General features: G+C 47.1%; 1 long non-coding RNA gene across 1 annotated transcript; it reads left to right on the top strand.

Annotated features, from left to right (window-relative positions):
- The first annotated feature begins 42,521 nt into the window (after positions 1–42,521).
- LOC147690232 (uncharacterized) lies at positions 42,522–44,456 on the top strand. Its single transcript, XR_015299781.1, has 5 exons — positions 42,522–42,643; positions 42,967–43,040; positions 43,341–43,468; positions 43,587–43,726; positions 44,153–44,456. It is a non-coding gene; the product is annotated as an uncharacterized LOC147690232 (long non-coding RNA).
- The last annotated feature ends 27,633 nt before the right edge of the window (positions 44,457–72,089 follow it).

Below are 72,089 nucleotides of genomic sequence, written 5' to 3'. Positions count from 1 at the left end.
ATTTCAATTCGAGCTTTTGTTTTACAGTGTGGTGGTGGTTCCCTCTAGCGTCTGAAAATGGAATATCAGAAACAATAAATATCCATCCCATCACATTCTAATTGTGTTTTAAACACACACAAAAACAAGCATTTGCAATGCAATAGGTCTCGCATTAGGAAAGTTTGAGCTATTCAGACCCCCCAGGATATAGCGGCATGGAATAGCAAATTTAGCGGCACAAAAATGGTAATTTAGCGGCACAAATATGGAAATTTAGCGGCAATTTTGCGGCATTTTATGTGGCCATTTTTCCTACAACAAACACAGATATCTTAGTTTTTTTAGTTATTTAACAACATGAAGCTATGTATATTTGGTTTCTTTACAATGTAGACACTTTGGGGCAGATTTACAAGCCCCTTGCGCTGCTTTCTTGCGCTTGGTGCCACTGTACCTGCTGCACTAATGATGGCTATACCTATCGCCCCTTTTATTAGTAAGCACGTTAAATAGTACAGTGTATTTTGAACACAACCTGATATCCCACCGGATGCCCGTTCCATCCATCTACCCACCCACTCTTCATCCATCCATCCTTCCCCTCATCATCCATCCATCCTTCCCCTCATCATCCATCCATTCGTTCACCCACCCCCTCATCATCCACCCATTCCCTCATCATCCATCCATCCATCCACCCTTCCCCTCATCATCCATCCTTTCACCCACCCCCTCATCAAACATCCATCCATCCATCCCCTCATCATCCATCCATCCATCCTTCCCCTCATCATCCATCCTTCCTCTCATCATCCATCCATCCTTTCAACCACCCATCCATCCATCCATCCTTCCCCTCTATCCATCCCCTCATCCATCCATCCTTCCTCTCATCCATCCTTCCCTTCATCCATCCATCCTTCCCCTCATCCATCCTTCCTTTCATCCATCATCCATCCTTCCCCTCATCCATCTTTCCCCTAATCCATCATCCAGCTACCCTTCCACCCATACATCCAGCTATTTAAATTTTCTCTCCATCCTTCCCCTCTCATCAATCCATCCATCCTCTCTCATTATCCATGTATTCAATCTTTCATTCATCCATTCAACCCATATCCTGGAGTACAGAAAGGTGCCATTGCTTGTTTGCCTTCTATGGCCTGTAGTCCTTTTTTTAAATCGGAAAATTGATACTCTGCTAATTCTTTAATCTATAGAATAAAACCATGATTTCATAGTATGCTCATAGAGAGCCCAGCGTTTTTGCACTAAACTTCAGCTTTAAGGAGAAGCTTGCTACGATCCAATGCTAAAAATCGTATATGGATGGAGCACTTAGTGCAACATCTTTAAAGCAAGGTCAGACATTTTGCTAATACAATTCACATTAGAGTAGAAGTGCAAGCACATAGACAGTTCCGGGTGTGCATGCTGCAGATAATCTCTCAGCAATGCAAGATTCGAGTAAAAAAAAAATATATTAACAGATTTAAGGTAGCGTGTCTTTTGTTTTCAATTTAAATTGTTCTCCGTTTCTTTCCCAAATTGACTTGCTGACTGTGTTTAAATTTGCCAGGTCAGTAAATGAGCCTTCTCACAGGCCTGAGACTCGAAGTTCCAATCCCTGTCACTGCAAACCCTTTCACATTACACTCGAAGGAGAACTGCTCTGTCCGATTCCTGCTCCATCCTCTGTGACAACAACCCATCCCCCCCTCCCCTCCTGTTGATGTGCAAGGTGAGGGCTCCCATTGTCATTCTTGTGGGCCAGGAAGAGGTGCGAACGAGCGCAGTCCCGGGCAGCTCTGAATGACAAAGAGCCTAGACCTTCACACTGCCAGCTGCAGCCGAGCTGCTTTAACCCTCTGACCCCAGTGTCTGTAGATCATCTACAGGTGTGGGGCAACCGGTGCATGTCTTTGGATAAAGCAGACCCCCCAGGATATAGCGAAAAATGCCGCGATTTCTACAAAAATGCCGATTTCGCGGGTATTTTTGTAAAAATCGCGGCATTTTTAAAAAAGTGCCGATTTCGCGGCAAATCGCGAAATCGCGAAATCGCGATATCCTGGAGGGTCTGGCTATTGGTATTGTAAATGACAAATTTTGTATTTATGTTTTGGTTTTGAAAATAGCTAAATTAATAGCTTTGTCACTGCCAATAGTTTAAAATTTTGCAAATGTGACACCTATAGCATTTGTAATGCAATATGTGTTGTATTTACGTGACTTAGATGTATTGATATTGCAAATAACAATGGCTTTTATTTTTTTAAAATAATTAATACTTAAATAAAAGTTATTGTAATTTATAATGGTAATAGCTTAAACTTTTGTAAATAACTTTTGTGAAGATTATGTTCAGTGTATTTTATTGTGACAAAAATTCAAGAACAGAAGTGAAATAATAACATCTTTTTATGACATTTGTAATAAAGCTTGAAACATCGAGAGAACATATTTGAACCAGTTGTTGTTGAATGGTTGCACAGATTGATGCTGTGGTGGTGACGAGTGATGCTGTGCAATCAGCCCATCAACTAATTTAAACTTCTGCCCATCACTCACCAACCAATCAACAAACCAACCACCACAACCTTCACTAGAGGGACACACACTTACCTGCACTTCTCCTTTTAGAGCTGCGGGGAACTGTTAAAGTATAACAGAAAACATGGCCCAAAAACAGTGGCAGTGCCATGGTATTCCCCATGAAGGTGCCTGAGCAGGAAACGCAACCTCGCTCAGGGAAAACAAGAAATGTAATTAGACCATATATGCCAAAGGCAGGCCGGAGATTTATTTATTCTAATTGTCTCCCGCCTAAAACTCCGGCTACCTCAATAGAAGTCACTGGGGACAATACATCCCACCGATCCCCCCCCCCCCCCCTCGCGGCGTGTAAAAATATATATTTCAAGATGAAAACCGGTGCCAAGGTCTACCATCTTTTAACAAAGATACTTCGATATGAAAAGACCGCCACAGCAAGCATTGTACCACCATGTAGCATGTGGTTGGCTGGGAAGGAAGACGTCAGCTCAGCACTGGCTTCATTGCGAAAGCAGCGGTTATTAGCAATCGGAGCACAAAGGCTGCATTTATAATGAGGGGAACGCGATTAAACACTCTGCTGTTGACCAGTTTAATAATACTTTGCGCAGAGGTAGTTTTTAAAGGTTGTTTTTGGATTAAAATGCCAATGCATTGTTTTAAACATCCGGAAGTGGTATTATGCCGCTCGGTGATTTCAATTCGAGCTTTTGTTTTACAGTGTGGTGGTGGTTCCCTCTGGCGTCTGAAAATGGAATATCAGACACAATAAATATCCATCCCATCACATTCTAATTGTGTTTTAAACACACACAAAAACAAGCATTTGCAATGCAATAGGTCTCGCATTAGGAAAGTTTGAGCTATTGGTATTGTAAATGACAAATTTTGTATTTATGTGTTGGTTTTGAAAATAGCTAAATTAATAGCTTTGTCATTGCCAATAGTTTTAACTTTCGCAAATGTGACACCTATAGCATTTGTAATGCAATATGTGTTGTATTTACGTGACTTAGATGTATTGATATTGCAAATAACAATGGCTTTTATTTTTTTTTAATAATTAATACTTAAATAAAAGTTATTGTAATTTATAATGGTAATAGCTCAAACTTTTGTAAATAACATTTGTGAAGATTATGTTCAGTGTATTTTATTGTGACAAAAATCCAAGAACAGAAGTGAAATAATAACATCTTTTTATGACATTTGTAATAAAGCTTGAAACATTGAGAGAACATATTTGAACCAGTTGTTGTTGAATGGTTGCACAGATTGATGCTGTGGTGGCGACGAGTGATGCTGTGGCGTTCAGTGATGCTGTGGTAGTGCATAGTGATGTGGTGGTGCTGAGTGATGCGATAGATAGTGTGAGGGCGATAGATAGAGGGAGGGCAATAGATAGAGGGAGGGCAATAGATAGTTAGAGGGAGGGCCATAGATAGATAGAGGGAGGGCGATAGATTGAGTGAGGGAGGGCGATAGATAGATAGAGTGAGGGCGATAGAGTGAGGGCAATAGATAGAGTGAGGGCGATAGACAGATAGACAGAGTGAGGGCGATAGATAGATAGAGTGAGGGTGATAGATAGATAGAGTGAGGGCGATAGATAGATAGACAGATAGAGTGAGGGCGATAGATAGAGTGAGGGCGATAGACAGATAGACAGAGTGAGGGCGATAGATAGATAGAGTGAGGGTGATAGATAGATAGAGTGAGGGCGATAGATAGATAGACAGATAAAGTGAGGGCGATAGATAGAGTGAGGGCGATAGACAGATAGACGGAGTGAGGGCGATAGATAGATAGAGTGAGGGTGATAGACAGATAGATAGAGTGAGGGCGATAGATAGATAGACAGATAGAGTGAGGGCAATAGATAGATAGAGTGAGGGCGCTAGAGTGCGATAGATAGACAGATAGAGTGAGGGTGATAGATAGATAGATAGATAGATAGATAGATAGATAGATAGATAGATAGATAGATAGATAGATAGATAGAGTGAGGGCGATAGATAGACAGAGTGAGGGCGATAGATAGATAGAGTGAGGGGGATAGATAGATACAGTAAGGGAGATAGATAGATAGATAGATAGATAGATAGATAGATAGATAGATAGATAGATAGATAGATAGATAGATAGATAGATAGATAGATAGATAGATAGGAGTGAGGGTGATAGATAGATAGATAGATAGATAGATAGATAGATAGATAGATAGATAGATAGATAGGAGTGAGGGTGATAGATAGATAGATCAATAGATAGATAGATAGATAGATAGATAGATAGATAGATAGATAGATAGATAGATAGATAGATAGAGTGGGGGCGATAGATAGATAGATAGATAGATAGATAGATAGATAGATAGATAGATAGATAGATAGATAGATAGATAGATAGATAGATAGATAGATAGATACAGTGAGGGCGATAGATAGATAGATAGAAAGATAGATAGATAGATAGATAGATAGATAGATAGATAGATAGATAGATAGATAGATAGATAGATAGATAGATAGATAGATAGATAGATAGATTGATAGATAGATAGAGGGCGATAGATAGATGGAGGTGTAGAGAGAGAGGTAGAGAGAGGGGTGTAGAGAGAGAGGGGTGTAGAGAGAGAGGGGTGTAGAGAGATCTAGAGAGAGAGGGGTGTAGAGAGAGAGGGGAGTAGAGAGAGTGGGGTGTAGAGAGAGTGGGGTGTAGAGAGAGTGGGGTGTAGAGAGAGTGGGGTGTAGAGAGAGTGGGGTGTAGAGAGAGTGGGGTGTAGAGAGAGAGGGGTGTAGAGAGAGAGGGGTGTAGAGAGAGGGGTGTAGAGAGAGGGGTGTAGAGAGAGAGGGGTACAGAGAGATGGGTGTAGAGAGAGGGGTGTAGAGAGAGAGGGGTTTAGAGAGAGGGGTGTAGAGAGAGAGAGGGGTAGAGAGAGACAGGTGTAGAGAGAGGGGTGTAGAGAGAGAGGGGTGTAGAGAGAGAGGGGTGTATAGAGAGAGGGGGGTAGACAGAGAGGGGTGTAGAGAGAGAGAGGGGTGAAGAGACAGAGAGAGGGGTGTAGAGAGAGAGAGGGGTGTAGAGAGAGAGAGGGGTGTAGAGAGAGAGAGGGGTGTGGAGAGAGAGAGAGAGGTGTAGACAAGGACACAGAACCACACACACACACACACACACGTGTAACGCATTTCATCCACCGCACGCAGACACCGGCAGTGCACCCAGGTTACCGCCACCTACCAGGGAAGGACATCTCACTGGTGTGGGGTGTGTCTACACAACCAGCAATGCCCAGGGCAACACCTTCCCAACACCAACATCACACACTGCAGCTCCGTGAACAAGCCACGGTTGCGAAACCGAGAGCCACACCAGAAGCACCATGCCAAACACCAGCCAGGCCTAGTGCAAGGGAACAGTAACCAGACAGATGCACGGCACGAAACCTTCCAGGGTAAAGCGCCTGAAGCCACTACTCTCAGACTGCACGCTATAGGAATGCCAAAAACGTAACACAACATAGCAACACGTACTATGTAACATAAGCAAATAAGAGATAAAACATGACTCGGGTGTAGCATACAACACAACCAAGGACAGCGCTTAAGAGAGTGATATTCAAAACACATCATAAGACACAGCTCCTGGTATTCAGCACACGTCATGAGACACAGCTCACCGACAGGGGGGGCGTTGTGGGGGGCTTGCACTCACCTCCAGCATCATCTCCGTCAGCTGAAAGCACTTGTGCGAGAGCCTGTCGGGCCCCACGGGCTGGTGGTAGTAGACGCACAGCAACTCATAGCGCTTCAAGGCCGGCTTCAAGCCGCGCTCCATCAGCTCCAGCACCCGGTCCTTGCCGTCGTAGGTCGGGAAGTCCAGACCCTCCTCTGCCCGGCAGAGCGCAGGCAGGAGGAGCAGTGCCATCAGGAGGCGACCCGGGCACAGCATGGCATCCACTGTAGTGACCCACACTCAGGGAGCGGGTACTTAAGCGGCAGAAACTCAGAGTGGACACTCAGGGGACAGGCACTCAGGGAGTGGACAGACAGACACTCAGGGAGTGGACAGACAGGCACTCAGGGAGTGAACACGCAGGGGACAGGCACTCAGGGAGTGGACACACAGGGGACAGACACTCAGAGAGTAGACACTCAAGAGACAGACACTCAGGAAGTTGGTACTCAAGGGATAGGCACTCAGGGAGTGGACAGACACTCAAGGAGTGGACAGACAGACACTCTGGGAATGGACACACAGGGGCAGACATTCAGAGAGTAGACACTCAAGGGACAGGCACTCAGGGGACAGGCACTCTGCTAACACTCAGTGGGCAGATCCTCAAGGTAGTCGAAGGTGACAGCCTCGCCTGGCGTCAAGGGACTGACAGTCAAGGGCGGGCAGAGAGCGCCCTCTTTTATAGCATCACTGACAGGCACGTGAGTGACTGACACTCGGGAGCTCAGACACTGACAATCAAGGGACTGACCCTCAGGGTACAGGCACCCGGGGCAGATAATCAAGTGACCAACTCTCAGGGGTCTGACGGCCAGAGACTGACACTCAGGGAACAGGCACTCAGGGACTGGACAGTTAGGGGGAAGATACTCTGGGAAAGACACTCAGGGTGCGGGCACTCATGGGGCAGACACTCAGGGGGCAGACATTCAGGGGACAGACATTCAGGGGCCTCCCAATCATCAGCATACAGACACTTAAGGGGAAGTGAAGGGTGCAGGAGACACACTCGGGTGGCTTCAGGAGACAGACACTCACTGTAGTAAAAGGCACACACTTAGCTACACGTGACAGGCACTCACTGAGCTTTAGTAACAGGTGCACACTTAGCTACATGTTACAAACATTCAGTGAGCTGTAGTAACAGGCACTCACTGAGGTGCAGGAAACCCACCCACTTGGTGTCATGTGGCATGCACTCACTGAGCTGTATGAGACACACTCACTGAGGTGCAGGAAACACACCCACACGATGTCATGTGACAGGCACTCAGTTTCCTGCACGAACAGGCACACAGGTGCATGTTACAGGCACTCAATGTGCTGCAGGAACAGGCACACAGGTGCATGTGACAGGCACTTAGTGCGCTGTACGAACAGGCACACAGGTGCATGTGACAGGCACTCAATGCGCTGCAGGAACAGGCACACAGGTGCATGTGACAGGCTCACTCCCTGCCTCCTGGGTACAGTCACTCACCAAGCTGCAGCAGTCCCTCACTGTCTCTGACACTCATGGGACAAATCAAATAGAGGGAGTGACGGCCACTGTGCACGTCTCTGCGCTCCTGGCTTTGAGGGGGGCAAGGGATGGGTCTCAGGGACCCCCGAGCCGCACACAATGCCAGCACAAGAATAGCCCGAGTCCAGCCCGGCCCCCATACCGTACATAGCCCCCGGACACACACATGGCCCGCCCCGGCCCAAGGACTCGCCATTTTTAGGTAGCAGCAGTTATTTACTGACTAAAAATACCCGAAGGGGGAAAGAATGGGCAGATGTGCGTGGGCGCTGATGGGGGGAATGCAAGAGGAGAGGGGGGGCTGTAGGCCCTCACACTATGTAAACCCCACCGGGAGACGTGTCACTGCAGAGGGTAATGGGGGCTCCGTCTCACTCAACACAGGCCTTGGTGGGACACCCCAGAACCGACAGACAGACAGACGGACACAGCCAAGGAACAGGGCGCCATTGGCACGAGACAGGCCTCAGCCCGCCCCCCCACCCGCATGCGAGACAGGCACAACGGGCCGCCTGGCCCAATAAACAGGGCCCCGGCGCCTAGGCCCGCAGTTGCGGCGGTGATTCCCTGCAGTCCCGGGCTGCGGCGGTGAAAATGGGGCCGATGAGGGGTAGGCTCCCTCCGAATTGAAAATAAACAGCGGGGTGGGCACCCGCTTAGGAATTAAAAATATAATGCGACCCACGCAATAAATAAAAACAATCACATACGCGGTGGACCACGCCATGAACACCACCATGTTTCTCCGAGGTCAAGCAGAAATGGATCAGAGAAACGCCCCGTCATTTTCAGACTGGGGGGGGCGTGGTTTTCTTTCTCTCCTCTACCCATTGGCTGGAATGTAAACAACGGGCGTGTTTTGACTTGTTGTTGTTTACATTCCAGCCAATGGGAAGAGGAGAGAAAGAAACTAAAAAACACACCCCTCAATCCGAAAAAGACGGGGCTTAAATGGAAAGACAAACCTCTTCTCCAATGGCTGGCCAGCATTTAGGAGGCCAGCCAATGGAGAAGAGGGGCGGGTTTAAGCCTCGCTACTAGAAAACATAAAATCTCGCCAGCGAGACTGCGCAAGCGCAGCCTACACTAGCCGAGACCTAAAGACGGGAAGAACATGAAAAATAAACATTTCAATGTCACAAAAATGAATAGAAACTGCTGCATAAAAACAGAAAGTACACCGAAAATAAACACCATTCCACAGTCATAAAATTTAACTGGAGCCTTTTTCCCACCCCTCCCCCCCCCCAATGGCTCAATCAAGAAAACAGATAAGAATCTGTGTGCGTGTCTTTGCGTGTGTGCAAGATAGTTTCAATGTATGTCGTCTGCAGCTGAAAAGCCAGGGCATGGGCAATGAGGAGGGGGCTTACCTAATTATTCCTGGAAGCTTTGGGTTGCCTTGGAAACCAGCCGGGAAGGAGATCTTCATGCAGAGGCAGCAATGAGCCACGAAGATGTGTTGGAAAAAGGGACACGAGGTGAAAGCAGCGAGGACCAAGAAAGACAGCTGGGTCCATTGAAAGGCAGCAGTGATGGCACAGAACTCCGTGGAAATACAGCCTGCATTACGAAGGTGCTGGTCCATCTTTATGGACAAAGTTCCCAGGCATTTCCTGGTGTGCATGCTGCAGTCTCTGATTGGAGGACAGGCATTAAAGACATAGCCACGTTATGATTGGCTTATTTTGCCCTGTCCTCCAATCAGAGAGGCTTCTGAGATGTAATTATTTTGAATCCAAAACGAAAGGTAAACATTTTGGATTTGAGGCAGCAGTGAGGCAGGTAAATGCGCGACCCCCTTCCAATGACTCCACGCCCCCCTTAGGAGTCACGCCCCATAGATTGAAGACCTATGGGTTAGGGTGAGGATTACGAGGCAGATGCTAAAGAAGGTGCCACAGTTTAACTTGAGTCTATTTGTGCCACTAATTTGAGACCTAACGGCATCCTTGCAAAACTGATGATTTATTATACTCTGGAGATGCTTTAAAGGCCAATTCTAGAATCTTACTGTAGTGTCGCGCGAGTTCTAGCCTTCACGCTCACAAGTGATGACGTAGAACGCAGTGGCCATTTTCGGGTGCGGGAGTTAGCGAGAAGCCAGCGAATTAAGAGGACGATTCCCGGCGCTCTTCCTATGCGCACATATAATAAATACAAGTACTTACCTGCAACATAAGTGTCTAGGTGTTCTTCCTCCTGGGAAAACAGCAACATTACAACTGGCGACGAGGGCGGGACCCAGGAAAAAAAAAATGGGATTAACACTAGGACCACGAGGAACCCAGGGACTGGAGCCAGCCTTCAATACTCCAGCAGCCAGGGAAAAGCAGCAGACTACAAGCAGGTACGGAACAAGAGGGAGAGCGAGGCAGAGGGGTCGCTCACCATCACAAGCAGCCTGATAAGCACATAAACAGCCCCAAACATAGCAGCAGCAGTCAACACCGACCACTCCCAGAGAGGCCTACCCACACGGCGAGTAGGAAGGGAAGGCATAAGTCACCACACACCACCCTATGCACACGCCAGACGTGGAAGGGAGCAAACACGGCAGGAAAGCCATTACCCATGAGTGAGAAGAGGTACAGGTCGAGGAAACAATTGTTGAAGCGCAGAGTTAGCAGGTACCACGTTCAAAGACGATAGAAGGTACGCCTGGGGCCCTGGCGGAGCAAACGGAACAAGGTGCAGGGGGCGGATCTGCGTTGCAACAGAGTCCTCCACGCCTGCACAGACAAAGTGCGCCAGGCAGTCCCAGAGGTGAAGAAGAGCCACCCGGTAGAAGAGCGGAAATGTGTGCTCAAACGTCCTCGCTCACAACACCAATCCCCTTTTTACCCAAGCCAGGAGATCCCTCGATCAAGTGGGAAGATTGGAGAGAATACTTTATGAACTACCTAGAGGCCTTGGAGGACGAGAATGGAGAAGCATTTCCCAGCAAAAGAAGGAAGAGGATATTGCTTCATAACCTAGGTCCAGAAGGCATCAGGGTGCTCCAGAATATAGTCCTGACACCACGACAAGCGGCGGTTGACGACGTGTTCCAGCACGCGATTGACGATCTCAACAAACATTACATGCCAGCGGTGTTCACGTCCATAAACAGATACAACTTCCAACAAAGGAAACAAGCAGTAGGGGAGTCCATAGATGAATACGTAGCAGCATTGAAGAAATTGGCGATCACGTGTAAATTCGGCACCCTACACGATGAATTCATTAAAGATCAAATAGTCATGCACACCACGAACTCAGCGATACAAGACAAGCTGTGGGTAAACAGAGATGCAACCCTGAAGGAAGTCATAGCCATGGTGAAGAAAGCAGAGCTATCGAAAAGATGTGCAGAGGCAGCAAAAAAGGAGACAGCCGCCAGGCCCATGGTGAACAAAGTCACTAAGGCAGAACCACCGGAAAGAGGCAAGGGAGCAACAGGCGACATGAGGACACACACCAAATGGACGTCCAGACCAGCACAGGTGAAGAAACCGGGCAATGAAGGCAAGAACATATGCTACAGGTGCAGCAGTCTTTCTAACCCAGCCTATGATAAGTGGTGCCCAGCCTTCTGTGCTAAATGCATGTTCTGTGGGATCATGTGGCACTACGAGAAAGTATGTTGACGCAAGCAGAAAAGACCGACAGTCAAGTTTGGCACGCAAGAGTCAGACGTGGAAGGTGAAGGAGAAGAAGAAGAAGACAGCGTGTTGTGCATAGAAGAACACATACTGGGGATCAACTGCAACCGCTCTAAGAAACCTCAATGCGACCTAGTGATAGGAGGAATACCGATCAAGATGGTAGCAGATTCGGGATCCGCGTACACTATAATACAACAGGCTGTGTGGGAGGAACACTTCAAAGGCCAGCTGGGACACCACCTGGAACCTCCGGACATTCGTCCAGTCACATTCACAGGAGACCCCATTCCTATGGTAGGATACCGTAGGCTGAAATTTGAATTCAAGGAACGGAGTGCAAAGTGCAAACTATACATAGCAGCGAAAGGTCCCTCGGTCCTGGGATGGATCGACCAAGGGGACTTGGGTATACAGTTGAACCCTGGTGGCACCATACAAGTTCTGATGACCAGCAAAGAGCAACATCCGGACGTCACAAAACTGAAGGAAGAATTTCCCACCGTTTTTCTGAGGCAAAGTTGGCAAATTGACTAAATTCACACACAAGATCGATCTCAAGGCAGATGCAAAACCAGTGTGCCACAAAGTGAGAAATATCCCACTAGCCATCAGAGAGAAGGTACAACAAGAATTACGGAGGCTGGAAGACAATGGCATCATAGAACCGATAACAAGCGCAGAGTGGTTGGCACCCTTGGTGGTAGCAATGAAGCCAAACGGCAAGGTGTGTCTATGTGTGGACCTGAGGGAATTGAACAAAAACATAATATTGGAAAAATTCCCACTACCCAGAATAGATGAGATGCTGGCACAAACGAAAGGGGTGAAATGGTTCTCCACCATCGACCTCACTTCGGCCTTTCATCAAATAGCCCTACATCACACATGCCAGAAATTGACATCGTTCATAACCCCCTTCGGGTGCTACCAGTTTCTCAGTATGCCATTTGGACTGGCCTCAGCAGCGGCCGTATTTCAAAATCGTATGCACAAGCTGTTCAAGGAAGTAGATGGAGTCCAGTATTTCCAAGACGACATCTTGGTGATGGGCATGAACAAAGCAGACCATGCCGCTAAGTTATCCAAGGTCCTACACGTCTTGGAACGCAACGGACTCACCGCGGAGTGGGACAAGTACCGGTTTAGAATGACATCTGTCACATACTTAGGCTACGAGATTAGCGACCGAGGCATCATACCCAAACGAGCCAATGTCAAAGCAATATGCGATGCACCACCTCCGGGAAACAAGGAAGAAGTCAGGTCATTCCTTGGCATGGCCGAGTTTTACAGCAAATGTGTGCAACATTTCGCCCCTAAGACACACCAATTACGCCAACTCATCCAAGACAAGACAATATTCTAGTGGACGGAGGAGGCACAGGAAAAATTCCAGAAGATCAAAGCGGACATCAGCACAGCAGTTCCTCTATGTGGATTCGATCAGCAAGCTAGATCTGTACTAACGACAGAGGCGAGTGAGAGGCCTGGGAGCGGTCCTCATGCAAGAGACAAAAGACTGAGAATTGGCCATCCTCAGCTTTGCGTCCAGATCTTTGTCACCTACAGAACAGAAATACAGTGTAATAGAAAAGAAGATGTTAGCAGCAGTCTGGGCCATGGAGAAGTTCTGCCAGTTCTTATGGGGCACGAGATTCAGGCTGAGAACTGTTCACAAACCTCTGGTCAAAGTCCTCACGTCTTCCGGACATGCAAATGCGACCCCCCGCATCGCTAAGATGACCTTGAAATTGTTGGACTACAGGTATGACGTAGAACACATCCCGGGAGCCAGAAACAAAGTAGCCGACTATCTCAGTCGAGCCTCAGCCATGGCGAAAGCTCCTAGTAGTTCCGAGGACGGGGATACCAGAGTGGCATTCATGGAGGATCACGGAAGTGTGATAAGCGAACAGGAGTGGAAGGAAGCATACAAGAACAACTCAGACATCAGGGATGTCAAGCAGTTCATACTAAAAGAATGGCCAGAGAAGAGGCACGTAGAGGCAGTGCTCAGAAAATTCTTCGAAGTAAGAGAGGAATTATCGGTTGAAGACCGAGGAATCTTCTTGCGGAGAGGAGAAAAGGTAGTTCCTCCCAACATGCTGGTACCGCGTTTGCTTGCCCTTATGCATGAGGGGCACCTAGGTATAGTGAAGACCAAGCTCAAGGCAAAACAGATGTACTGGTGGCCCGCCATGGATAACCAGATAGAAAGGCACGTCCGGGAGTGCGAACAATGCCAAAGAGCGGACAAGTCCCAAAGCTTGATGCGCCCACCCTTGGGAAAGTTTGACAATCCCGCTAACCCTTGGGAGGAACTGTCAATAGACATATTAGGTCCAATATTGGATGCTCAGGGAGTCCAGAAATACGTAGTAGTGCTAGTAGACCGGTATTCCAAGTGACCTGAGATCGACGTACAGGAAGACATGGACTCAGACAAAGTATTGAAGTTTCTAACAACCATATTCCTTAGAGAAGGTATTCCACGCTCCATCTTAAGTGACAACGGGCCTCAGTTTATGCCGGAGAAATGGAATGCGTATATGAGAAGGAATGGTATAAAATTCAAGCACACGTCCATATATCATCCGGCTGGAAACGTTCTAGCTGAAAGGTTCAACAGAGTCATCATGGGCTTGGTACAGTCAGTGATCAGAGCTGGAAAAGACTGGGAGCAAGAATTAAAGAGCATGCTGTGGGCGTACAGGATTACTCCGACCAGCACCGGGTACAGCCCCTTCCAGGTCCTAAGAGGCCGAGACCCATTCACAAAGGACAATGTTGCATGGAAGGAGCGCACCATCATGAGCAAGTGGTCTCCAGGGGTAGTGCACCATAATCTGGAAAAGGCGCAAAGAATATATACGGAACACTTCAATAGAAGACGAAATGTCAAGGAGACAGAGTTAGAGAGAGGAGAGTGGGTTCGAGTCAAACTAGCCCAATTAAGAAGGAGAGATGAAAGCAAGTTCAGTGCACCGATGCAAGTGTAAGAAGTTTACAACCGAGCAGCCCTGCTGAGCGATGGGAAAGTTTGGTCTTTGGACAGGATGTCCAAATGCAACAACATTTTGCGATGGAACGAAAGAGAAAGGGAACAGACAGAAATCCCCCTGACCCAAGGCACACAAGTCATTCCGGCTGAAGGACCGAGAAACGATAGAGAAAGAGAGGGAGAAGAGGAAGTAGAGATGGGGAATGATCCCGGTGCTTTGGAACTCTCAAGGAGCCCCGGTGGAACACCTCAAAAGAGCGTTCCCCTGAGTACAGGAAGAAGTGGAGCAAGAAATCCCAAGAAGTTGCAGAGTACACATCCAGTACACCGGTGAGGCTTACCCGCGCCAGCAGAGCTGTGGTAGGACCGTTGAAGTACAGAGACTTTGAGATGGGAGAAGGGAATGAGTCCATCAGCAGGTAGACAGAGAGATACTTTACCTTTAGTTTGAAATGTTTGTCCATAAAGGAGGGAGACATGTAGTGTTGCATGCATTCTAGTCTTCACGCTCACACGTGATGACATAGAACGCAGCAGCCATTTTCGGGTGCGGGAGTTAGCGAGAAACCCGCGAAGTAAGCGGACGACTCCCGGCGCTCTTCCAATGCACACATATAATAAATACAAGTACTTACCTGCAACATAAGTGTCTGGGTGTTCTTCCTCCTGGGAAAACAGCAACATTACAACTACTTCACTTCCTGAGATATCAGAGTGAAACTGTTGGCCATTACTGAAAGTCTATGTATGGATCAATCCAAAATTGGAAGAAAAAGTCAATCAAATGGATTTTTATTTTTAAACCCCCATTAGCTTTGCTCCGTTGTGCAGTGGAAGTAAAGAAAAAAATTACTTACTGTCGCTAACGCACTAGCTACAAATTCACTACCATAGAATTATTCCCCATGCAGTAGACTGGGTCTGCAAAATGTTGCACAGTACCTCTTCGCGGCGGTAGATGGCGCATATTGGCTTATCGTTGGCACCATCTGTGCCAGAAGAGAAGTATGCAGTGTCGATATAGGTGCCACCCAAAGTGCTGACAACAGTTTCTTTTGTTACATTTCCTTGCCAGAAGCACGTAGGCACATAGTGAACCTATGAACCAGTGTGCAGACACTAAGGTAAAGGTCTTCGAAATGGGGGCGTGCCCCCCTTGGGGGTCTTAAGTGGTCTCAGAGGGGGTGCCATGCTCTGGCCAAGAGAAGCATCATGCTTTGTTTTGAGTGATAAAAAATGAGCAGCAATTATCCAGTTTGTAATAGGCCTGATTAACATCTTTTGTCCTTTATTTCCTGACTGTGAGGGTGTGTAAAAGAGGTAACGGAAATTAACTACAATGTTTAAATATGTTTAGACATATTTAAATATTTCCAATTCAACAGAATGATTGTGAAAAATTGAGGAGGGCCAGATGATTTTTCTTTTTAACACAGGGTGCATCATTAAGAAGTTTGAAGACCACTGCACTAAGGACCTACAGGTGCTTTCTAAATAGAGAGAGAATCTGTTCCCAGAAGCGGGGAGAATGGGAGAGTCTGTAATGTATCTGTAGCTAGCTAGAGTCTCGTTACGTTACGTTAAAATTATTTGTAACGCGCACTATCACCGTAGGTTTCTTGGCGCTCAATGACAAATAACGTGATCCAGAGTGAGAGGGTTATTCATATGCGGATTGGAAGAGCAGAGTTTTCAACAGTCTGCGGAAACAGTCATAATTTTGGCAGAGACGGAGGGAAGGTGGCATCGAGTTCCAGGTGGAAGGAGCCAGGACAGAGAAGCTCAGGCCACCGTGCTTTTTCCTTTTAAATTTGGGAACGACGAGGAGATTTTGTAATGCTGAGCGAAGGGCTCTAGAAGGGAGGTGACGGGATAGGACCGAAGAGATGAACGCAGGGGCTGTATCCGAGAGGGCCTTATAGGTTGTGCATGCCAATTTGAAGGTGCAGCGTTTAGAGACAGGGAGCCAATGTAGACTACGGAGGAGGGGAGTGACGTGCTGATGTTTAGGCTGGCGGAAGATCAGGCGGGCGGCCTGATTTTGCACCAGCTGCAGTCGGTGGAGGTGACATGCAGGGATTCCTGCGTACAAAGTGTTGGCATAATCGAGCCTAGAGGTGATAAGCGCAATAACAACTTGGATCAGGGCTTCTTTGGTGAGAAACCTGCTGATCTTGCGGATCCGCCTGAGGTGGAAAAAACAGGCAGAGGTGACCGCGTTGATTTGCGGTCTCATGGATAGATCTTCTGAAATGATCACCCCCAGGCTTTTGACTGAGCTCACGGGAGTAGGTGCTGTCCCCAGAGATGTTGGCCAGAAGGTGGAATTCCATGGATGATTGGGGCCTCCTACCAGAACGAGCTCAGTTTTGGTAGGGTTCAGCTTTAAGTGGCTGTGGTACATCCACTCCGCAATGGTCAGCATGGTGGACTGGAAATTCATACGGGAGGAAGGGAGGGAATCTATAGGAAAGATTAACTGGAGATCGTCCGCATAGTTGAAAATCTTGACCGGGGAGTTGTGAAGGGAGGCTAACAAGGGTTGGAGGTACAAATTAAAAAGAAGAGGGGAGAGTGCAGAGCCCTGAGGTACACCACAGGGGAGGGAGGTGTAGGGTGCGGAGAAGGTGGAAAGGTGAACGGACTGAGAGCGCTGATGCAGGAAAGATCTGAGCCAGTCAAGGGCTAATCCCTGAATGCCGGCGTTATGGACACGGTCGATCAAGATGGTGTGATTGACCGTGTCGAACGCCGCCGAGAGATCCAGTAGGACAAGGGCTTGAGAGATGTTTTTGTCAGCGCCCTTCCTGAGAGTGTCCATGACTGCTACTATGACCGCCTCGGTGGAGTGGAGGGGTCTGAATCCCGCTTGTTGAGGGTCTAAGAAGGAAGATTTCTCTATAAAAGAGCTCAGGCAGCGGGTGACGTAGGTCTCCAAGATCTTTCCTAGGTAGGGGAGGAGGGAGATGGGTCTGTAATTGCTGAGAATTGATGGGTCTGCATTGGGTTTCTTTAGTATGGGTAAGACTGCAGCTTGCTTGAAGGAGGATGGGACCTTCCCGGTAGCGAGGGAGTTGTTAAGTAAAGCTAGAGGGGGGCCTGGACATGCAAGAAAGGCTTCTTTCAAGATCTGCGGGGGACAGCAGTCATTGGGGGATCCCGATCTGATTTTATGAAGGAGAGAAACAAACTCTTGTTGGGATATGGGTGGGAACTCTGTCAAGGTGCTGGTATTGGTAGGGGGAAGCGGAAGAGGAGTAGGAGATGCCGGAGTCGGAATATTGTTTTTTATTGTCGTGATTTTCTCTATGAAGTAAGAGTTAAGTGAGTCACAGAGGGTTTGAGTCGGCTGGGGTTGGGGAGTGACTCTATCTGGCAGGGAGAGCTCATTTACGATTGAAAAAATGTCTTTCGTTTTATTGTTAGAGTCCAAGATTTTTTGTGAAAAATATGCCGTCTTGGCAGCCAGGATTGATTGTTTATAAGATTTAAGGGTTTCATTGTATGTGAGTTTGAGCTGTGGGTCGTAGTGACGACGCCAGCGGCGTTCAGTTTGCCGGAGGGTTAGTTTTTCCGCTTTGAGTTGGTCTGTGAACCAACGTTGTGCGTCGTGGGGGCGCTTTGCTTTGATTCTTTTAAGAGGGGCAGCTTTATCACTAGCCTGACGCAGCCAATCATCAAGTTTGACAGCCTGATTCTCTAGTGAGGTCAGCGACGTGGGTGCAGTAGAGGCTAGGGAATCATGAAACTCAGGCAGGTTGGCCCTTTTCCAGTTACGAGCCATGATATTTTTAGTACAGGGGGGCGGACACAGAGTGTGCAAATGTAAGTGAAAGGAGATGAAATAGTGGTCAGACCAGGAGCAAGGGAAAACTGAAGGAGGTGAGATATCTAGGTTAGATGTCCAGAGTTGGTCAGGAAAATGACCTTTCAGATGGGTGGGGGTGTGGATGTGTTGGGAAAGATTCATACCTTTTAGGAAGTCTGTGAAGTCCACCGACGATTGGCTTTCATGGACATCGGCTGGCCAATAATTAAAGTCTCCAATCACCATGATGTTGGCGTGGTTAATTGCTAATTGAGCGATAACGTCGCTGAATAATTGGGGAAAGGTGGGCATAGAATCGGGGGGTCTATATGTAAGGACACAAACAAAAGACGATTTAGGGGAGTCTCTACCAAATAAGAAGTTACCAAAGGTAAGTAACATGTCCATCTGATAGAGACTTTTAGACACAGATTTCTTACCTTGGAATATACACCCAAGCAATACCTCCCGGGAGGCAGGTCTGCAAATAGATTAAACCAAGATGTCCTTGAGGACCGAAGCAGCAAAGTGCCTTTTGCAAATGACCTGATAGTACAGGCAGTAGTATGTGGAAAAGGTGTGCAAAGATGCCAACATAGCAGCCGGTGCCCATGACTGGGACTCAATGGGCTAACACAGTGGTTGCAGCTTTGGCTCTGGTGGATGGAGCCAGCAAACCCTTAAGGGGTTGCATTTCGGCCAGTGTGTAGTGGATCCTAATGCAGAGCACCATCCATCTGGAGATGGTCTATTTCTGCGAAGCTTTTCCTAAATTTGCTCAGACGAACCCAATTAAGAGTTGATCATCCACACAGATTCCCTTGGTGCGGTTAATGTAAAATGACAATGCTCATTTTAGATCCAGCCGATGGAGACTCTCTCCTCCTCTTTGGAAGGATGAGGTGGAGCAAAGTTCAGCAACGTGATGCTATGGCCGATGTGGAAAGGTGCCACCATCTTTGGTAGAAAGAGGCACAAGCAGAGAGAACCAGTTTATCTGGGTAGAAGTAGGTTTATGGAGGTTGCATGGAAAGTGCAGTTCGCTAACCCTCCAGGGCCATGTAATGGCCACTAGAAAGACTGTTTTGATGGGAAAAAGTTGCAAAAAGCAACTGTGCATGGGCTCAAAGGGTGAGCACATCAAAAAATGTCAGAACCAGGTTAAGGTCCCATTGAGGTATAATGAAGGGGTTTGGAGAAAACAAATGTTGAAGCCCTTTTAAATTTAAAAAATGGGTCACGGGGGCGTGGTCTGACCAGCAATGAGATAAGACGTGTGCTCGGGGAGCTCCGTTTGACCGCTGCTGTTTTAAGCGAATTTAGCAGAGCTAGGAGGCCTTAGCTGACACCCCAGGAGTGGCTGTTACCTGTTGCTGATCGGGAGTGCTGTTTGACCTGTTCGGCAGAGCCTGGAGGTGGATCGCAGAGCTGAAGTGGTATGGGTGCCAGAGGCTAAGGGGAGCCTCCCTCCATTTCCGGAGGGCCTGTGGCGGGGCTCTTGACACATCCTGAAGGCTTCCCATGGACCGGCTGTGCGGAGGATCGGAAGACACAGCAGCGGGCGCGGATTCTGCTGATCGGTGGAGAGGTGACGGCTGTCATTGGCGAGGCGGCGGTGTGCTGCGGGCCGCGCTGGGGAAGCCTCTTTTGAAGGCGGGAGGCGTCCACTGGCCCCGGCGGAGTCTGCTCTGAGGGACGCGGCCTGAGATGCTGAAGGTGGGGGCCCAGAAGCGGCAGTGACCCGGTGCGGCCTGGACGCTAGCTGTTGCCTGAACCGGACTCGGCGAAGCGGAAGCTGGGGAGCGAGGGAAGGGTGCTCGACCCGGCCGAGAGGCCCTGCCATCTTGAGCTCCAGAGTGGGGCGGCCCGGAGGTCGGGGGCTGCCCGTGGCAGTGCACGGGAGGTCTGTAACTAACCCTTGCTGCCCAGAGGTGTGCGCGAGGCTCGGCGCATGACTGCCACATTCCGGCGGCCAAACGAGGTTGGAGAGGCAACGCAGCAGGGACGCCCCGACAGGGAAAGAAGCCCCGCCATTTTGTTTTTCCCACGAGGGGCGGCCTAGAGTAGCAGGGCCGCTCGCTGTAGCACCAGGGAGGTTGGTGTCCTCCATGCTGGCGAGAGGAGTGTAAGCAGCCTAGTACTCGGCGGCTGTGTGCTAGCAGGCGGGAGAGGTGCAAGGAGAGCCATGGAGGGTGTGCCTGGTCTTGTGTAGCTTGAGCTTCTGGCGCGGGGCGGCCAAGAGACACGGGCTGCCCTAGTTGGAAACCGGGGAGCCCGCGACCTGCCCCACGCTGATGGGGAGTGCGCGAGCGCCCGATCATCATACGGCGGCTGTGCATCACTTGGTGAGAGCGGTGCTGGCCCCCTGCTGAGCAGACTGTGTTGGTCCTCCCGCCCACGAACACTGCAGGTAGTGGAGATGGTGTACTGGTGGCTGCTGTTTCCCCCTGCCGGTGTGTGCACATGCCTGGATGCAAGGGGCCTGGAGACTGCCTGGCGCCGGCGGCCTGGGGGTTTGCGGCTTGAGCTGACTTTCCTGACACCACAGGGACTTACACAGTGGTTGCAGGGACCCCCCCTACTCATGACTGGCTGCTGCGCTCACTTCTGCATTGCGGGTGTGTGGCCCTGGCAGTGGGATGAGTGGAACAGCGGCGGCCGTTAGCAAGACCCCAACTTTCCCTTGACGAGCTGGGGCTGGTGTTGGGAGCCCTGCGCATCGGACTCCCCTGGTGGCGGCGCCAGGTCTCACGGGCCCCAGTTGATTGCTTACAAGATTGTTTGCCCCCCTCAGGCCGAGGTGGGGTGGGTGCTGGATCTGACGCAAACAGCGTTCTGAGCACTGGAGACTGAACGATTGTCCGTTGGGGGTTGCTGAGGGCTTTGTGGGGCCCCACGGACTCGGCGGGTGGTGCGGGGTGACCCACTGACTGTCAATGACTGCTGAAGCGGCTGGGCCTGCGATATTGGATTTCTTTCCTCTACTGCGGAGCCTGCTAACTGGCGTACGCCTTGCGAAGTGAGTCAGGTCTTCGAGGCTGGCTGAAGCGGGGACATGCTCTGTGACCATGCATAGTACCTCCGCCTGGGAGGCAGGCTCCTTTGAGTACGCCATTGCGGGCTTACCCTGACCGTGTCTCCTGACCCTCTGCGGGACACCTGAGACCTGGCGATGACGCGCTCCAAAGGGGGCAAGGACGTCCCGGCGATGGCCCCAGAGACAATCCGGTAGCGGCGATGCGGGGCAAGTCGGGAACATCTGCCCCTACTGAGGTGGTGCCACAGGCGGGGGGACTCGCCACCAGTTACTCAGGCATTTATGGCCTCCTTCATGTCTGAGCTCAAAATGGAAATAGGCTCCCTGCGCACGGAGGTACACTCGTGTGTACGGGAACTCAGAAGAGAGGTTGCGGACTTGGGAGAGCGAGTGGATGGATTGGAGAAGACAGTCGATGCACGCACTGAGGACTAGGAACAACTATGTCAACGCTTGTCCGCACTGGAAGAACAGCCTATCAAGCTGCAGCAGGAAGGTGAAGCAGGAGGACCTGGAGAATCGAAGCTGCCGGAACAACCTCCGCATCAGGGGGCTCCCTCTTGGTGCAGAGGGGAAAGACATCATGACATATGTGGCGCAGCTCCTCCGTGAGGTCTGGGGGATGAGGATGCCTCTCCGCCGGCCTTGGACCGAGCACATCGGGTGGCTGGGCCTGGGGGGGAGGCCGGGTCTCCTTCGGGACATTTTAACCAGGGTCCACTTCTTCACTGAGAAGGACGCCATTCTCAGGGTGGCGCGAGCTAAACCGGACCTCATCTACGATGGGCACAGTTACAGATTTTTCAAGACCTAGCTCCTAACACCTTGCATCGTCGTGCTTTCAAGCCTAGAACGGACAAGCTGCACAGTATGGACATATCGTATCAGTGGAGGCACCCATTCGCCCTCATCTTCCAGTGGGAGTCCAAGCGCAGGGTGGTGCGGTCTTACACGGAGAAACGCAACTTCTCCGATTGACGTCCTCGCTGCCGGCCAGCCCCACTCGCCCGCAGCCTCTGACGTGGGTGCCGGCAAAGCCGTCCTGGTCCACTATTTGTCGCCGTCGATGCTCACCACGCCTGGACGAGCAATCAGATTCAGATTCAGATTCAAAGAACTTTATTCGGTTAAAAACAAATAACCATGAAAGTAACAGACATAAAAACAAATTATAGTAATTGCAGCTCATAATTATGAGTTCCGTGAGGGAGATAAATAGACAATTATCCAGTAGGAAAAAATGTAAACCATTTCAGTTACCATTTGTTTCCGTAATTTAAAAACACTTTTTAAAAAATGTAAAACCACAGTTACAGTTAAAACCGTATCCATTCTCTGAACTTCTAAAAAAGCTGGGCGGCATCTGGTTAAATTCATTTCTTTTAAAAAAGGGACGATAATCTTTCTACGAGTGGCACTATAAAATCTGCAGAAAAAAAGGATATGGATATCTGATTGATGTGAAATACCATCACACAAACAAGTGGGCAATATACGCTTCCATGAGTTCATGCTAGGAAAAGACACCAATCTAAAAAATATACAAAATCTAAAACGAGTTAAAAGAAAGCGATCATAGTTTGTCATGGGCAGGGATAAATATGGCTGTACAGAGTTAGTCTCACAAAGAGTAAGGAGGTGGGAATGTACTGAATGTTTCAGAGTTTCAGCTCTCTTCCTCTTATCCTCAAGATGGTCCAGGCAAAGGGTTTTTAATGTACTCCTAGAGATGCTATCCATTGAAGACGGATCCGAATAGTAAGAATAGCATCCAATCTCAGTCAGGAAACACTTTACATATCCCAGCCATTCTGCTCTGTCCACGTGATCCAAACTGAGGGTGTCCTGTAACAGGGCCCGATTCATAACGCATTCATTTGTGGTCCATACCCTGTGCCACAGTAGGATAGGTTGAATTTTGATAATGTCTGTTATGTAAGGTTGGCCAAGTTCAGCGTGACAGTTAAATGTGGCAGCACACTGTGGAACTGCAAGGACTTCCCTCAAGAATTTGTTTTCCACCACCTGGATTGGATCAACATTAGCGTACCCCCACAAGCCTGAGCCATACATAGCCACAGATAAGCATGTTGCTTTATATATAGTTAGCATTTCTTTTATCGGCTTCCTGCCCAGTTTTCTAACAAAATTCTTTAAGGCCATGATCGTTTTCATAAATAAAAGGGTTCTAGCCTTAATTGCGCTTGTCCAAGAACCTGACTCATGGAATAAAATACCCAAATAAGAAAAGGTTGGGGTGTTATCTAGTGGCACATTGTTTAAAAACATCCGTTTCATTGGTTTACCTGATTTTGGACCACAGTTCATTGTGAAAGTTTTGCTACAGTTTACTAGTAAGTCTAAATTCAGCATAAAATTCTCAAAACGAACTACTAGTTTTTGCAGAGCCTGGGGAGTACGTGCCATAAGCACGGCATCATCCGCATACATGAGTGCAGGGATTGCCCTCCTCCCTACCCTGGGCATATCTCTGCACTCCTGCAGCAGGTGATGCTCAAGCCCATTGATGTAAAGGAGGAATAAAAAAGGTGCTAATACGCAGCCTTGCCGCACCCCACGGCCCACACTGAATTGTCTGGAGCATTCGCCCCCCCTACCGTAGCGAACAGAAGCTGTGGCTCCACTATAAAGTTCCCTCAGGAAACAGATGATGGTATTGTCCACTCCCAAACCTTTCATTATTGTCCACAATTTGGTGTGTGATACGCAGTCGAATGCTGATGAAAGGTCTACAAAAGTAAAATACAAGCGTTCCGACTTTATCCTTATATATTTGTGTTGCAGTAGCATTAAATTTAGGCCTTGCTCGATTGTACCAATCCCTTTTTGAAAACCAAATTGCAAGTCACTCATGATTTCATTTTCCTCCGCCCAGCTTTGGAGTCTTGCCAACACTATACGTCCCAGAATTTTTATTGATGAATCAAGAAGGGAGATTGGCCTGTAACAGGCACAACTATTTCTATCCCCCTTCTTGTAAATTGGGACGATAACAGAGGTAAACCAGGATTCTTTCAGGCCCCTTGATAGAGCCGCATTAAAAAGTTGTACCAGCATTGGACCCCAGATTTCAGTGTTTACTTTAAATAGGTCCGCAGGAATCCCATCAGGCCCAGCTGCCTTGCCACCTTTGGTGGATCTCAAGGCAAGCAATACCTCATCAAGTGTTACAACCAAATTAAGACTTGGCTGTAAATCCAGACTAATATGAGAACCTCCGCTGTGGGTATCATCCTGTGCCTTATAAAGATTGGAAAAATGATCTACCCAATTATCCTCATTTATTGCGATCTCAATTCCGTATGGGTTTCGTAAGGGAAAAGGGTGTTAATTACTTTCCAAAATGCGGCGGGATTTTTAGTTTTTGAAGCCTCGCAGAGTGAATCTATTGCCTCCTTATTTAGCACAGTTTTCCTTACTTTGAGGGCCTGGTTATATGCGGACCTGCATGCTCTTATTTCACCTGTATCCCTGGGGCTTCTGTGTACTGCCTGTTTTAGATTTTTCAGCGCCCTGGTGCATGCGTTATCAAACCAACTCTTGGATCCCTTACCTCTACGTTTTGCCTCCACCCTTAGGCTACTTTTTATGTTTGTAGCTATTATACCAAAGTGCTCAATTATTTGATCGTTATTAGAGTTATCACCCAAACAGATCATAAAACTATTAGAGCACGCCTCCCAGAGTTCCTTAAAGAAGGTTGCGGGGATTACTTTGCTCCAGTTGAGTGTGTACCCATTTTGTCTCCCAAGAACAACATCAACCGCTGCCTCAACAAGAGGCGCGGCCGTCGATGGGTCTGGGAACAAATCTACTACCTTAAGGCATTGGGGAAGATGGTCACTTATGGGCAATTGGATATTTGTAACCCCCACCACTCTATGATTAAAATTGCTGGAGGAAATAATAAAGTCAATGGTTGACACCAAACCTCTACCAACAAAGGTCGGTGCAAAGGGTGTGGGTTTTAGGGCTGATTCATTAGCAAACCCTAAATCAAACATGAATAATAATTCGTTAAGCAAGTCCCCCATCAAGGTGTGATCGAAGTGAGTCAGATACGTATCTCTCTCTGTCATTAGGCCACATAGGCCCTGACTCCATTTGGTACAGAGTGAACAATTAAAATCCCCCCCCCCATAAAATTACCAGTTCTCTGTCATTTTTATCTACCTCTAACTGAACTTCCTCCTTGAGCTGCTTCATCACAACCACAATTTCTTCCCTTGGGACATTATTGTAGAAGTTAATGATCATCACCTTTGCGCCTTTAAAGTTTCTTAAAATTATGAGCTGAAAGTAATTAGAATGTAAATGGCAATGAGCTTGTTTAATTTTAAGTTGATTTGAGACAAACGTAGTCAAACCACCCTTTGCCCTTCCAAAATGGCCTCCAACAGCTGGGGTAAAGAAGGTTCTATAACCATTTACATGGATTGAGTCCTGAGTCCATGTTTCTTGCAGGGCCACTATGTCCTGGCCACTTATTACGGACTCCCAGGCTGGGTTAGTAATTTCTTGCCTCAACCCTGCTACGTTCCAAAACAGGAGTGCACAAAGGTCACTCTTCACCTGTGTCGGGTCATTTCCTGTCCTTTCCCCACTCCCATCATTATCACTTACGATAGTGGTATCAGGGTATCACTGTCACAAGGTGTCAATCTATCGAGAGTGAAGGTCTTATATAATGTGGGCAATTCTTGAGGTGACTCAATGGGGGCCTCAGTACTATTAGGGAGAACCCCACCCCTAGTAAAAACTTGAAGAACTGGGGGAGAGGGGTTTTTCCCAGCCGCATTTTCTTGGGGAATCTGAGCTTGCTGTCAATCTACCCCATCCAGACCAGAGAAAATCTGGAAGCGATTTTGGATTGGTAGGTTGTACATGTGTGGAAGCAATCCTCTATTGTTCCATGGTCTGCCTTGAGTGAGATTGGGCTCCAAGTATGGTGGATATTGATTGCTAAGAGGGGGGTATTGATAGACTTGATGCTGATTTCTGGGATAAAAGTCCTCCGGCCTCTGCGTGTAAATTGAGGGATCTTGGGCACTTGCATAAGCAGAACTACCCAGCATCGGTGGTACCCCCCTTGGACCAACCCTATCCCATGGTCTTACATTTCCAAAGCCCCGATGTTGCTGGACTGGCTTCTTAAATAGCTGCCTGTCCCTGCCCCAGTTATTAAGGCTTTTTGGTGGTGCATATGGATAGAAATAGGATAAAATATGTGTGGAGATGGAAGCGCTGCTACTAGCATCTAACCAGTCCCCAATATGCCTCACGGCCCTGTGATCCTTAAAATTGATGATTATAACATCACCATTTCTATCCTTTGGCCTGGCTCCCAACCAATTGGCACGCCTTACACTTATAATTTCACCATTTATTGATGCAGGTAACGGTCTGTTATCTCGGAGCCAGAAGGTAACCTTGTTCCGTAATGCTCCATGATCTTCCCATTTACCTGCCGGCAGTTCAGGGACCCCTGCCATTACAATAACATAGGGGGCAGAATCTGGGGTTAAGTCTATAATGCGTAAATGTATGTAAATGTATAGGCATTTATATAGCGCACTACTTACCCGGAGGGTCCCAAGGCGCTTCGACCGCTGCAAAACCCTTCCTGGCTTCCCTGAGAGATGGTCCCTTAATGGGTATCTCCAGGGTGAGACCAGGCATCCCCGGCGGTCTATTGGGGCCGTTAGTGAAGATGAGGCAAGCTAATGCCCAGAGTTGCCGAGTGTGATCGCTGATCAGAGTGGGCACCGAGGCGAGAGAATTATCGAGTCCGCTGACCCTGGTCCAGAAACCTGCCGCGCCGGGATTCGAACCCTGGTCCCGGGCCGTCCTCTGCTCTCGGGTCTGCCGCCTCTAACCAGTGAGCCACACGACTCGTTTTTTCTGGAACGATGCCCAAAACATTCCCATTACTCGACTTAGTCGTTAATAAGCCCTTACTACCACCTTGGTTTTGGATGATCCCTGGTTTAGATTTTTGCTCCTTAGTTACTGGAGCCACCAGTTGGGGTGTAGCCAATTGTGTGGTGGGAGATAATAACGTAATCGCAGGGCTACCCGATCTTACCCCCTCTTGCACGGGTTTCTTTTTTTGCATAGGTACTGGTGTTATAGGTGCTGATGTTATAGGTGCTAGTATTGGAGGGGGGGGCTGTTACTTTAGATTTTACAGGTGGATTAGTTTTTACTGTGGAATTCATCTTAACTTTTTCTAGCCCCTTTACCAGGTCAAGTAAGAGGAGGGAATTCTGTTCGACCTTCTTCTCTATTTTATCTAGATGTGTACACATCATGATGGTCTTATCGAGAAGTGGTTGCGTCACACCCCTAATAAGTTCTGCAATCTTGGCCAACATTGCCTCCTCACTTACTAGGGTTTGACCAGTTTGTAACTGTGGAGAAAGAACTAGCCCTTTCCTTATTTTCTGTGCTCGATTACCCAGTGGCTCACCCCCCCTTTTTTTTACTGTTTTTCATAGTAAGGGGAGAAATAGTGGACCTAGGAGACGGCTCAATAGGAAGTTTTGGGGAGCCCGATAATCTGACACTATCATTCCCTATAGGTAAGTCCAATAAGGATAAGCTAGTTGGTGTACTAGACAAGAGATGTTTGCTTATCACAATGGGGTCAGCAGAAAGGCTGTCAACATTGTCTGTGATCCCTGAATGTGACAAATCGATAAGCAACACGGAATCTCTAGGGCGCTTGGGCGAAGTGGCATCACCTATTCCCCCTAAGTTAGATGATCTCATTTCTGAAAATAATGGTAAAGTTCCAAACTCATTCCCCCCTCCTTGTGTAATATTATGGCTTGTTTTCGTTTGCTTCCCCCTTCGTCTCACTCGGGCTTTCTTAAATCTTCTAGGGGATTCTTTTGTTACAGGGTCATATATTTCTGAAGAAGCTATGCCTGACCCTATGGGGGCTTGAACATGGGAGTCCTCATCATGCTGACCCGCATGGACCATAGCGATTACAGTAGTTACTTTGCCTGCGGGGGCAGGATGTTCCTTTGCCAAAGGTGTATCAGAGACAGTAGCTGGGGGCTCCGATATGATATTAATTGTAGGCGAGTGCTCCAGTCCCAAGGACGCCCTTCTGTTGCTATTGATTAGCGCAACCTTTTTGATTAGAAAATTGTCCATAGTTACCAGTTTGGAGGACATAATGGGGGATAGTTTCAGGCTCAAGTGGGGAGCAAAAAGTAACTTATAAAAGATTATTTCTCACTCACGTGATTTTGTAAATGGCAGACAAGGGACGATGGTGGAAAGGGTATGGCCCCGGCCCGGCTCCTCGGTCCCCGGAGGGCCACAGAGGGCCCGCCCTTTGCCCGGGCTTAGCCCCGGGCGTCCCGCTCGCGTCCCGCGTAGCTGGTTCTATCGCTGTTGATAAGCGCCTCCTGGCGCGACGTCACTGTTGCGCGCCGCCGCGTTGCCTGCCGGGAACTGTAGTCCCGGAGCGGCGGCGCGAATCTCCCTGCTAGTGACTCTTGGCTCCGGTGGCGGCGTTCTCCCAGCAAGGGAGCTGCAGGGTAAGTGACTCCTGGCTCGGTGGCGGCGTAATTGGCGCTAAGTGTTGCCTCCTGTGCTCTCCCTGTGCAATCAGCCTCGCAGGCCAAGCAGGACATCATAGCGCACATAAAGACCCTCGAAAGGGATCAATCAGATTCAGCCTCACACCCATCGACTCCTTGATCAACAAAGTGCACGCCCACACTGACCTGCGTGTTCTGACCCTGAAAACGTACATTCTCTTCTCTGAGATTGATGGATGCACCACTGCCTTGTAGGACTCCCCAGATCCCTGATGGCAGTGCAGGGGTCGCCGGGACTTCCCCCCTGGGTGAACCTGTGAGAGGCCGCACAACCTACCCCCACCTATTCTTGAGGGAGTGACGTCCCTGGGATCATCCAAACCGGCAGGTGTAGGATGCCCAGCGACTGGAGCAGAATAATGTGGCCCGGTTGGCCATTGTTGGTTTACCGCTCTTTGCTATTGTGCTTTCTTCCTCTCTACTCTTCCTAGATGTGGCGGGCGGGGAACAGTGTGGCTGCGGCGCACCCTTACTGGTGGGATACCACAGACTTCGCGCGCTCACTCTTTCAATCTGCGCTATTTCCCGGGGTGGCTTAAGGGTTGCTAATTTTTGGTACGACAGAACTATGGCACTTCTTGTAAAAAAGGACGGTGCACAAAAGGGAGTGCTCGAAAGCTCCAATTTTTATTTCAAAATTCTTTTATTCAATTCCAATTAAAACAAACTCCTCAGCACCATCCTTTTTTACATGAACTTTGGGATCTGCTTCGCAGGAGAGTATTGGTGCGGCATACTCTGGACGTATTGTGCACAACATATGGGCTTACGCATCATACCTTGAAATTCTTTGTGCATAACCTTGGTCAGCCGCTCTCTCTTTTCGAATTGAGAACTATGGCACTTCCTTGTCCATTGAAGGTTCTATCCCTTAAAGGTAAGGGGCTTAATTCCCCCAACAAGAGGCGACAGCCATGGCGATACCTCCTGCAACACAACCCTGACATTATCTTCCTCCAAGAAACTCACCTTTTGCAAGTAGATGTCCAGCGTATGGCGCATCCTAAATACCCCTTACAATTCTGGGCTGCAGCGGGCACTAAAACAGCTGGTGTGGCAATCTTGTGTCGGAGTGGTATCAGGCAGGGTGAACCTAAAAGTTTTCGAAGCCCAGACCTCAGAACACTTTTGAGGGACCATGTCCTGCAGCCCGACCCCTCGCTGATCCTTGGGGAGATTTAAACCTTGTGTGGGACCCTGGGATGGATCGCAGTGAAGTAACTTTGAATGGAGCCGGGGCTATGTCCTCTACACTTCGTGTGCAGATCTCTGACCTTGGCTTAATCGACTCGTGGCGATACCACTAGCCTGAGATGCGGGATTTTACATATTACTCCCACGTACATTGCTCGTATTCACGCATCGACTGTTTATCTCTCATGTCATGATACGGGACATGCTAGAGGCCTCAATGTCTGCCATATCGCTCTCCGACCATGCCCATATCGAACTTCTCCTGCAGGATCCGGCCACTTGTCCCTCCCGTACCCCGCAGTGGCGCCTGCCGCCAAGCATTTTCCAGTACCCCGATGATGTGGGGAGCATTTGAATCGCCATTGACTCTTATTTCGCGAAAAATGATATCCCTGAGACGCCATTCTCAGTGGTGTGGGACGCTTTTAAGGCCACGATCCGAGGTCACATTACTTAGATCTCAATCGCGCGCAAGTCCCGACTTTTAGAGGATACTCTCTCCGCTGACATTAAAACTGCAGATAAACAAGATCAGTCCAGCTCTTCTCTAGCATCTCGACGGCGGCTGGCGAATCTCCGGGGGCAACTTTGCACTTAGCGCACTAACAAGGGGGAAAGCTCCCTGCTAGCCCTGAAACAGCGGTACTATGAAGGGGGGGATAAGGTGGGCAGGTTGCTGGTGAGGGGATTGAGGGCGCGAGCAGCACAGGCCCACATAGCCAATATTCGGCTGCCAGATGGCACCCGGTTCACCTCGGAGCAAGCTAAGTGCGAGGCCTTTAGTGCTTACTTATCTGCCCTCTACATGGCAGAAGCACCCCCCCCCCCGGAACTTATAGAGGATGCTCTAAACCAGTGTGCTTGGACTCCGATTCATCCCCACCATGCCCAAGCGCTAAAGGGGCCTCTTACTGCTGAGGAAATGGCGATGGCACTAAAAGACCTCCCCCCTGGAAAGACCCCGGGCCCGGATGGTCTCCCGCTGACCATCTACCGCATGTTTCAAGCACAGCTTACGCCCTACCTTCTGCGACTGTATAATTCCTTTTCAGACACGGATGGGCCAACACCCTCTATGGGTATGGTGTAAATAGCCCTCATACCCAAGCCTGGTAAAGACCCAGCACTATGCGCCTCCTACCGGGCCATAGCACTATTGAATACAGACCTTAAAATTTACACCAAAATTCTTGCCAAGCGTCTGGATCCCCACATGCCGGGTTTGGTGGAGCCGGACCAAGTTGGCTTTATTCGCAACCACCAGGGGGCGGACAATGTACGTAGAATCGCGCACTTGGTAGGGAAGGTGCATCATTGAAATATACCAGCCTGCCTTCTGTCACTCGACGCAGAGAAGGCGATCGACCAGGTGGACTGGACTTTCCTTCGGGCGGTGCTGCAGAGAGCCGGACTAGGCCGGAACATGGTATCCAGAATTATGGCGCCATACCTTGCCCCGCAGGCTAGGGTTCGGGTCAATGGGCAGCTCACAGAGCCCTTCCCCATTCACAGAGGCACCCGACAGGGCTGCCCTCGTCACCTCTGTTGTTCGCCCTTGTGGTAGAACCTCTAGCAGAGATGATTAGACAGAGGGCGGACATACATGGCATCTCTAGGGGGGTAGACAGAACAAGGTGGTGCTTTTCGCAGATGACCTTATCCTCACGCTTACGTGAAAGCATATATCTCTTCTGGCACTACACTCCCTGTTACAATCCTTCGAACGGACATCGGGCCTCAAAATTAACCACAGCAAATCTTTGGCCTTGAATCTCACAATTCCTAAGGAGGAAATACCTACTCTGGAGAGGCTTGCACCGTACCAGTGGGCTACCGACCACATTCATTACCTTGGCCTTAAGTTAACTCCCTCCTTGGACACCTGGACTCAAATCAACTGGCGGAGTGTAGAAGTGCTATACTGGAGGACCTGAGAAGGTGGAAGCCCTTGATGACGTCATGGCTGGGCAGACTCAACCCCATCAAAATGTCCATCTTACCCAAAATATTGTATTTATTTCAATTTCTCCCCACTCCGATCCCGCAACACCCGATTCAAGGCCTCCAGCGTGACCTGACTACATTTATATGGGGCGGGGGTAGGCCGCAATTTTCTCAGAAGATCCTCATGTTGCCGCGAGATAGGGGAGGGCTAGCTTATCCGAATCTTCTAGATTATTATTGTGCCTCTCATCTCTGCTTCGCCTCAGAATGGACGACCACTAAGAGTGACAAGATCAGGCTCCATATGGACAGGATGGTCACTAGGCGCACTATCTGGGACCTTACGTGACTCCACCGTACGGCGCGCTCCAGAAGCGCCTATATGGTTGTACCCACAAAAACGGTCTTGGACATCTGGGATAGGGTGGCTGTGCGCAAGGGTCTCACAACCTTCCCTTCTCCTCACACTCCCATTGTGGGGAATTCACTATTTCCCCCGGCCTACCGCTCCCAAGCCTTCGCTCAATGGGTAAAGGGGGGATTCAGGGTGGTCAGCGTGCTCTACGAGGGGGGCACACTAAAAACGTTTGAGCAGTGCAGAGATAAATTTCACCCCCCCATTGGGAGCTGGACTACAGTATGCACAATTGCGTCACTGGGTCCCCTCCTTGGAGATGCAGCAGGTAGCCACCTGCCCATTCACCCCTTTCGAACGGCTGGTACGCTCCTTCGATGAATCGAAGGGTCTTATCTCTCGCACATATCAGATCATACAACACCCCCTGGTGATACCTACCCATACATATCAGCAAAAATGGCAACGGATGTCTGCCACGGAAATTACACCCTCGCAATGGAATCGTTTATGGAGTGACATACCCAAGGTCTACCGCAGTATCTCGCAAAGGGAGAAAGCATATAAAATCATGACTCAATGGTATTATATGCCTGACCGGCTGCATAAAATGTTCCCTGCCTCCTCTCCTTAGTGCTGGAGGTGTTCGGGTGCAACTGGGGATTTCATACACATCTGGTGGGCATGCCCGCTCTTGACCTTGTTTTGGAAAGACGTTCTCAGTCATATTAAACGGGTACTTGGCTTCCCCCTGCCTGCTTCCATTAACACAATCTTTTTGGGTATCAAACCAGTTAATCTAAAGGCACTCACCCGTAGCGATTGGAATCAGGCACTGCATATGCATGGAGCAGCCAAGCAACTTATTGCGCTGCACTGGAAGAAAGCAGAAGCCCCTCCAATTGCTGCTTGGTATGCGCACCTCTGGCATGTCATAACCATGGAACTATTTTCAGCGTGTTTACAAGCCCGAGATACTCGCTTCACAGCTGTCTGGCAACCCCTAATTAAGTATCTTTGCAAACTAGAGCATGCACGCTTTCTACCGGCCAAACTTAGAGCACTGCGACTCTTTGAAGACGCTATCCTCCCCTCGGACCCTGATAGGTTGCTCTCACACCCTGGTTAACACAGTGCGCAGCCTCTTCTACTAACTAATGGGGCTGCCATGGGCATGCACTATTGGCTCTGTCCTCTATCCGCCTGCCCACACACTCATTTTTCCTATGACCTCCTATTTTCTCTCTCCACCATTCGCTCTCTTACTGGCTTCTTCATGTTTCTTCTCCTCTGGGCCCTTTGCCCACGTTCTGATGTTCTGATGTTAATGATCTTAACAGGTTTTGTGAACCATCGCAACAAACCAACACTGTTTTACATGTTATACCACGCGGCAGGCCCAATAAGGGTTGTAGGCGACATACTGTGTTTAAGATGCCCTGCTACTGTCTTTCCGTACTTGTAGAGACTCGCCTATATGACGCGGCCGGCCCTGCATAGGGTTGTGGGCACACGCTGTGTATACCTGGCCCAGTGTTCTAACTTTGTTTTGAAAATAATACAGATTTCTAACAAAAAAAACGGGTCACAACAGTTGACTTGAAGAGGAAGGGTTGCTCCAACAACCGTAAAAAAGTGAAAATGTCTGAAAGATACCTTTTAACTGTGCTCAAAACAAAGCCTTGCCAGGCTAAAGACAGGACAAACAACAAGATCGCCGACACATTTTTGGCAGAACACCAAGCCACAAAATTTGTCACAATGGCAGGCATATATGGTGTTAGTTAAGGGATGCCTGGCTACCAGAATTACATCATATTCTTCAGAAAGGAGGTCAAAGGCTGTCAGCTGCCGCTGCTCAATCTTCATTCATGAAGTTGGTTTGGCAGCAGAACCCTGTACTGTTGATGCAACAGAAGATCTTCCCGAAGGGGCAATCTAACCAGAGGACTGAAGCTCAGGAGTTTGGGCTACCATACTCTCTGTGTCCCATCAGGAGCCATAAGTATTACTTGGGCCCCGTTCTTGATCTTCTTGAGAACTCTGGGCAGAAGTGGTATGAGAGGAAAGGTGTACATGAGGCCTGAAGTACTCAAGAGATGAAATGCCTCTCCAAGCGAGAGGCGACTTGGAAACTCCAGCATGCTGAAGTGCTGACATTGTGCATTTTCAGCAGTGGCGAATAGATCTAACCAAGGCCCTCCCAGTCATGGAAGAGACCTTGCATTACCCTCATGGTGGAGACACCATTCATGATCTGCAAGGCATCGCCAGTTAAGCTGGTCCACTCTACAAGATGTTGTACAACCAGGAAGATATCCTGGCATGCCAGCCATGTCCAGAGGCGCAGAGCCTCTTGACAGAGGATCCACAACCCCATTCTGCCCTGCTTGTTGCAGTACCACATTGTGGTGTTATCAGAGAACAATTGAACCAGCCGCCCGTTATGGAAGGGAAGGCATGCTTTCAATGCCAGGGGTATCGCTCTCAACTCTAAGAGGTTTATGTGGAGCTAAAACTCCACCAGAGACCATAGTCCTATGATCTCCATCTCTCCTAATTGGCTGTCTCAGCCCAAATAAGACATACCTGTCACCACTGTAAGCTCTGGGTGGGGAAGGGAGAGGGACCTGCTGCTGGCCCAATCATGTTTCATCAGCCACCACTACAGGTCTTCTGCAGTTCCCTCTGATATCTGGACCAGGTCTGAAATACTCTCCTGATGCTGTGCCAACTGGAACTTCAGGTCCCATTCCAGAGCCTGCATATGCCAACAAACCTGCTACCAACAGGATGCAGGAGACAATAAGGTCCAGGAGCCTTCGAGTCAGCCACACTGAAAACCAGTATAGAGGCTAATAAATCAGATTCATAGACTGAATATCCTGGACTCGCTACTTCGGAGGAGGTGCCCGAAACTGCACATTGTTCAGAATGGCTCATTTAAAAGGGAGCGTCTGAGAGGGAGTTAGGTGTGACATTTGCACATTGGTAGTGAGCCCCAGTGAATGCAGGAGGTCACCGTAGTCTAGAGGTGGGTGACAGCTGCCTGATGCAAGCCTGCTTTTAACAGCCAGTCACCGAGGTAGGGGAAGACTGGGACCCCTGACCCCCAGAGATGGTCTGCCTGCTCTAACCAGAGTGTGGCTCACTGGTTAGAGCAGGCAGACCCTGAAGCAGAGGTCAGACCCGGGACCAGGGTTCAATTCCCGACGCGGAAGGGTCTTGAGCTCAAATGTCCACGGACTCGATAATTCTCGCTTCGGTGCCTGACCTAATCATGGGTTCACACTCTGCAACTCTGGGCATTAAGCTTGCTTAATCTCCACAACGGCCCCCGCGGCGGGATGCCTGGCTTTCACCTTGGGGATGCCCTGTAGGGGCTATCTCACAGGGAAAAAGCCAGGACGGGTTCCCAAGGCAAGCGCTTAGAGACCCCTCGGTGATAAACGCTATATAAATCCAATATACAATACAACAATACAATACAACCATCACCTTCGTCACCGCATGAGGGGCACTGATTGGGACAAAGGGGAGCACTGCAAACTAAAAGTGATTGTGGCCCACCATGAACCGCAGGTAAGGTCTGAGGTCTGGCAGTACTGGCATGTGACAAAAAGGCATCCTGCAAGTCCGTGCTACCATCCAGTCTCTGGGGTCCAGGGCAGACAAGACCTGAGCTAATGTGAGCAACTTGAATTTCTCCTTCAGGAAGGAGTTGAGGCAACAAAAAGTAGCAGGAATAGCGACCATTGCCTACGTCTGATGACGGTGCCCTCTCAATGGCTCCTTTGGCCAAAAGGGCTGTACTTCCTGATGCTGCAGTGAGAGGTGGTTCTCTATCAACCATTCTGTGTATGATGGCATGGTCGTGGGCTCTCTGTGAATGGGAAGTTGTAAGCCCGCTGGACAATTTGAGGCACCCATTTCTCAGAGGATTTAGACAGCCATTGGTACAAGTGGTATCTGATCCTGCCACCGACTGATTGCCAGTGATGGTGAAAGAGCAAACTAAAGGGGTTTTGAGGCTGCAGCTGGTGGGCTTGGGTGGCAGACTGGGTAGATCGCGGGCCTTGGGTCCCATGGGGCTTGTTGGAACTGTGCCGCTGCATCAAAAGTACTTGGGTATCTGTTGGCCATGGTGGATGGGCGGAAAACGACATGATTGGTAGCCCTTACCATAGTCACGGAGGGGGGGAAAGGCAGCGTGGGGCAGATGTGGGGCTAAGGTGAGTTCCAAAGACCGTGGCGGTGGCCCTGAGGGTCATTAAGAGCTCGAGTTCCAAGTCGGCCTTCCCACCAGAAAGGAGGATGCAGTTGAAAGGCATATCCATAAGGGATGCCTGGCCAACCATCAAAAAGGCAGAGGACCTCAAGCAGGCGTGACGACAGAGAGCCACTGATGCTGCAATTGCTCTTTCCCAGTGAGTCAGTAGTATCCAGTCTGCAGCGTATGCTGAACACTGCTGTGTCCCTGCCATCGGCAATAGGCTGGGTCAGGGTGGCTCGGCCTCCTCTGAGACCATATGCAGCACTTACACAACAGAATCACAAACTGTAAGGGTATACTGGCCAAGAAGCACACAGTTTTCATGGACTATAGGGCAAGGCTGGCAGAAGAGAACATCCTCTTGTCGAAGGTGTCCAGACTCTTGGATTTCCCATCCGATGGAGTGGCAGGGAACGCTTCTGGGTTAGTTCTAGATATGGAGGACTGGAAACCCAGACTCTCCAGGGTGGGGTACGAGGTGAGGAAAGCTGGGTCTCTGGGAGTGGGGTGACTTCGGCAGGAAATTGTGCTGGGCACAGGAGCCCCTGTACAGGTCTTGGCCCACAACTCGAACATGACATCCGTGAAGGCCTTGTTAAAAGAGAGGAGATGTTCTGTGGAGCAACTCCCAGTTGAAGCACTTCTGTCAAGATGTTCATCTAGACTGATTCTGCTGGCAGCGTAAGCACCAGGACCTCAGCTGCCCTGCCCACCACCATAAGCCAGTGTATGGGGAAGTGTACAAACCACTGGCATACACCAGTTCCTCATACCCGTTAACCCCAAGCTCTTCCATGGGGTTGGGCTAACCTTAAGGATCCCCATATTCCCCTCAATTGTACCTCCTACAGGGTCCATTGAAAAAAGTAGGCTCAGACTTAGAATCTCGTGTTCCAGCTGGCGCTGGAGTCTACTTGGGCGATGCAAATCCAGCTTCCGATCTCAGTCGAGAATAATGATGGGGTCGATGGCACAATGTGGCGACGCCGGGAAATGTGCCAATGGAACAGGTTTTGGAGAAGGTTGCGGCCTCACGATCGGAGTCAATCCGGATCTGGGAACAGAACCAAAGGGCCTGACTGGCGCTGAGGGGAAACCTGCCAGTGGAAACAGAGTGGGGGCCTCTGCAGAACTAGTGGGGCTGAAGGCGCTCCAGAGGTGTCAGCCCACCCAAATATGAGGAGCATGGCTCATAGAATTCCTTTGACTGGATGGGGGTCACTCCAGCTCTGGGAAATTCAGGGCGGCACGGAGCGGACCCATATTCAGACTCCATGGCATACACATGGAAGTGGGGTCTAAAGCTGTGGAGTCATTCCCGCTCCACATCCAAAGACTTGAATTGGCACGGCAAAGTCAAAAAGTGCTTTGACTTCTTAGATTTCAACGGTTTCCTATGGTATTTACCAGATGACCGAGTGCGATGATGAGTGCCCGGAATGGCACTGTGAACGGACCCGGGAGCTTCCATGTGAGTGGGACCTGTAGTGTCACGGATTCGGTCAACCAAGAACTTCAGGAATTGCTCCGAAACCACCTTGGGATTCATGACGTGCCAGTAGGGACAGGCCTTGTAGTCATGGCCCAGCTTGAGGCACCAGAGGCAAACCAGGTGAGGTCTGTCCCAGATATCTGCCTGTGAAAGGAACAGTGGGTTTAAACCACACTGGTTTTTTACTTGCCCACTGGGAGAAAAAGCTCAAAAAGGGTGACAAAACTTCAAAACAATTGTCTGATAATAGGACTGAGGTAGCTCTCTCTGTTTCTAAGCTGATGGTATAGAAATAAAAGAATTAGAAAAGAACTGATATCAGCACACTGGGGTGGTACCTATATAGACACTGCACACACCACTTCTGGCACGGACACCGTCAAGCAAATCTACGCCACCTATGAGGAGCACATTCCAAGAGTGAGCATCCCCAAACAACAGCTGTGCCTGTGTAAAAAAGGCATACATACCAACAACATAAGAATTAAATTAAAGCCCACTGTGTCAAGAATAGCTGCAACAATACCAAAGGGACTATAAGTACGTTTTAATGGTGATTAAAACAAGACCTTGTTGGGCTAAAGACAAAACAATTAGGAGTAAATCAGAAATCTTAGCCTAAATTAGATCAATCTGTCAGCCTTGGAACAAGGCCACAAATTTGCCTAGTGGCCAGAATAGACTCACTTGGTGTAGGACTGAGGCCACTTGAGGAGGTTGAGCAGAACACCTCAGCTTGTTCGAATCAATCGCCACTCAAGGTGGTGCATGTTTTGTAGGTCAGGGTGGAAAACCATGCTCTGCTGAGGAACAGCAGATCCTCAAAAAGGCAAGTAAGGACAGGTTCACAGGCTTCAGAGTACCAGACTTCCGAGCACAGGCCAAGATTAACAAGATAAACTGAGCCCAGTCTCTCTCTGTCTTCTTCAGACCTTTGGGAAAGCAGCAACAGAGGTAGAAATGCATAAATGAGGCTGGAGTCCCATGGAAGGCAGAATGCATCTGCGAATGAGGGGAGACTACAGAGCACAAACGCTGTGATACTAAGAGTTTTGGCTGTGACCAGATCTACCCAAAGCACACTTCATTAGTCAAGCATGCCTTGAACCACCTCCAGATGTCATTCATGCTCTGCCAGAGAGCGACAGCTGAGCTTGTTCGCTCTCTCATTGAGAAAGCTAGCTAGAGAATCCATTGAAGATCCACCAATATCCAGAGTCTCAGAGCCTCCTGGCACAGCACACTAAACCTCATTCTGTCCTACTTGTTTCAGTACTACATGGCAGTTGTGTTGTTTGTCAGAATTGGATAGGTTTGCCTTTGATGGAGGACAGAAATGTCTTTAAGGCCACTCAATGAATACACAGCTCCAAGAGGTTGATATGGTGCCTCTGCTCACTTGGACACCAGAGGCCATTAATCTCCACCTCGTTCCAGTGATGTTCCCCCGCCCAAACCCATAAAGGATGCATCTCCACCACTCTGGGCTCTAGATGGGGAAAGAAAAGGAAAACAGCCGACCATACATCAGGTAAATGACCTTCATCACCCATTGAAAGTACTTTGCTCTCTCATGTGAAGGTTCCATGCAGTCTGAAAAACAGAATAGAGCTCTGCTTACTGGAGGTGAAGTTTCCACTGCAGTGGCTTCATATGGAAGTAAGCATGGGGCACCAGCAGGATGCATGAGAGCAGGAGACCCAGAAGCCTCAGAACAAACAATCTGGGCCAGCACACTGCCAAGCTTGAAACACTGAAATCATATCCTGAATTTCCTGGACTAGCTGAGTCCCAGCCAGGCTGTGCATCAATGCATTTTGATTTCTGATTCCTGAATCTGATTGAACCATGAGGAAAGCATTATGGTTCACCTTACTGGCAGAAGCCTGTACAACTAGACTTTGTGGCATCGGATGATGTCAGCAAAGCTTGGTCTCCTGGGGAAGACCTAAGGCACCTAGCAATAGGACAGCTCACTTGGTGGCACTGAACAAGGCCACCATTAAACCCTTCATCGGAACCTCATTGAAGGCCAGAAATTATTTGGAAGTAAAAGGGCTGGAAAATGTTGCCTTAATCTAGCACCTCTGTGAATCATCGCCATCATAGGCACTCTCCTCAACAGGGAGCAAAACTGTGAGTCCATATCATTCTAAGGAGGTTTCAAGGCTACCAGCACTTTCTAGGTCAAGCATCAGTGTAGAGAGGAGGAAGCAAATTGTCCACCTCCTCATTGTCATGAGGAAAAGGATGAATGCCCCTGCAGAGCATCAGAAATAGACCCCACCAAAACATCTAGAGATCTGTAATGCTATTGTCAAGGCAAGGACGCCATGGGGGAGTCTACCAGAAGTAGGAGCTGGGCTTTATTAATTTCATAGTATGATACCCAGCCAAATTCTGTACCCATGGAGCGGAGGCCAGTGTTGAACCGTCCAGGAATGGCATGGCCTTCCTCAAAGGTGTGAAGGTCCGAAGCCTGCAAGGAGCTGTGATACGGGCCTAGGGGAGGCAGCCAGCATTAGAGAGGACCTCTCCTTTCAGCTGGAGGCTTCCACAGATCCATGGGCAAAAGGCATCCAGGGTGACCCGTAATCATCCGTAAAACTGAAGCATTGCCTCAAATGGCTGCAGATTTGACAGCGCCCCAACAAAATTCAGAGTACATCAGCTCCAATTGTGGAAGGGGACTGGAGTCCGACGATGGCGGTGGAGTCTTAGAATACAGCCTTTCCCTTGGGCAGTGGGAAGGGGTGGACTCCCACTTAGGATTTGTTTGTGTGCTTGCACTGAAATATGTTGTTCAATTTATTCTTGTACCCACCCGACTATGGCAACCTGGACTTAGACATAGTCTTGGATCTGGTGCGGACCAATAAAAATAGGGGCCCCCTGAATGCGGATATCTTAAAAATCAAACTGGCCGAATGTGGATACCCCCACCGACTCATTCGAGACTCCTTTAAACGTGCTAGATACTTTGATAGGGAGTCTATGTTTCTGGACCGAAACAAGGTGATGTCTGACAAGTTGGTATGTATAACGAAACATTTGACGATCAATCACAAGGTGAGACATACCATCAACTCCCTGTGGTATCTGTTAAACATTGGAGAAAATGAGAATGCGATTCCTAAGCCCCTCTTCGCTTTTCGAAGAAATAAGAATCTTAGGAACCATCTGGTATGTGGCAGACTGCCTACCCCCAAGGAAATGCGTCAAACTGCTGTCCTGGGGCTGGCTGCTATTATGGTCAACCACCGCTGTGGTACCTGCCTAGCTTGTCCTCATGCTGTGGTGGGCAATCAGTTGGTGATTGACAATCGAACAATATAGTTGAATGAAATGAGCAACTGCCGCTCGTCCAATGTGGTGTATGTCATTTTGTGCCCATGCGGACTCCCCTATGTTGGGGAAACGGGCCGCGAATGTCGCTTCAGAATTGGAGAACATAAGTCCAACATAAGAAATCAGAAAAATGGGACGCCGTTGGTTCAACATTGGCTGAACAAAAAACATGACAAATTGGACCTGAAATGGTCAATTCTTGAAAAAATACACGCAATCCCTGGTAAGGACACCACTTCCATAAGAAAGAAGAGGGACGTCTTCTGGATTTTCCTTCTGGACGCTACCAAAAAGGGCCTTAATGAACACTGTCCGCTGGAAAATGCCATTGCATTAGCCTCCCTCTGATTCTCCATTTGAAGAAGAGGTTTCACTCTCGTCTCTTGTGCGGGTGACCTTTTGTCTGTGCCTTTAGTTGTGGATCTGGCTTATGACCTCTAGTGGGTAGGTTATCGTTGGAGACTCCTATACACAGATGTGTCTGGGTTTCCTCCTTGCCATTCATTGCTGGACCAGAGTGTGTGTGCCCCGGGGCGATGTGGCCCGTCTCGTCCCGCCTTTGAACCGACCCGGTTCCGTCTGACCTGTTTTCTTCGGAGTATGTTTTTTGACCTTTGGACCTACGCAGAGAGAGTCGTTTGAGGTTGTTGGGGTTTGTAACACACGGATGCTTTCCCATCTGTGTTTTTACCTGTGAGCCGATTCTGTGATATTTGTGAGGCAGACTGTATTTGATGATCCTGATACACAGACGGTCTGTGCTATTTCCTGCCACTGATTATTTGGCTAATTTTTGTGCCCCCTGGGACGAATGGGCCTCCCACGTCTCGCCCCATCGCCTATTCAGGTTTCCCGGATCCATCCCTGATTTTGTTGTTGACTTATTCGTATCGTTAAGCCGACTTAGGTCCTGTGGATCTATTTAGGCTCTTGTTTCTGACCCTTTTTAAATTGCTATGCCTCCCACCGGTCTATGATTGGCTGCGATTCTTGTGCGGGACCTTTAAATAAAACCGGCTTTGTTGTTACCAATCTTCGGCGATTTCTCGCTGACTTCCGGTTGCACGCTGACGCGGACTCCATTTCGAAGAACCCCGTTCTATTTTCAGGTACGATGGCTTTGAATCATCCTTCTTTTTCTGCTCGAGCGCGTGTCGCTTAAATTCGGACTTCTATTCCCATTGGCTTCGATCTTTGGGCTAGCTAACTACCGCTTGTAAAAACGCTTAATCCCATTACTCTCCTAGCTTTGAATTTGTTTGTTAGGTCCCCCTCTTTATTTACTTCCCTATTTTTCGCCTGTTTTTGTTTAGCACCTAATAGATCTGTATATGCTTATGAATGGAGCCCCTCTCTATTGACTCGTTAACTTCTTACGACCTGCAAAAACTGTATCTTAATGAGTCTCACCCTGTTTATCTTCCCTCGACAGCTTCGAATGGATGTTGTATCCTTTGTCGATTAAAATAGCTGGAGTATTATACGTATCTCTACTTCACGACTCAGGTAATTTGACTATGATGTCTTTTATCTTACCATTATATTGCGAATAGATAGCAGAGTCTTTGAAAGAATGTTACCAAATCTATTGATTTTGGGCTTCGTGAACCAGCTAGTCGAGCTAATTGTCAGGCCTGGGGTGATGTTGGTAGATTAGGTGCCTGTCATTCTGACCCTATCTGTTTGCTGAGGGCCGGAACTTGTCTATTCCCCTCGCGATTCTATGAACTAAGGACCGTAACCGACTTCCTTAGATAATATAGGACCCTGAGATTGAATCTCAATTCCCTGTCCCTATCTTTACAGAGCACTCATCCACAACTTCCCGTGATACTGGCTTGGAAAACTCGAAAGTTACTGCACAACTCTCGGGGTCATCACGCGGTACTAATTTCGTTGATAATTATATCCCTCCTTTTTGCCTACTATCATGGGTAAGTATTTATAAGTACTCTGAAATTAAAGTACTATCCTGAAAAGACCTGTATAGGTCCACATGGATTCTAACTTTGACTACATCTGGAGGTCTTGTTATTCTCTCTCCCCTTTCAGGCTTTCCTACTGGCACAAGTTGTGTTTTGTGCCCCAAGCCCACGTTCTGTGTGCTATCCCAATCCTCGTAGGATTCTGCATGCCAGATCTTGAATATCCTGCTGTGCCCTGTACCTGATTTGACTGATTAGAAGTATTGGGTTGGTATTGCTATGATTGTTAATATTGTTTATTTTTGTATGCTATGGAGTTGCGTTTATCTTTTTTGATTGTAGGAAAGAAGCCACTAGAGATTCTATCCCCTGTAGGACTACAAGGGGTGGATCCTGATGGTTCTGTTCCACATTTGGGGGTGGTGTAGGGTCTATTTATATTATTGCTGTGACTCTGTCTCCCTTATATATTCTGTCTCTTTATTGTATGATTGTCTTTAGTGCCCCGGCTCCGATCTCTCTCCTTTAATTGAAATTCTAGAAACTATATGATCGTTTAGTACTAAGCTCAGTGCTCATGACCCGCTCTATTCTGATGAGAAATATGTTTGTTATATCAATTATGAGATCAATTCAGAATGGCAAATGTAAATAAGATGAAATAGATAATCAATGAAATTTTAATTGTTGCAGATTTGTGCTGTTGTCCCCCTCCCGCCTACTGTGTGCCCTGATGAAGGTGTGGCCCTTGATCCGGCCGAGCACCGAAACGCGCGTTGGCGCCTCAAGTTGGTCCTGCTCGTTTGTCATCTAGTCTCGGTTTCATCGTGAGACTACGCAGGACTGGACACATCATTAACAACTGGCAACTGAAGCGTGATTTGTATTGGATGTATGAAGAGTGTTGGAGTATGTGTGATTTGGATATGACTGACTGAAGGAATGTGTGGGATTTGGGTTGTACGATTGGACTTTATATTATCTTAAGTTAATTATGTTGTGCCATTATCAAAAAAAATATATATTTATGAAAAAATTGAATAAACATTGAATGGTTCTTCATGACTCAACTATTGTGGATGTTATGATTTTCTGCTGGTCTAAGTGAGCTTATTACTGATGACTTAACTTTGGGATTCTATGTGAACCTTTCCCTATATCAGTGGGGGCAGATTGTTTTTGTATTGAATTGGATCTGGTGCGGACCCGGTGCTTCGAACATGACTGACCTCAGTTTTTATGTTCAGCAATGTACTGGTTTCATTCATGCTCCAACAGCCTTGGCTGCAGCTGGAATCGCTTGTCATAGTAGTTTGAGTCATGTGTGGAACCTAATCTACAAAAGCAGATGTGTGGATCTGTGACCAACATCTGCATCCTTCAGACACAGCAAGGTTTAAAGCATGTAGACTTCGTATCGGTTATTTTCCATAGCACACTGTTGTAAGAAATAGTTGGGGCACAATGAACACCAACAAAAAGCTTGTGAGCAAGCTCCAGATCTGTGCTAACTGGTGTGGAAAAAAGGGAACTAGCGCCTGTGCGCTAGGGGTGGGGGATGCCTATATATGACTGTACTTCATCACTACCGGAGGTGGATTGAAACCACAGTAGAGTCTAAGGGCGCCACTTATCAGAACACAGGATCTGGTACAGGAAACTTTTCCATATCCAGTATCCATCAGAAAAGATTTACTTGGTAAAAACATTTTTTTCAAAACTATAACTCATACAAAAACTATTAGCTCAATCAAAAAAATTAAGACATGGCAATATTTGTCATATAAATGAAGTGAAATGCTAATTTGAATTATAATCCAGTATAGATTTATGTATATTAATACTGACATTTGTATGTTTAAATTTTGCAGTTAACATGTACCCTGAAGTTTAAGAACTATGTACCTTTCTTTTTTACTTAATAGTAATATAGTACGGATCCCTTGATCTTCTGATATGGAGCAGAGAGTCAGCAAATGATAGTACACACTCCAACCACCTGGAGTTGGATTTATGATTTCTTGGCCCTTGGCAGATTTATGTTCATTTAGCCAGCAGAAAAACCTCCACTTGTTCTTGTTGAATAAGCCATGAAAATCATGAAGAATTTGAACAAGGCTCTGTTTAAATGGCGGGGAAAGGATTTTCTGCCCAGGCCTTCATCTTGGCTTTGGTAAGCTGGTCAGCTGTGAAAGCCACTTAATAGCTTTTACATTGAGGAAATGGGGACCTTCTCACCTTTGTCTCCAGTTAATGTAAGTGGGATGCAGCCTGGTTGGTCTTTATGCTTTTAACCTTTCATTCACCAGAATTCTGCTTTCATGCTCCAGAAGATATTGAATAATACAATTGCTCAGCCTGACCAATTGATGCTAGTTTGTGGGTGTAGCCAAATAAATTGATTCCGCATTTACTTATGAGAATGAAGATGCATACATTCCGATACATTTTTCAAAAGCAATCAATTGGGCTCTATTGGGTTTGCTCTTCTCACTGCAGCCAAAACGTTCTTTCAACTTTTTCACTGTCAATGGAAGATTTGTATAATTTCCAGAGTAGAAGAGACCGCAAATCTTTGGGGAAATAGAGCGCTTCTTTAGCATAATTAAATCTATTGTGTTGCCCAGGATTTTCTAAGAAACATGCACTGGAAGAGGCATCATCTTTCAGAATCAGAATTTTGCAGCTCATTCCAGGTCTCTGCCAGTGTTCCCCATGTCACTTGCTTTCCCCATTAGCATGACCCACTTTGGCTCTCCCTTTAGTTTTGCACATTTTAGGCTACCTTTGCTTTGCACAGCCACACAACACATTTATTTTGTGTCATATTATTATTTTTAAAATGTGCAGCACATGGTATTTGTTATTTAGTTCTTCTCGGGATTCAGTCTGAACATTTCGTACGAGGTCGTACAACATGGTGTACTGTATTCTTGTGCCTTCTGCAACATCTCCTAACATTTTAGCCACAACACAGTGACACAGTTGCCGCTTTCCAACACAGTAGTTCTTATCATATAAACTGTGACTCACCATCTTGGAAAACAGGGAGGAGAATTCCAGCAGAGGGACAGGTCTTCACACAGGTGCACCAGCCTTGTGTAAGCCAAGTTTACTCTTATGATGTGGACCACCTAACTACAAATACCAGGTATGGGGCCCGGTGCTAATCCCAGAGATCCCTTAACATATTCTTGAGCTCACATAATGAGGGTAGGCTTAGACAGGTATATCATTTGCCATGATAGGGCTGTTCATTGTATACAGTTTGGTAGTAAATGTTGATTACTCTGCTTAGATGTATATGTTTTCTAATTGCAGTACAACTGCGTCATAAAAGACAATAGTTTCAATAAATATTGTAAACTTTCATTGTATCTTTCTTTTGTTTATTCTGGATATGCAGGAGTGAGAAATGAAAGGCGATTATCTGTTTCCACAGCACCCTTGGGGACTAGAGGGTCGTGTTCTAGGTTGCCACAATCACCTGTTACTCTTGGAAGGTTAGGAGTTCTTGTGAGGCACTGAGCTATTCGGATTTAAGTCCATAGGTACAGATGTAGAGAGAATAATTTCCTACATTTTGACATCCTGTAATCCCAAGGGACAGTTCTGTTTTCAAACAGAATCCCTATCACATGGTGCTACCAACGATGATCTGGTACTTATTCACCGGGTCTCCTGAATAGTACTTGTGCATGTCCATAGAACCATAGAAGCCCTTACAACTACCATGGGAGACGTTCATTGTTTTGGGGATAAATCGTCCACAGTAATTTAGGAAGCACCTAATTGTTTTCTATTGGTTATTCAAGCTTGAACATTTAAAAGGATAAATAACCCATTCTTATGTTGGCACTTTGTGGCTGCGCCATGATCAGAACACAAATGGAAACAGCTTGTTCCTACAGCTGACAACTGCAGGCCTGCAGGTCATTCACATGTAACTTTACATGGACATATAAATACAGGAGGTGACTTTATCTTTGTGGTTGAAGCCCACAATGGCTATCGTCTAAAAGTCTATTATTAAGTAAATTTTCTGGCTATGTATGCTAATATAAACACATATCATGACTACACAAACGGTAGAAATACCACTGTCACATTGGGAACATCAGAATTGGTTCTGAGGCACCCTTATACATGTACTTGCACTGGTATGTACGGGCCCCCTTAATAATGATGGGGCCACCTGGCCAGCATTAGCTACAAACACACCATTCCCCAATATAGTGAATCTGAATACTTAAGAGCTACAACAACTGTACAATGGTCTAGTTAGACTATATAGATGCTGAAATCAGTATGTTTCGCACACCTTGTTGGCTGTCCCAGCAAAGTCTTGTGATTGTTCATTTAATTATCGTTAAAATTCCCACAAATCATGAGGAAATTCCTTTTTGGATCGCCCCCAAAAAAGAAAATTGATCAACTTGAAGCTGTGTTTCAGAAGACAATCACAGAATATTGCTTACCCCATGGAATAGTTCCCGGAATAGGTGACAGTACCACTTCGAGCACGGTCTTTGCTGCAGTCTATACCATAAGTGATGGTACTCGGTCTACGCCAGTCTTGCTGGAGGTGTTAGAACAAATACAAAACGAACACACAGAGCTGATATGCTGGACTTGGGGATGAACTAATTGGACATTTTCCCATGGTGTCCGCAATGATTCTGTCTAACATAAAAGGCAAAGTGGGGTTTGTATCAGTCAACCCTGAACGCGAGCTACCTATAATTATTGCTGAAGAATATACTTCTATAGGTCCCAATATTTGTTAATGTTAATGTTAGTAGGTATTTGTAAGCGCTCGTACGCCCGGGGGCTTCATGGCGCTATAGAAAGGAACGAACGCAAAGGTCACAGAAGAGGGGGAGCAGCTCAGCAGTGCACCTGAGTGAAAAGCCAGGTTTTCAGGGAGTGTCTAAAACTGAGGATGTTATCATTCAGTTTCAGATGAAGGGGAAGGGAGTTCCAGAAACCAGCTGCAATGTGGTCAAAACAGCTGCCTCCAAGACGTTTCCTCTTATAAGGTGGGACAGTCAGAAGGGATTTGTGGATAGACCGGAGGTTGCGGGAGGGAATGTATCTCTTAAACATGTCTCTAATGAAAAGGGGGCCAGAGTCGTGCAGAGATTTGAATAAGATGCACCCTGTTTTAAAAGCCACACGCTGCTCCACAGGCAGCCAGTGTAGCTGTTTCAGGCCGGATCTAACAGACTGCCTCTTAGAGAGATTCAGGAGGAGTCTAGCAGCCTGATTCTGAACCAGCTGAAGGCGTTTTAGCTCTCCAGCTTGAATGCCAAAATAAAGACTGTTGGAAAAATCTAGTCTGGACAGAACCAGGGAGATGACAATCTGAGTGAGGGCAGCTGGGGAAAAGAAGCTGGCGATTTTCTTGATTTTCTTCAGCTGGAAAAAACTAGCTGAAACCACTGCTCCTACTTGTTTTTTGAGAGAAAGGTCCTCGCTGATGTGTATTCCCAGACTCTTGACCGAGGAAGACTTGAGTGGAGGGGCTCCCATACTGGAAGGCCAAAAGCTGGGGTTCCAACTAAGCGCACTCTGTCCCGGCAAGACCAATTCGGTCTTGCCAGGGTTAAGTTTCAGATGACTGCAGTTCATCCAGTTTAAAATGTGGGACATAGTATTTTGACATTCAACCACAGCGTCCTTGGTGTTTAAAGGGAAAATGAGCTGCAAATCGTCTGCATAGTTGAAAATTGTCACTTTGGCCCTCCTAAGGGAGTGCAGAAGGGGACGTAGATATAAATTAAAAAGCAGGGGTGATAACGAAGAGCCCTGCGGGACTCCACAGGTAGAAGGTATAGTGGGGGCAGTGAAAGGTCCCAGTCTGACAGCCTGAGTACGCCCAGTGATAAATGAGCGAATCCAGCTCAGTGCCAGGCCCCTGAGACCTGCCTGCTCGACACGGTCGACTAAGATGTTATAGTCGACCGTGTCGAATGCAGCCGAGAGGTCCAGTAGCACCAGAGCCTGATGTATTCCTTCATCCGCATTCCATCTCAGAGTGTTCTGCACCGAGAGAATAACCGCCTCAGTAGAGTGACATGGGCGGAAACCAGCCTGATTCGGTGCAAAATACTCTGATTCTTCCAAAAATTTGGAGATGCTGTTACAGACATGAGCCTCCAAAAGTTTGGCACAGTAGGGCAGCAGGGATATAGGCCTATAATTTTGCAGGTCCTGCGGGTTAGCTCCTACTTTTTTTATCAAGGGAATGAGAAGGGCTTTTTTAAAGTTTTTGGGAACTTTACCCTGAGTGAGCGTACCATTCAATAAAGAAAGTATACCCTCAGGAATACTGGTTCCCACTTCTTTCAAGATGAAAGGGGGGCAGATGTCATCAGGGGAACCTGATTTAACTTTGGCGAGGAGTTTAAGTAGCATAGTGCTGTCAACAGGGGGGAGCAAACTTAGGGTCGCAGTATTGTGAAGAGTGTCAGTCAATAAGAGCGGAGACTGAGTGATGGGGATGCTTTGTTTGATAATGCTAATTTTATCCGAAAAAAATGAATTTAGGGAATTGCAAAGCTCCTGAGTAGGAGCTACCGGGAGAGACGTTCTATCGCTAGCACTCAAATTCTCAACGATGTTAAACAACTCTTTGGATTTGTTATGGGCATTAAGGATCTTTTTAGAGAAGTAATCAGTTTTATGTTTCTGAATGAGTTTTTGGTAGTCCTTTCGTGTCTTACAATAGTTAACTCTGTCTACTTCTAGGTAGGCTGTTCGCCACTTGCGCTCCATTTGACGGACTTCAAGTTTAAGATTTTTCAAAAGAGGTGTAAACCACCTATGAGCGTCATTGGGGCGAGAGCGGGAAAAGTTGGTGCAAGGAGCATAAGCATCAGCTGCCTGAAGTAGCCACCTAGAAAATGCTGCTTCCATTTCTTCAGTATCCTGATCTAAAAGAGGACAGGAAGATGTTAATGTACCAATGAAAGCAGAAATATCAACATTCTTCCAGATTCTAGTTTTGCCTCCTATCTGGATCGGGGGCTTCCTACTATTTTCAATGGTCAAGGTGAATTTGATCATGAAATGATCAGACCAGATACAAGGCATGATGGAATTAATAGTCAGAGGAATGTTCTGAGACCAGATTTGGTCAAGGCTATGCCCTTTTACATGAGTAGGGAGGTGAATCTGTTGAATGAGGTTCATGTCTAGGAGGACATCTTTCAGTGCAGCTGCCTGCGTACCTAACTCAGCCGAATCCAGCCAAAGATTAAGATCGCCTAGCAGCACAATTTTTTTATATGAAATTATTAAGGGAGCGAGCTGTTCTGCTAAGGCTGCTGCAAAACTGGGCATGTTTTGAGGGGGGCGATATATGAGAATCATAAGTAGAGTGCCGCTATTGTTGTCCATTTTGATAATCAGATTATCTGAGCATGTAAGGTCCAAGGACGGTAAAAGGGAGACTTTATGGGACTTACGAATGATCACAGCGACCCCCCCACCCCTTTTGTCAGCGGGTCTGTCCACATGTAAGATGTAGTAGCCAGAAGGAACCGCTGCCAATATGTCGGGTAGGGAGTCTGCATTCAGCCAAGTCTCCGTGAGAAATAAAATATCAGGCTGCTCAGTTTGAAGATAAAGAAAAATGTCCAAGTGGTGCTTAACCATGGACCTAGTGTTAAGATATGAGCATTTAAGATTGGTATTTAGGTTGGGAGAGGATGGAGAACAATCTAGAGGTCTTGGCCTTAGAGTTTTAGCGATAGTAAACTCTGGTCTCAAGATACCATAGGTGGCAGCGCGTTTTAAAACATAGGCAGGAAGGGCGAGTCCTGCACTAATAGAGGGTCTAAGTAACAATAACTCAGAAGGGGAGTATTTCTGTTTTTGACCAGGGGTTGTGGCCCGAGCCCCGGTCTGCCGCGGACGGGCGCAGATGGGCTTGACTTATGCGCGACTTTGGCGCGCATTCGGCGCGCCCGCTGCGCTCCTGTATACACATGGTTATAAAGCCTGCCTCCCGGGAGGACTAGACCGCTAGATCCGGTCCAGCCCCACCTAAGATGGCGGCTCGCCTCACCCTCCACACAAACGGCACAAGCCGCGATGGACCAGGGCGGGTAGCAAAGATACAATCACTACAGTCGGTAAGTAAAGTAAATATAACTACAATTTTAAAAATGAGCATAAAAAGATTCTCGAGCGCTAGCGCCTTAATCGCGCCAGAGCTGCTACAATGTCTTCCAGTGACAGCGTTATTACCACGAGTGATTTCAGGGTTCCCAGAGTGCTAGGTAGCTGCCACCAACCAAGCGTTCTCGGTAGGCTCTGAAACAGGAAGCGTTTTAAAGCCTGCCTCCCGGGAGGACTAGACCGCTAGATCCGGTCCAGCCCCACTTAAGATGGCGGCTCGCCTCACCCTCCACACAAACGGCACAAGCCGCGATGGACCAGGGCGGGTAGCAAAGATACAATCACTACAGTCGGTAAGTAAAGTAAATATAACTACAATTTTAAAAATGGTAGCCAGACCTAAAAAAACACAACTTGGTAAACCTAGTTCCAAAAAGGACACTGCCAAGCAGAACCCTGAATTTGTGAAAAAAATACTGGGACAAAACTAAACAAAAAGCTAAAACTCAAAGAGGTTCTCCGTCGCCGGAGCCCTCTGAAAAAGACTATATTTTGCTTGATCACACACAAATGAAGGCACCAGGAAAGTATCACATTTCTCATACTGGTCCTTCTAGTTCATTTCAGGACTCATCTGACAAGCAGTACGAGAGAGGAGGGCGTTCTGATCTCCGACAGGAAGAGTATGAGGGACTCACAACGCTAGTCTGACGTGAAAATGAAGGAGCACAAACCTCCTCCTTTTAAGCCCATATTTCAGAAAAAGAAAGTTGTGGCTAAAACAGCAAAATATGCCACAAACAATGAGAACTCTCCTCCTGAACTGGAGGTTGGTGGTCACTCTCCTCGAAAGTGCAGTGAAGGTCACTGCAGTGCGCCAAAATCTCCAGGAGCTTCTGGCGGTTACGGCAACTGATAACTTTGTTTCAGTTGAAACACCAGACAGGCACGTAGGCCTTCCAGATCGATTACATGATTTGTTTATACAAATTGAGGGTATCGTGCAGTGCACCATTTGAGTAATATTCTGGGAAAATCTGTCATTATCATATGACATCCTCTTAGCAAAGGTTGATTGGCCCCTAAAGTTTGTCCAAACATACGCACATGATGATGTCAAACAAGTCAAACAAGCCTATGCAGCAGAATGGACTCTTGCAAAAGCCCTAGCTTTATATAGCAATAATGTTGGCTGGGATAAGGATTCTCCTGATCATTATAATACCAATAAGGTCCTGCCCACAAGTGTAACCAAAATACCCGATAAAACAGAATGCTAGGGTACCTGTTAGAGAAATACTTTTCCAACCGGAGTACTAGGGAGTAATTGAACCCTGAGTCTCTCAAATGAATAATCCTCTTTTTGCGGTCTTAAATCCAGATCATTCATATTGTATAGATTTAGACTACAGACATTTAAACAACCATACACGCACATTTACAATGCAAAATATACACACACTATGGCACTTAATAATATAGTCTGAAAAAAATACAAAATACCCTTGGATTTTTCCATTGTGTTTTTGTGCAAAAATATAGCACCTTAAAGCAGGGGCTGGGCTGCCTACTCGGCACTTGGTTTTCAGCATCGCTTTAGCTGACTCCCTATCAGCTATGAGAACAGCTATGAGAACAGCTAGGACTGTTTGCTGCTCACATTTTGTCATATCTACATGATATTGAGCCTGATGCATTGTCCTATGTAGATGATATTTACATGACAGACAAACATAACACAGGTTTAACCAGAGTGAATCACATGAAATATACATATTTCGAAGAGTCCTCTTTTTTGGGATGTGAACATACCAGTGAGGGAAAAAGCTTTGTATCACACCTCTTAGAGAAGTATGCTCTACTACAGCATCCAAACACTTTTAAAAAACTGCAATCTTTGTTAGGATTCCTTCAGTATGCAAAATGCATTAAATCATCATATGAACTAATTCACCCTCATTTTTCCAGTTCAGATTGGACATCAGAACAGACATCAGAACAGACACACACTGATCCTTACAATCTGACTAGCTTGCAACAAACCTAGTTATCCGTATAAATGCCGATGCTATTGTCTTTACCTATGTCACAATTAATGAAGGTGAAACAGTGCTGATTACAGATAAATTGCATTTATATTCCAGAGCGGAAATGCGTTTTGCGTCCACTGAAAAATTACTGACTGCAGATGGCTATACTTAAACAACGGCCAATCAAACAGGGGAAATGCTTTATTGTCGTCACTCCTATTCCAACCTTAGAGGCGGTGAAAAAAGCTAGTGTTCCTAACAATAAAGCCCACCATTCTAGATGGATACAATGGGCAACATCTTTAACAGCTCTTGATGTTGACTACATCTTTGACCTGTCTTTACAAACACAAGAATTTCTTCAATGTGAGCATGTTTATCCCATGCCCAGCAATGTTTTGCCTCTTGAACAGTATAGATATGTGATTTACAAAAAGGGGGTGGGGTCGCACACTACTCACACACCGGCGGAAGTTGCCCCTAAGGACTCTGGTCATTGTAGTAGAGTGTTCGCGATGCATCATCTTTCGATCTTGCTATCTTCGCTGTCTTCGCCATCCCTGGACACGTGTTTCGGGTTTTCAACCCTCGTCAGCAGGGATAGGCAGTGTTCTGGGGTCGCCGATGGCTGCCAATATCTGCCAGGTATAGTACCACTCCGGCGCGTAGGTGCGGGATCCCAGGCTCGTCAGCCCGCTGCTCAAGGGAGCTTAAAGTTACAAAAAGGGGGTGGGGTCGCACACTACTCACACACCGGCGGAAGTTGCCCCTAAGGACTCTGGTCATTGTAGTAGAGTGTTCGCGATGCATCATCTTTCGATCTTGCTATCTTCGCTGTCTTCGCCATCCCTGGACACGTGTTTCGGGTTTTCAACCCTCGTCAGCAGGGATAGGCAGTGTTCTGGGGTCGCCGATGGCTGCCAATATCTGCCAGGTATAGTACCACTCCGGCGCGTAGGTGCGGGATCCCAGGCTCGTCAGCCCGCTGCTCAAGGGAGCTTAAAGTTACAAAAAGGGGGTTGGGTCGCACACTACTCACACACCGGCGGAAGTTGCCCCTAAGGACTCTGGTCATTGTAGTAGAGTGTTCGCGATGCATCATCTTTCGATCTTGCTATCTTCGCTGTCTTCGCCATCCCTGGACACGTGTTTCGGGTTTTCAACCCTCGTCAGCAGGGATAGGCAGTGTTCTGGGGTCGCCGATGGCTGCCAATATCTGCCAGGTATAGTACCACTCCGGCGCGTAGGTGCGGGATCCCAGGCTCGTCAGCCCGCTGCTCAAGGGAGCTTAAAGTTACAAAAAGGGGGTGGGGTCGCACACTACTCACACACCGGCGGAAGTTGCCCCTAAGGACTCTGGTCATTGTAGTAGAGTGTTCGCGATGCATCATCTTTCGATCTTGCTATCTTCGCTGTCTTCGCCATCCCTGGACACGTGTTTCGGGTTTTCAACCCTCGTCAGCAGGGATAGGCAGTGTTCTGGGGTCGCCGATGGCTGCCAATATCTGCCAGGTATAGTACCACTCCGGCGCGTAGGTGCGGGATCCCAGGCTCGTCAGCCCGCTGCTCAAGGGAGCTTAAAGTTACAAAAAGGGGGTGGGGTCGCACACTACTCACACACCGGCGGAAGTTGCCCCTAAGGACTCTGGTCATTGTAGTAGAGTGTTCGCGATGCATCATCTTTCGATCTTGCTATCTTCGCTGTCTTCGCCATCCCTGGACACGTGTTTCGGGTTATCAACTGCCTATCCCTGCTGATGAGGGGTAATACCCCGAAACACGTGTCCAGGGATGGCGAAGACAGCGAAGATAGCAGAAGATCGAAAGATGATGCATCGCAAACACTTTCCTACATTTACCAGAGTCCTTAGGGGCGACACCGCCGGTGTGTGAGTAGTGTGCGACCCCACCACCATTTGTAACTTTAAAGCTCCCTTGAGCAGCGGGCTGACGAGCCTGGGATCCCGCACCTACGCGCCGGAGTGGTACTATACCTGGCAGATATTGGCAGCCATCGGCAACCCCAGAACACTGCCTATCCCTGCTGATGAGGGGTAATACCCCGAAACACGTGTCCAGGGATGGCGAAGACAGCGAAGATAGCAGAAGATCGAAAGATGATGCATCGCAAACACTTTCCTACATTTACCAGAGTCCTTAGGGGCGACACCGCCGGTGTGTGAGTAGTGTGCGACCCCACCACCATAGATATGTGATTTATACTGATGGTGCAGCCCACCATGCTACAGGCACCAATATTCAGTGGCGTGCACCACTGTTCTTGTTGTGATGTTGGATGGAAAATTCAAACCACTAAAAACTCACACACAGTCCTTAGAAGACAGCACTGCACAGTTGGATAAACTAAAAGCATTACCTCTTGCATTGGAACATATGTATCCTGAATTGCCCACTTATGTTATGCTATGCAATTTATAAAGCGCATGGCTGTCCCAGCAGAGAGACGTCCCAGCGCTGAAGAGCGGCAAAGGAAAAAAACGAGATGAAAAGTTACTGGAACAGCCATGTCTTTACTGCCTTTCTAAACATCAAATGATCAGAAATCCTCCTAATAGCAAGAGGCAATGAGTTCCATAAAGTAGGAGCTAATACCCTAAAAGAACGGCCTCCAGTTCTCGCTCTACGGAAGCGAGGCACATGCATCAAATTAAGGTCGGCAGAGCACGAGATGGAACATAGTGGTGTCCCAAATCATTGAGGTTCGCAGGGCAGGAGCCCATCAGAACTTTATGGGTAACACAAAGCGCTTTGAACCTAATTCTCTGCTCCACGGGAAGCCAGTGGAGTTGACGCAGTACCCCTAAAACTGAACTGTACTTGGGCAGAGCAAATAGAGTGCGAGCTGCCGCATTCATAGTACGTTGGAGCCTATTTATCACAGACTTATTAGCTCCTAACAGGAGGTTGTTGCAATAATCTAACCTAGACATGATGGTGGCTTGAATAACTAGCTGCCGATTTCAAGGATCAAACAAACCCAAAATGGGTTTAAGTCCGCACAGAATACCGAAGCAGGTCCCTGCCACAGACTGAACATGTTCCTCAAACGAGAGTGCAGAATCCATCCTTACACCAAGATTTTTTTACAGTTGTTTTGGGCCTGGGAGGATTGCCCAGTTTTGGTGGCCACCAGTTGTTGCCCCACTGATGTGAATCTTTGCCAAGAAATAGAATCTCTGTTTTGGATGAGTTTAATTGGAGAGAAATTCATCCTCCATCCCCCAAGCTATGGCTGCCAAATCCACCTGAAATGTAATCATGTCTTGACTGGAATCTTTGGTACAAGCAAATATTAGTTGCGTATTGTCCGCATAAGATATCATCTGTATGTTACGGGTGTTGGCTAAGAAGGCCAGCGGACAAACATAAATGTTAAATAATGTAGGGCTCAGAGCCGACTCCTGTGGGACTCCATAGAACACAGGGTGCGTCACAGAATGAAATGGAGGGGCAATGACCAGAAATGACCTGTGACTCAAAAAGGAGGATAGCCAGTCGAGAGCACCTCCTCTGATTCCAATCTCACTCAGCCGATGGAGCAAAATACTGTGTGAGACTGTATCGAAGGCTGCGCTGAGGTCAAGCAGAATGAGTGCGGTCAATTTGTCCTCATCCATAGAGGCTCTAAGTTCTTCTGTGACAGCTATCAAAGCTGACTCTGTACTATGTTTGGGACAAAAGCCATTCTGGGAGGGATCCAATATAGAATTAGATTCTAGGTATTGCATCAGAAAGCTGTTCACACATGATTCTGTAATTTTTGAGAAAAATGGCAGAAGCGAGATCAGGAGATAGTTCTCCGGTCTGGAAGCATCCAATGAGGGTTTCTTCAAAAGAGGGATAACCTTTGCATGCTTCCAGATTTTAGGGACCTTGGAAGTGGATAGACAGAGATTAATAATATCCAGGCAATCTGGGGACAGACAATCTGAATGTTTTACTACAAGATCAGACTTAATAGGGTCAGCAGGAGAACCAGATTTAATCTTAGTAGTCAAAGCCTTAAGATCATCTAAGGTCATGGAGGGGAGGGTATCCAAAGTGTTACCTTTCGCTCAGTAAGAGTAAATTACATCTGGATCAGCATAAGCTCCCTGCATCCCTGGAAATGGAAAATCTTCCAAGTGTGTGAAATCATGGCAAGTGTGCAATAATAAGGGCGCCAGAATCTTAGTTGGCTCACAGCTGCCAAATTGTTGTGTCTAGAAAGTGTTACTCGAACATGTCGAAAAACAGCTAACATGTTTTGATAACCTTGACGGCTTCAGCACTCACTCTGCAGACTAGGGGCAAGATGTAAGTCTAGAGATGTCGAAAACAAAACTTTTTCTCATGTGTAGACCTTTGTGAAGGCTAACTTACAAAAACAGCTATGCAGTGCCGTGTCGTGTCCAAAAGCAGCAAAAGGTAAAATGGCATTTAAACTTCTAATAAGCCATGCTAACATAACATGCACGCAAAGCAGGCCTTAGGCCATACTACACCCTCCCTTGATCGGGGAACGCACAATAAAGGGGGCAAGATTTATAGAATGCAGAGTTCAAGTTCGAATGAGACAGAACTAAGTTCAGGAATTTTGCCAAACTTGATAATTGGGAGTAACAATCCGAATTAAAAAGTAACAAAGTCAGTGAAAACAATCACGGTTGACCATGGTGTGAAAAAAGACATCAAAAATTAAGAAAAACGTTAAGACATTATGGAGAAAAAAAAATCACCAGTTCAATATGTGTCTATGAAGTAGAAAAATCCACACTTCAATCCAACAGCGTATATGCACCGTACGTTGCAGCCGCCTCTAATAGGAAGTCGTTGACATCATCCATGAACATTTCAGCCATCCAATTAAGTAACGGAAATGAACATACATGTTCTTCAACAGCTGGGGCCTCTAGTACCCTCAGAGGACAACTCGGGCTTTCTTCAAGTTAACTGCGTGCCAGAAAGTCATTGGCCGCAGTCCATATGTTCCAATTGCCTAGAACCCCATAAGCCACTGTGCAGCCCATAATCCCGAAACTAGAACAATCTATTTCATGAGCAACAAAGGGACTCATTAATAGATTAAAATACAGGTCAGGAGACACTGTGTTGAAGAGACACAAATCCAGGGCACATTCAAATCCACAATCCAGGCAATGGAAAACAGGCTGCACGCAAGTAAAGTATGAGAACCGGAAAGTTAAACCATACGCCACACTCAGAGTCGCCAGAGGCAGCAATCCATAGTATTCTAGAATCCAGTTACGAAGCTGGAGCAGCCGGGGAAGGTCGTCGTGGAGCACAGAATGTGCATCCTTTCTGAAGTAAACAAATTAACAGCAGCACACCCACTCCCAAAGCGAGAATTAACGGGAAACTGCCAAAAACACTCGAAATAAATTGAATGAAAAAATGCTGGGATCACACCAAATATAGCTTGGAATGAGGTCATAAGGCCAGAACTTACTGCCTTAAAAAAGTGTGCCAGGCCAGTTGTTGACGAGGCATTAAAGATTGTGTGAACCAAAGCACCAAAATGCAGGGGCAGGTCAGTATTTAATAAGGCATGTACCTCAGTACGAGTATTTGCAACGTGAAGGATGAATGTCTCACGCGCAGATGTAAGGGGGACTTCCTTCTGGGACAAAAGAGCTCTTATTCGACTCATCTTGTTGAACTCTGCTTTCAAGGTCGGAATAGAAGGCCAGATGGAAACATCGAGCCTCCCATGTGGAGGAGGAAACAGGGCATTCTTACAACAAACTACACGTTGGGAAACTGTAACAATATACGAAATACCAGGAAGCATACCACAGGAATCTTCAATATTTAATAACAAATAACTACAGTTTGCAAGCAACGTGAATGTTGGTGTAATAGCCGGGGTGGGGGTGCCTTTTAAAACACACGCAAGATTTGGTGCTGTAATATTACAAGAACCGTGCAATTGCAGATTTCTACAGACTAAAGAGTGATCAATCTTGATCCCGTGCCTCATGGGAACAGTCCAGACCGAACTGCGAAGCCAGGTCCTCCATGGACCAGAAGCAAGCCTCCTGGGACTGGTTTCTGGGTATTACCCTTCATCAGCCAGGCTAGCTTGAATCTAGTGAGACAGTGAGCAAGGGACCTAAGTTTGGGTATACCCATCCCACTTAGGATGAAAAGTGCTAGGCAAACAAATGATGGACGGAATGCTGAATAAATCATACATTCACCCCAATCTAGAGATCTCGGTTAAATCCATTGTTCTTTTGCTTACCATGCCACCCCAGTTTAGACCCAGTCATATGCAAATCTGTCTTGACTACTGCTCTCAATAACGTGGGCGCATGCGCGCACACCCCTGTTACCTGTAGCGCGAAGTGCTGTGTGTGGAGCGCGCACACACACAGCACATCAAATAAAAACATTGGCACCACTTCTTTTAAAAAGCGAGCGGCGCGAAAAACTGGTGTTTCTTTCAAGTAGAGCCGGGCAGCGTACATACATTGTGCTTTTGTTTAAGTATTCATGTCAATTGCAGCGCCGTCACGAGCTGCAATTAACATGAATACTTTAAACAAAAGCATACAGTCTGCCCACAGCCGCGCTTATGTAACAAAAGAAATTCAGCAAAGTCTACAAACACGGTGTGAAAAGCACACAACATGTTTGCAGACTTGCTGAATTTCTCTTCTTAATAGTGCTGGGCTGCCGGGAATTGTGTGACTTTGTTAAAGTTTTTCGGTTAATTGCAGCTCCAGACTGGTGCTGCGATTAACCTGAAATCTTTAACAAAGGCCCACAATCACCCCGCAGCCCTGTTCTATTTAGAAAAGAAATGCAGCAACTCTACAAACACAGTGTGAAAAGCAGACATCGTGTTTGTAGGCGCTGAATTTCTCTTCTAAATAGAGCTCTGGGCTACGGGGTGATTGTGTGACTTTGTTAAAGTTTTCAGTTTAATTGCAGCTCCAGATAGGTGCTGCAATTAACCTGAAATCTTTAACAAAGGCCAACAATCACCCCGCAGCCCAGCTCTATTAAGAAAAGAAATGCAGCAACTCTACAAACACCGCGTGAAAAGCACACGTCGTGTTTGTAGACACTGAATTTCTCTTCCTAATATAGCACAGCTGTGGGGTGGTTTACACTTTTCTGTGCTTGGCATAGTGTGCCACCCTACTTGCATTTTCCTGTTTCTGTCATTGCATCCAGTTATATGATACAACCTGTAACATCATTGCCAGGGCTTTAAGTGGGATGAAAAAACTATGGGGTTTTGCAAAGGGGCATGCCCAGTGTAATTAAGGGCGTGGCTTAAGACACAAAAGCTAAAAATCTGTACTTAGCACAGTGTACCGCCCAACTTATATTTTGCTGTTTCTGTCATTGCATCCAGATATATGATACAACAAGTAACAGAATACCTACAAGTCAGGACTATTGGCTTTGTCAATGGTTGTTAGTTGCATAAGATAAATAAGCAGCAACTGTGGCTTGTATGTAATATTGAAAAAGCTTCCACTTAAAGCCCTGGTGACACCATGACAATGCTGTTGCTCTTGAGTTTCAAAAAGAGAAGGGAAATCCAGAGGATTTCCCATCCCCTACAAAAATTGACCAGATCGTGCGACCCAAAAACCGGGACATTTTGCAAAAATAGAGGAAGCACTTCACATTTACATCAATAAAGTGGCAAATAATGACAGTCCTCATCCTAACAGAAACATGGAACAGGCACTAAGAAAATAAATACAATTTAATTCTTAAAAGTAGGGTCATGCCTGTTAATTAAAATGCTTATTTATAACAGCTGCTTACTATCCCTTCTTTGGAACACCTAACCTAAAAAAATGCCTCTCACTGTTGTTAGTTCACCCTCCCCAAAAAACGGGACATGAGCCATTTTTAGCGAAGTTTGCCGGGACAACTGTTGAAAAATCGGGAAGGTCCGGGCAAATCCAGGACTCCTGGTCACCCTACCTACAAGGCTCACCTGGCATGACATCATGCCCTAACTTCTCTACTAGTGAGGAGTGAGCAGTGTGAGCACGCGCACATCAATGTGCCTAATGTCAATGCAGTCTGGAAAAAAACGGACCGCCTATGCCAGGGCACAAAACAGAGCCCAGTAGAGACCCGTTTCGAGGCCCTCTTTAAAAAACTGCTGGTGCTCACACCAGTGAGACCCGGCCCACTTAAAGCCCTGATCATACCTACGAGTCGGACTATTGACTTTGTAAAGGGTTGCTAGTTGCATAAGATAAATACGCAGCAACAGTGGCTTGTATAAATTAAATCCATCTGAATTTGAAAACAGTGAAACTCTCCAGCCAGCATTCTTGTTGTGATGAGGCTGCCAATGACAGAGACTTGCTTGAGTGTCTGTTATGGTCACGCTGGTAGAACAGTTTTAACAACCCCTTTAGACATTTTAACAAGAAGCAGTTTGACTGTTAATGAGATTCGCTTTTTTGTACTTGTATATATTAGGGAGAAAGGGGGTGATTTTCTGTACAAAATTCAGCTCTGAAATTCATCAGGTTAAGGAGACTGTCTTGTGATAGGAGCTTGCCATACATCTAGTAGTGCCGCTTCTGTTCTGTGGTTGGGACAGAAATGTGACAAAGGGGAATTCAACAGTTGGCTTGCTTCTAAATATTTTTCATATTGTAGGGTGATTATTCTTTCCAGGTTTAATGAGTTCAGAGGAAGGAAGAAAGGGGAAATGTTTGTGGTATTTCTCTATTTTTTGTTAATGTAGGTGCTCATTATGGCAAGTCTGAAGAACAGACTAGATAAACCTTGACCCAGTGAGACACTGATGATGGTAACAGTAGTCTCGAGCAGTGGGGGAGCAGAGTCTTTTTTATGCTTGATGATCTGTGACCTGAGCATTCCACAGGACTAGGTGATGTACCAGTGCAGTGATGGTGCAGGTACTCACAGATCTCTGGCAGCGTTGTAATGTTGGTCTAAGTTTGTATTTTTTCAAGGATTGGAAAGTTGCATAGCAGGTGATCTCTTTTCTCACCTATAAAAGTCTCTAAGCGCACTGCCCACTCCTAGTCATCCCGTTCCTCTTCATCTGAAAGTTTACTTGTGAATTGCAGCTCCAGACGGGCGCTGCGATTAACCTGAAAACTTTAACAAAGGCACACAATGACAGTGCAGCTGTGCTCTATTAAGAAAATAAATGCAGCAACTCTACAAACATGACTTGTAAAGCACACGGTTTTTATAGACTTGCTGTATTTCTCTTCTTAATAGAGCTGGGCTGCGGGGAGATTGTGTGACTTTTTAAACTTTTCTGTGCTTGGCATAGTGTGCCCCCGACTTGTATTTTCCTGTTTCTGTCATTGCATCCAGACATTTGATACAACAAGTAACATCATACCAACAACAAGTCGGACTATTGACTTTGTCAGTGGTTGTTAGTTGCATAAGATAAATAAGCAGCAACTATGGCTTTCATATTATATTGAAAAAGCTTCCACTTAAAGCCCTGGTGACACCACAACAATGTTGCTGCCCCAGAGTTTAAAAAAAAAAAGGGAAGTGTTAGTGAAGAGAGTACTCCAGACAGATGGATCAGTCATTTACACACTTGCAGCTGCCACCTGCTCAGACCTGCATCTTGGCAAGATTAAAAATCTTGACAAGGCCTAACCAGCCTTCCACCCTTCTCAGTTTTCAGGTGAGCACGGTTACATAGAGCAAGGGTTTAGAAATGACAAGATGGTGAAAAAGGCTCCTAATATAACCCCCCCAACGCCGATATGCAGAGACGCTACTTCTGAAGCATTGCCATACCACACTCGCTGTCTTCTCTGACATATCATTTGTCCTTTTTTCTTCCACTCCCCAGCTGCTCTCGCCGTCTCCTTCTCTTCTCTTTCTTCTCCCTCACATCAGTCCCGCTCCAAGTTCACCCACTTTCCCCTTTTCCCCATCCCATTCTTGTCTCCATTTCCGTCTCACTGGCTGATCTTTGCTTTCTCTCTTACCGGTTTTACATTCTCCGTTCTCCCTCCCAGTTCTCCAAAGCCTCTAGCTGCCTTTCTCTTTCTGTCCCTCTCTTACCAATTTCTCCATTACCCCTTCCCCATTTCTCCTCTTTTCGCCCTGACTATTGTCTACTTTGTTCCTCTCTCCCCCTTTCTCCGCCACAAAATCCTATTTCTCACTAGTTTCCTCTCCTTTTCCTTCAGGCTATGTTACAATTTTGAAAACACATACCACTATCCCTGAATATTAGATGGAAGCACATTTAAGAATTTGGACCAGTGTGCCTCTGCAGTGTAAGTGACCTGGCCAAAAAGGACATTAAAAAGCTGAAATTGGATAATAAATGCAAAGATGTTCTAATCAGGTGCCCCCAAAATAAGTTTGGGCCAGGGCTCTCAAAATCCTTAAGATGTTCCTGTGCATTTTTTAAAGTTTTCATATTAATCGCAGCACACATCATGAGCTGCAATTAACACGAACACCTTAACAAATGCAGACAATCAGCCTGCAGCCCAAACCGATTAAAGAAATGCAGCAACATAGCTGCCAAGGTTTCAAATTGCAATGTGGGATGTTTTCATAATTTCACTGTATTTATTAGTGCCATTTGAACAGGGTGCTGGTGGCGCCTGGTGTGACAATGTTTGTTGGTGCCCCAATGACCACCTCTGCCACAGATACTCTCATGACCAAACTTTAATAGTGCCCCTCACATCTCCATAACACCTCTCTCTCATATTTATTTTGATTAATAGCTCCATTCATACCAGTGTAAGGTGTTAAGCACTTTACATGGCATACACATTACACAGAGACACTGAATCATAGTGTGTAAATCAATGTATAGGAAATGTTACATCAGACAGAGGAATACAATTTCTCTTCTTAACCGAGCTGGGCTGCTAGGGTTTTAAGCAAAAGTTTGGAGTGATATTTGGCGCTACACACACACACACACGGAATGGTTCCTGGTGCATCTTCCCTAGACCAGATCCAAGCATCCTAGGACCGGTTTCTGGTTATCATCCGTCATCAGCCAGGATAGCTTGACTCCAGTGGCGTAGTGCGCACGGGACCCAGGTCTGGGCATACCCTTACCACATTGGGCGAACAGCAAAACACACAAGGTGATGGACGGAGTGTTGCACCTTGGCAAAACATTCACCCCCAGTCACAGATCTGAATTTAACCCATTGTTATTTTGCTCACCACGCCACCCCAGTTCATACATGGCCATATGCAAATCAGTCTTGACCCTGTGCCTCATGGGAACAGTCCAGCCGAACTGCCAAGCCATATCTTCCCTGGACCGGAATCAAGCATCCTAGGACTGGTTTCCGGCTATCAGCCGTCATCAGCCAGGATAGCTTGACTCCAGCAGCGTATTGAGCACGGGACCCACAGCTGGGCATACCCTTCCCACATTGGGCGAAGAGCAAAACACACAAGGTGATGGACGGAGTGTTGCATTCACGTCCTGGAATGACATATATGGACAATTTCATAGTTGCCAAACTCCTGGGTACACTTCACTCCACTATTCCTTCCTTTCCACCCCCACCGGCCGACTTCTCCCTTCTCACCCTTCTTATATCCGACAAAGAAGGTACACATCTGGTTACAAAGCTGTATAAGGCTTGCATGGCACTGTGACACGTTCAGGACGGAGGGGTCCGACGGCGATGGGAGGACGACCTAGGGCACAGATCAAGAATGAGCGTTCTGCCTCGATCAAACTCAGAAGGTCTCTCCCAATCATAGGAACTAACTTCTCCAATTCAAATTCATACATAGGGTGTACATCACCCCGCAACACCTAGCCAGATTTTACCCTACCAAATTATCTAATTGCCCTAAATGTGGGACAATAGACACTGACACTGCACATATGACGTGGACATGTACCTGAATCATGCCATACTGGATGGAAGTTTTCCAAACACTAGCTATAATAATCGCTGCACCCCTCATTCCCTCTCCACGACTTGGCCTATTGGGGTTGCTCAACCCGTATTAAACATTGTTACCATTGATTTGTGGCCATTGCCTGGATGCTTACAAAAAGGGAAATAGCGGTACACTGGGGGACTAAACACTGACCTACAACGGCGGCATGGATAGGCAGCATGTCATATAGCACCTTACAGACTGTTATTTATGTGATGCTTTAATCTCCAACCTCGCGACCCAAAGACATATGGTGCTTCTACCATATGTATCTACAGCAGGCTCTTGACACTGACCAAGCATCACCTACAGAACCCTGTGAACACTCTGAGAACAATGAAAACAGACCCCTCCCCATGGCCACTTGATGCCCACATACAAATGTTTCAATTCTCTATGCCCCCAACTAAGGCCCATACCTTAGATGGCATCCAGCAAAGTTTCTGCCGCCAAGACTAACCAGTATCAATGATTTAAGAAAGTGTGAAGACACAACCCACTCTCCCAATACTCCCCTCATGTGTTGCCTTATTTTTTGCTTGATACTTGTGTTGATTAGAGTCTCTGTATGATATTTGATTTTCTGTTTTTTTGTGTGCAATGTATATTGATTTCTTCTCTATCAATAAAACTTTTTTTTTAAATGGGTCAGTGGATAGAATTGTCTACTCCAACGCCGTCTTTACCCAACAGCAAGCTGATTGCAAGTAAGTCTTGCAATAGTAAGCTAAGCTCTTTTCCTTGACCCCCCTGGTCAGACAAACTGGTGTACCCTTCTCTCCCTTGCTCCAGAGCACCTAGCCAGCTTCTTACTCAGTTCAGGCCTGCAGAGGGGCGGGATGTTTTAGCCATCCTTAAATCCCTGATATCAGGATCCCCCTCCGACCCCTGTCTGGCTAGAGTCCTGAGCTGGGTGGCCGAGGCAGTACATTTTGAGGCTGCAGCTATCATCAACAGCTCGCTTCAGTCAGGCACCGTCCCCCAGCAACGGAAGCAAGCCAAACTCCTCCCTCTCCTTAAGAAGCCTTCTGCTGATCCTTCCATCTCCTCTAACTACCGCCCCATTTCTCTTTTACCGGCCTTGGCTAAGGTCTGCGAAAAGGTGGTGTTTAGGCAACTGGAGGAGTTCGTGGAGTCATCCGGTGCTCTTCACCCTGCTCAATCAGGGTTTAGGGCATCCTATAGTACTGAGACGGCGCTGGTTGAGATAACTGAGGCTATTAGGGAGTGCCTAGATGTAGGCGGCAGGGCGGCTCTGATTTTATTAGGCCTCCCTGCCGCCTTCGATACAGTACCCGACCAGCAACTCCTTGCCCGATTGTCCGCTATCGGCATCACAGGCCTGGCTTGGGACTGGGTTAAATCCTTTCTCGGTGGCCGTACCCAGCAGGTGTGGATGCCACCGTTTTCATCATCAGTAAGAAAACTGTCCACGGGGGTCCCGCAGGGGTCTATTCTTAGCCCCCTGCTCTTCAATATTTATTTGACAACTCTGATTTTCCTGGCTGAGGAGCTGGGCGCCAAAATAATGGCCTACGCCAATGATACTCAGCTCCTATTTACTTGGAAGGACTCTGATCTCCAAACGGACATTGCTAATAAGTGCCTCTCATCGGTATTCTCTTGGCTGGCTCACGCTAGACTCAAATGCAATGAAGACAAGTCCGAGGAGCTCCTTTATGGCCAGCTTCCTCCTGCCTTTAGGGAGACATTTTGGCCCCCTGACTTTCCGCGCCCTAAGTCTGAAGGAGGGCCTGCTAAGAATCTAGGAATATGGTTTAGGGAAGATCTTTGTTTCCACAACCATATCAAAAAACTCACAGGAGTGCTGCTTAGGGTGCTTTGAGAGTGCAACCTCGACCATGGGGGAACCTTCGTTCTAACCCGAGAAACTCAACCCCGAAGACCAAGTACTTACCTGTTAACCAATAACTTCATTTCTCTTCCTAGGAGAACATTGACTATTTTCCCTTAACAATTGTTTTAAGCGTGGAGATGATTTATATGAAAACCTGAAAAACATCAACTTTACAAAACTGATTTTACTTACCTTTTTTTCTAGGAAATGTCCCAGTGTGATATCGAGGGATATCACACTGAGTATAAAAAGTTACTTAGAAAGTAATATGGAAAGTAACTGAAAAGTAATCTGGAAAGTAATTTCAACATTTTGACTTACCTGTATTTCAACCAATTGCATTTGAACTTGCATTCCATCGTAAAACACTGCATAAGATTTTGCAAAGCAAAAATACTGCTGTTTGGCAAATGCTCACTGGAGCGTGTGTCCTCAAGAGTGCCTGGCTGCCTGACTCTCGTCTCACAAAGATGAGAGGCAGGCAACACTCAGGCCGGGCTTAAAACCCTTATTTAATGATAAAAAAAATACTTATGTAAATGGTAATTGCTCTAGGCAAATACCATCCAGTTCACTAGCAAATATTGGTAGGCAGCGCCCTAGCACCATCTACTGGCAGCTGCTGCTGCGTACTGGTTCTTTAACTTTACCTGTGGCTCCTGTTTTTCAACTAACTTCTTCTGGCTATTATATGGGAGCAGATGATTTTTCATCCAGTTCCTTCTGCAGTTCTTCTGTTTTAGACACTCCGCCTACAAGGGCCAGTACTTTCTTTTCATGGCTGAAACACACTTATCGGGTCCCTCCTTGGCTATATGTTTGGATGACACTTTCCTTGTTTTTTCTATTTCTATGGATTAGATTTATGACTGATTTCTTCTTGCTGATAAATGGACATTACCTTCCAGAGTGCTCTGCCACAGAACTTGTCTATGAGGTGTTGACGCCTCTCTCATCAACACGTAAGCTAAAAAGAGACTTGTCCCTTGTGAAAATTTCAGCTGCTGCAGTATCTCATGGTATTGTTTGGGATTAAGTGGCATATTATCTATTCAGCCCTACCAAAAGGAAGCTCAAAAACAAACAGTGATAAATTCATATACTTTTAAGGATGCAACACGTTAGACCCGAAATCTTTTTTTTAAAAACTTGTCCCTACACCAAAGAAATATATGCTCACACAAACAAAGCTAATATATACAGATTTGGTTGTCACACACTTAGCTATCAAAGGCTATGACTATTGGAAGGATAACATTGACAAAATCAATTTGAGGTACCAAATCCTGGCAGGTTCACGGTACAGACACCTGATTTCAAGCCTGCTTAATTCCAACACAAATGATTATTCTGAATTAGTCTGGGATTGGCAAAAATTAAGAGAAATTAATTCACCAACAAATTCCTCCCATTGTCAGATTTGACAATTGGCACCATTTAACAAATTACACTGAGAAAAAACTCAGTACTATGTTACAGAATAGTACATTTGACTCCAAACTTTTGGGTCCTTACTAGTGGTTTTTGTGGCCAGTAGACACGTTTTTTTAATTTCACAACAGGGTTTAATGCAAGCAGACCAGACACTCATTCCCAATCTCAACACTGAAAGTCACAATTTGTTTGGGACAGAAATTGTGCCAGCAATGGTTGGAAAATTCCACACAGTCTGCAGTGCTCTTCATAAATATTTGCGGAGGCACACGCCCCCCCGTAGCTCCGGGGAACGCCACGCCGGGGATACTTTTTTTAATCTGTGGAAGGCCTCTAAGGACTACCCAAGCACCGGGGACCGCCACCCCCTGGGGCTTCTTTTTTAATCTGTGGAGAGGCCTCTAAGTCCCCCCCCCCAAGCCCCAGGGACCACCAACCCCTTGGGCTTTAAAAAAAATACTCCACTGTGGCTGTGTGGGGGGGGTGGGAGGGGGAGGCGTTTGAGCCACTTCACCGGCCCCAGGGACAGCCACCTCCCGGGGGCACTAATAGTCTAATTTTGGGGTCCGTTACGGACCCCTGAGCCCTGGGGTCCATCACCCCCCGGGGCTGTATATTGGTTGTGAGGTGGGCCGCGCGGCCCACCTCAAGGGGTCAGTGATGGCCCTGGGGACCGCCACCCCCCAGGGCCTGCTCTTGCAGTGTCCTGGGGTGCCCACCCCTGGGACACTGCTGTTTGCAATGACAGGGTGAGAGCCTCGCGGCTCCCGCCCTGTCATTGCAAACTGCTGTGCTTCATTGAAGCGAGAGCAGGGAAACCTGCTCTTGCTTCAATGAATCAAAGCAGATTGCTTTTAAACATGGGGAGCTGCATGTCAGCAGCTCTTCATGTGGAAAAGCAATGCCGGCTCCCGCAGGACGAGGGGAGTCGGCGGGGATTGGGGACCTCCCCATGGTCCACAACGTATAGGGCCATCAGTGGACCGGGAGGGGGGCCAAGCGTCACCCCTCCCCCATTATAAGAAAATACATTTAAAAACGGAAAGGCTGGCCCCGGGGGATGGGGTCCCCGGGGCCATAAATGGCCTGAGGAGGGGGCCCCACAGCCCCCATCCAATAATTAAATTTAAAAAAAACCTGGCCATGCCCCGGAGTATGGGGTCCCGGGGCAGATTATGGCCTCGGGAGGGGGCCACACAGCCCTCTTCCAATTAAAAAAAATATATAGGGGTTAAGCCCTGGGGGATTGGGGCCCCAAGGCCAATAAAATAGGAAAAGAAGGGGGGCGGGGGGGGGGCACACAGCCCACCGTCTTATTTGAAAAGAAAAGAGACAGGCATCGCGCTGGAGGCCCCACCCGCGACCTGCAGCACTCTGCAAACGCGCCCCCTAGCGCATTGTAAGATGGGGAACTAATTCCCTTGAATACTGGTGGTCCCTGGGGGCCAAATAGCCCACCAGGAACATCCAGTATGCGCCAGGGAGCTGCGTTGCAGAGAGGTGTTCAGAGGTCACGCCCCTTTTTACACCTCTATGCAACGCAGCTCTGTGGCACTTACTGGAGGTACCTAGTGGGCTAGTTGGACCCCAGGAACGCTCAGGATTCAAGGGGACTTAATCTCCCAACTTAAAACGGCCACATGGCGTGTTTACACAGTGGTGAAGGGCGAGACGGAGGTGACGTGTGCAAACACCCCTGTGGCACATTAGTTGGGTAAATAATTCCCCTTCAATACTGAGGGCCAACTACCCACCAGGTGCTTCCAGTAAGTGCCAATGCGCTGCATTGCAGAGAGGTGGTCCAGGCTGTGCCTCTTTTTACACCTCTCTGCAACGCAGCTCTGTGGCGCTTACTGGAGATACCTGGTGGGCTAGTTGGACCCAAGGGACACTCAGGATTCACAGGGCATCTTTGCACACATGTCACCTCAGGCCCCTTCTACCTTGCCCAGTGTGCAAACACACCCTGCGTTTTAAGAGGTAGTTTTAATCCCCCTGCCCTATTCTGCACTAGGTTCTTTCAAAGGAGGTCATGGTAAACACAGGGGTAACCCAACGCACAGTGTTCCCTAGTGTATGTAGGTGTTTTCACTGTATTCTAAGTGTCTTTTAGCATAGAACTGGCTCTAGGCCTGGTTAGTCAGTTTCAGTTACCACCAGTACCCGTCTGAAAAAGTTGTGGGCACAGGAGGTCTTTCTGCTTCTCTGTTGGTTCTTTCTGTACATCTCTTCTTCTTCCTGCACTTTTCTTAGTCTTTCTGTTGCTTCTTTCTGCATTTCTTTTTTTCTTTCTATGCGCTGTTTCTTCTTTCATCACATGTCCCACCTCTGTAGGCATAGTTAGAAACTAACATTTAAAAAAACCTTCTAAATTCACTGAAAAAACATAGGTTTCAGGCATGTTATAGTTAGAAATTAGCATTCAAAAAACCTTTGAAATTCACTGAAAAAACCATAGGTTTCAGTCACGTTATAGTTAGAAATTAGCATTTAAAAAACCTTAGAAATTCACTGGAAAAAAACATAGGTTTCAGGGGCGTTATAGTTAGTTGGACATTTCACTCGTACAAAACCATAGAAATTACCCCGTTATAGTTAGTTCAGGTAACTATAACTCGCACGCCCGCGAGAAGCAACCACATCTCATAAAACCTCTTACTGTTCTCTTTATTTTTAAATCGAAGACCAAATATGTGTAACACATATACACACAGCCATGCATACTCTGTATACCCAACAGCTAAATAGAACCGAAAAATCCTTTCAAAAGCGCTTTACAGTATTATTGTAAAATTAAACGCACCTATTAGTGCAGTACCAAAATATATCAAAGAAACTATACATAAAATGAATCCTAGTCAGCAACAGCATATACGACCATGCTTGTGATACAAAACAAAATGTAATTGCAAGTCCGACAAGGACAAATAAAAAAAAATATATATATATATATATATATATATTTATTATATATCATTTACACTTCTTCAAGAAGCAACAGCCATGTTTTCTCAAGGACTGTTAAGCACAGATAATTTTAGATACATACCTGAAGAAGACAGGTAATATCTAACCTTCAGACAGAAATAGCATGCAAAAAAACATAAGAGAATAACAAGAGCTTTCTATAAAGCACATAAACCACCAACACTGTAATGCATGACCAAAAATAGCCTTAACCAATGCAGACACTGCCCATCAGACAGCTTAAGACACAGAGTTCACATCGCCATGTTCCAAA

This window comes from Lissotriton vulgaris, chromosome 9 (assembly GCF_964263255.1).
Source record: "Lissotriton vulgaris chromosome 9, aLisVul1.2, whole genome shotgun sequence".
Lineage (NCBI taxonomy): Eukaryota > Metazoa > Chordata > Amphibia > Caudata > Salamandridae > Lissotriton > Lissotriton vulgaris.
Note: the sequence above shows the minus strand (reverse complement) of the source record. Positions and strands in the feature narration are given on the sequence as shown.